Below are 72,089 nucleotides of genomic sequence, written 5' to 3' on the forward strand. Positions count from 1 at the left end.
ATAGTGTATAAGTTTAACATTGTATCAAAAAATATAGTTATGATTTGTAATATATATAGTGAATAAAGTACCCCCTCTTGTAAAATATAAGGATATTATAAGTTACTGAGGAGTTTCATGACCATATAAAAACACGAGGCTGAAGGCCGAGTGTTTTTATACAGGTCAGGAAACTCCGAGGTAACTTCTAATATCCTCATATTTTACAACTGGGGGTACTTTATTAATTATAATACACAAATTTTAGTGACTCATGTGACAGAAATTACATCACTACTCACCGTTTATAACTGATGACATCACTACTCACCGTTTATAAGGATATAATTTACAAGATATTAATGTTAATGTTAATTATGAATCATCCCTGCCTCCAGGGATAAGAGAAACACACATTGACACAGGGATCATTATTTTTGACAACGGCATGGTTTTAATATACAAACGAGGTGTTTACCTTTAGCAGATTGTTTTTATTGTGACAATCTAATCTAAAGGGGAACAACCCCTTTAAGTGAACTTTGTATTCATTACTGTATTGACCAGTTTGTTATATTAATATGTATAAATAAGGAATGAACCGAATCCAGGATTCCTCCAAGTCCTGTTAAATATTACTTTATCAACAGTATTATGTTATATTTTTTTTCTTTTCTTCTACTGTTATTCCTGTCCTTTTCCCTTTGTTTTTTCCCCCCATGAAGACCATCTAAAACAGAAGAGGGGGCTCCAAGTAACAGACATCTTTATTCACAGGGCTGCACTTGTTTATTAGCTGGCTATAGACCCAAGCAGGCAAGAAGGTGCCAGACTCACTTGATTGTACCCACTGACACAACATACTGGGTACTGATAAGCTAAAACACGTAGTTGAGAATGCGTAAACAATTCTAGTTTTGGCAGAACTACAATTCCCAGAATGCCCTTTGTACAAATCCCCTTCGCTTCTCATCAAAGTTTAGCTCCCGGTACAGCCGCATGAGGATAGGATATATTGGAGGGTGAACTTTGAACTTCCCTCAGACAATCCAATCCCTGTTTATCTATACAGGCTTTTAAACTTTGATGCCACACGAGCAATGGAGAAAGCTGCAGATTGAAAGAAGCTGTAAGCCCCCCACTGTTGCCAGGTCTAATTTTCAAAACCAGCCAAAGAGCTATAAAACTAGCCAAGAAGCAGTTCATAGTTGCCCGAAAATAGCACAAAATGTGCAGCGAACAAAAAGTCTACAAAATAAATGAATATATATAAAAATATAAGTTTTTTCTAATGTTTTCAAGAAGCAAAATGGGACAGATTCACCTGTCACCAGGGGTGTAACTACAGAGGGGGGCCCAGGAGGTATAGGAGCCCCGTAATGCTCTAATACATTCTGTATACAATTCCAATAAATATTGAAAAAACAGGCAGATTTTTGCCCCAAAATTGTCCGAAATTGAGGAAAGTCATCTGAAAATGCGAGAAACTTGAGAGGGAAAGGAGACTGGGGAGCAGAGCCCAAAATCTGGTAACTCTCTGACTTCTACACAAGTTAGTCCAACTGCATGCTGGGTATTGTAGTCTAACATTAAACTTGGCCAGTTGGCAAATTATTAAACAAGAACTACATTACCCAACATGCATTGGGAGAAGCAGGCTTGGCACATTAGGGCAAGAAAAAAAACTTTGGCTGGTTTTCAATGTACAAACCAGCCACAAAAAGTAGCCCAAATCTGTACCTTAGCTAGTTTGTACTTTCAAAACCTGCCTGGGCTTTAAATTAGTAGTCCAATTTGGCTGGAAAACCAACAACCAGGCAACCCTAAAGTCCCCTCACCTCCCCCTGCTAACTGTAAGCCATTCGGCCTGAGGCCGCCCCTCCGTGGTAAAGTGCAGCTGGGTCCCTCCTCCCCTCCCACTGGGACCCCTCCTCCCCTCCCCCCAGGGACACACAATCCCACACAGACGTAGTACAGGAGTCCCCCAGCCTGGTATGCGTGTGACGTCACGGTAGTGTGCGTGCCCAGGTGCTGTGTGAGGGCAACAAGTCGGGAGACGGAGTAACGGGAAGGCCATGGAGTTGTGTGACGGGAGAGAGAGAAGTTTCTGAAGTGTCCCGAGAGGTTACCTGCAGTCTCTAACTCCCAGCATGGGACTCTATGGTAGTTTGGCAGCGGGTGTATATGTTCTGGGAGTGGTTTTGTCCAGCAGCCGGCTACACACACTAGCAGGTAAGAACACAGCTCCCTGTGCCCATACCATAGAGAGGCAACACTCACCAGTTACTAGTAATCTACACTATGCAGGTGGAGGATGGTGAACATTTTGTGGAAGAACTACATTTCCCAGAATCCCTCTACAGAGTGGGGCTTGTAGTTGTGCCTCATAGCTGAAGTGCTCAGTGTTGCTTTGTTTCTCAAATTATGTTGGATTCAAATCAGTTTAGATACATTTTATGATGGCAGGAATCCTCTGATTTGTGGATCTTTTCCAATGATTTTGTTTCCACAAAATAAATGTTCTGTGCGTGGTGCAAGTGAAATGATGGCAGTTTATATCCAGCAAGTTACTGTGTCTGGCACCAGGGCAAGTCTGTGTGTGCAGCCCAACCTGTGATCCTATCAGATTGTAGCCAAAGTTAAAGGGGAGGTTAACTTTTAAGTATATAATAGAATGGCTAATTCTATGGAAAAATTGGTTTTTATTTTTTTTTTTATTATTTCACTTCTAATTATTTCCTGCTTTCAAATAGGTGGTCACTGACCCCATCTAAAAAACAAATGCTCTGTAAGGCTACACGCTGATTGTTATTGCTAATTTGTATTACTCTTCTTTCTATTCAGTTCCTCTCCTATTCCAGTCTCTTATTCAAAACAATGCATGGTTGCTAGGGTAATGTGGACCCTAGCAACCAAATAGCTGAACTGGAGAGCTGCTGAATAAAAAGCTAAATAACTCAAACTTTACATAATATAAAATGAAAACCAATTGCAAATTGTCTCAGAATACCACTCTTACATCATACTAAAAGTTAATTTAAAGGCAAGAGACACACACTCAGATTCGGGAAATTTAGTCACCCAGTGATAAATCTCCTCTTCTTCGGGCAACTAATCTCCCCGAAATGCCTCCTGCCGGTTACAATGTAAATCACCAGCGGGATGGCAATCAGTGCGATTCGTTTTCCTAAGTTGCCTCATGAAACTTCAGGCGACTTCGGAAAATGAATCGATCTAAGTGCCACCCCGCTGGAGATTTAGATTCTTGCCAGCAGGAGGCAGTTTGGGGAGATTAGTCGCCCCGAAGAAGAGGCGATTTATCACCGGGCGACTAAATCTCTCCGAATCTGAGCTTGTGTCTCTGCCCTAAAGGTGAACAACCCCTTTAATGCAGTTGCACGCTGGAAGTAATGCAGTCCACACATGGTAAATTTTATAACATTGTAAAAGTTAACTTAAAGGTGAACAAACCCCTTTAATGCCTCTACAATTCAAATTTTTGTTCCATAAAATTTATAATCAGGGTTTGCTTTAAAGGGGTTGCTTACTTTTGAGTTAACATTTTGGGTAAGTCCACACAGTGCGTTTTGGGGTACTTCGGGCGACTTCGGAAAACGAACCGCCGTGTGTGATTAGCGCTGGCGTTTTTTCATTTTAGCTGGCGCAGATTCAGGGAAGGCGTTTGTGGAGATTTGTCGCCGCAAAAACGAGTCGATTAGTCGCCAGGCGACCAAATCTCCCCAAAACGCCCTGTGTGGCTTGACCCTTAGTATGATGTAGTGGGTGATATTCTGAGACAATTGGTTTTCATTTTTTATTATTTGTGGTTTTTGAGTTTTATGTAGCTTTTTATTAAGCAGCTCTCCAGTTTCTTGCAATTTCAGCAATCTGGTTGCTAGGGCCAAAATTACCCTGGCAACCATACATTGATTTGAATAATTGAGTGCAATATGAATACGAGAGGGCCAGAATAGAAAGATGAGTAGTAAAAAGCAGCAATAACAATACCCTTCTATACATACCGAGCATTTGTATTTAGATGGGGTCAGTGACCCCTATTTGAAAGCTGGGAAAAGCCAGAAGAAGAAGCCAAATAATTAAACTATAAAAAAATATTATGAAGACCAATTGAAAAGTTGCTTCAAATTGGCCATTCTATAACGTACTAGAAGTTAACTTAAAGGTGAATCACCCCTTTAATTAGCAAAGGGTCATTGTATTTTGTATGTAAGTCGAACACATTCAGCAGCTCTGAGCACTAACACCCCCCTGAATTACTAAACCCAAGTGCAAATTCCCAGCAAGGATTGTTGTGGTGTCTGTATTGCAGTCATCCATAAATTCAGCTCTTTCAAGTGCAGAGAAGCCTAGTCATTATGGAAACAGATGTCATGTAATGCATAACAAGACCAACAGCTGAGATTCTTTTACCCTCCTAAAATATACAGAAGTGGAAATGTGTGATTTTTACATGTCCAGATATGTCTGTGCTCAAATATGAACGATAAACCTCATACCTGCTGCAATACAAGGCAACACTACAGCTTGTGCTTTAAATGAGTTGTTCACCTTCCAAACTCATTTGTTTTGCAACATTTAGTTGATACATTTCTCAGCAGCATCTCTGGAGTATTAGCAACTATTGTATCAATTCTAACAGCTGCCTGTAATGAAACCCAGAGATTCTGCTCTGCAGGGACAAAGATAAGAAATTTATAAACTAAATGTATCCATTTAGAACAGTTTACAGGGTCAGCGACCCCCCCTCCCAGGGCTGCTTCAGAAGGTGAAAAGTTACACTTCAATATTAGAAAAACGGGCAAACATAGAAAATATTATGTCATTGGAAAAAGTCGTTATTTCTGATGATCTGAAAAGTTAACTTTTAGTATAATGTAGAGCAGTGGTCCCCAACCAGTAGCTCGTGAGCAACATGTTGCTCTCCAACCCCTTGGATGTTGCTCCCAGTGGCTTCACAGCAGATGCTTATATTTTAATTCCAGGCTTGGAGGCAAGTTTTGGTTTCATAAAAACCAGGTGTACTGCCAAACAGAGTCTCAATGTAGGTTGACAAGCCACATAGGGGCTGCCAAATGACCAATCACAGCCCTTATTTGGCACCCCGAGAACATTATTCATGCTTGTGTTGCTCCCCAACTCCTTTTACTTCTGAATGTTGCTCACGGCTTCAAAAGGTTGGGGATCCCTGATGTAGAGAGTGATATTCTGAGACAATTTGCAATTGGTTTTCATTTTTTATTATTGTGGTTTTTGAGTTATTTAGCTTTTTATTTAGCAGCTCTCCAGCAATTTCAGCAATCCGGTTGCTAGGGTCCACATTTCCCTAGCAACCACTGATTTGACTAAGAGACTGGAATATGAATAGGAGAGGAACCGAACAGAAAGATGAGGAATAAAAAGTAGCAATACAATTGTAGCCTTACAGAGCATTTGTTTTTTTTAGATGGGGTCACTGACCCCCATTTGAAAGCTGGAAATCAAAATTTTCTTTATTCAAACATCACTCTTGTGTCCAACGTTTTGGCGCACATTGGGGTCTTTATTATTATTAATAAAGGCCCCAATGTGGGCCGAAACGTTGGACACGAGTGATGTTTGAATAAAGAAAATCTTGCTTAAAGTTTTTGGAGTGCTGGTCCATATTGAAATCTACATACCACGTTTGATCAAGCACCCATCTTGGATTGTGAAGGAAAGAGTGCAGGTATTTACAGGACTATTTTTTATATATATATATATATATATATATATATATATATATATATATATATATATATATATAGAGATAGATACAAATAAAAGAGGTCCTCTGCACCAATATATTAAGGACATTGAAACATTTTGTGCCTTAAGCTACTAAAAAATGCCTTACCCTTTAAACAAAACAGGGATTGTTTGTCCATATATTGCAATATATTTAAGATGGCCAACTACGTCAAAGTCATCCCATATCTGGCCAGTCCTACGCTCAATTTTATCTGATTCATTAAGAATTCTATTGCTTCATTATACATTTTACAAAGGGACTGAAGCTGGCCATAGACACACAGATCCTATTCATACGATTTTTGGATCGTGTGTGGAGAGTGCCGACAGCTTTCGCCCGGTGGAGATCGGTCGTTTGGTCGATCAGTTTTGACCCGAGCCCATTTTGGCCGGAGCCCATTGCGCATCGTAATCAGATCCATACAGCTGAATAATCAGATTACCCCCGATACAGCCATGCTTGTTAATGGCATATCGGGGAAAGATCCGCTCGTTTGGTGATGTTGCCAAACGAGCGGATCTTTGCGTATATGGCCACCTTAAGTTTTACCTGCAACTTACTTGCTGCTTTCAAAGTATAACTTCCAAACTTGGCTGCCCTTTTATTAGACACCAGTGGGATCACCTGCCTATAGCTGGGAAGGGTGGGAGCTACAAAAAAAATATATATATTACACAAAAGCCATGAATATTTTGTAAATTATATCCTTACTAACAGTAGAACTCTTTGGTGGCTATTTCCTTATATTTACAATAAGGGTGCTTTATTCACTATAGATATATAAATGTGTGTGTAGATAGATAGATAGTCTCAGTCTCTTTCTTTCTCTATCTTGAGGTCTAAAGGGTTAAAAGCAGTTAAGTTATATGGGCCTGTAGTGTTGTTGGAGGAAATTACCTGCATGCCCACACAGGGAGCATTTGGAATGTGGGAATACCTCCTGCTTTCTATGCTAATTTCTTCTGCTAAATGAAACATCTACAATTAGAGGTTTAGAAGATGAAAAGCTAGAATAAGCTATATTTTAGCACGCAAGTCATAGTAAGACTAAAGGGCTCATTTCCAAAAGCAAGTGAAGCCCGGATTTCCTTGTTTGCCGCCCCCAGGTCCTAGCGCCTGCAACCCTCTCTCCACAAATCCGGGCCTGAGTGTTCGAAGTGCAGTTTTAGATGTCATTTGCCAGTGTAATTGGCCCATGTGCGGATCTGTGCTCAGTGTTGTTGCCTCCGATGACAAATCAGGTGCAATAGTACGCAAAGTTTCTGTAGTGCAGATTGCGTCATTTTCGGCACATCTGTGTGCAATTCTTTAAGTATAAATGACTATTAATGCAGCCCATTGGGGACTCCCGAATTACTGAATTCCCCTGCATCAGTATCTTCGCTTGGGCACATTTCATCAGAACAGACTGGGAGGGGCAATGTCACTTTGTACAAATATGAGAGCATGTGCAAGTGCAATTAGTAATAGGAGTCAAGCAATGATGGCACCAGATTTTTGCAGTCTTAAATTACCCTGGTATGTAAAGGTGGCCATACACGGAGAGATACGCTCTTTTGGCGATGATGCCAAACGAGCTGATCTCTCCCCGATATGCCCACCTTGAGGTGGGCAATATCGGGCTGATCCGATCATGGGCTCAACAATCGGACCTTAACAATGGGTAACAGGCGGTCGGATTGGGGAACGAACAGATGCGGCCGCGATCCGACGGGTGTTTTAGTCCCATCCGATCAACGTCTGGCCGACTTCTGGCCAGATATCGATCGGGGAAGCCCGTCGGAGGCCCCCATATACGGGCCAATAAGATGCCGACTCGGTCTGTCAGCAGCATTTATCCGCCCGTGCAGGCTTAGCTCAATTATCTTGGAATTGTACAGAGAGACAAATGTAGGTGTTTTACTGCCAAGCTGGAAATTGCACAGACAGCAAAACTCTGGAATTCCAGCATGCTGCAATTCTTTGAAAGTGTTTTTTTCTCAAATGGAAAACTTTTAAACTTTTGCATTCTTTATATTTACCCCTCAGCTCCCTTTCTATTGTCAAACTATCCCCTTTAAAGAAGTTAATAATACTTTCTTGGTAAAAAATAAATACAAATAATAATATAGTGAATAAAGTACCCCCTCTTTTAAAATATAAGGATATTATAAGTTACTGAGGCGTTCCATGACCATATAAACCTCTGGTCCTACAGTTGTCTGTTTTATCCTACCTAAAAATAAAACTCCTGCTTAGCTTAAAGGGATCCTGTCATCGGAAAACATGTTTTTTTCTAAATGAATCAGTTAATAGTGCTGCTCCAGCAGAATTCTGCACTGAAATCCATTTCTCAAAAGAGCAAACAGACTTTTTTATATTAAATTTTGAAATCCGACATGGGGCTAGACATATTGTCAATTTCCCAGCTGCCCCAAGTCATGTGACTTGTGCTGTAATAAACTTCAATCACTCTACTGCTGTACTGCAAGTTGGAGTGATATCACCCCCTCCCTTCCCCCCCCCAGCAGCCAAACAAAAGAACAATGGGAAGGTAACCAGATAACAGCTCCCTAACACAAGATAACAGCTGCCTGGTAGATCTAAGAACAACACTCAATAGTAAAAACCCATGTCCCACTGAGACACATTCAGTTACATTGAGAAGGAAAAACAGCAGCCTGCCAGAAAGCATTTTTTCTCCTAAAGTGCAGGCACAAGTCACATGACCAGGGGCAGCTGGGAAATTGACAAAATGTCTAGCCCCTTGTCAGATTTCAAAATTGAATATAAAAAAATCTGTTTGCTCTTTTGAGAAATTGATTTCAGTGCAGAATTCTGCTGGAGTAGCACTATTAACTGATGCGTTTGGAAAAAAACATGTTTTCCGATGACAGGATCCCTTTAAGTGCTGTTGAGCTATTTGGAATCTCCCACAGCTATTCTGTGGAGTAATGTACACAAAGCTATGCCTCACAATTCAGTGTTTAAAGTAGGGATGCACTGAATCCACTATTTTGGATACGGCCAAACCCCCGAATCCTTCTCATAAAATTTGGCTGAATACTGAACCGAATCCTAATTTGCATATGCAAATTAGAGGTGGAATTGGGGAAACATTTTTTACTTCCTTGTTTTGTGACAAAAAGTCGCGCGATTTCCCTCCCCGCCCCTAATTTTGCATATGCAAATTAGAATTCGGTTTGGCCAGGCAGAAGGATCTGGCAGAATCCGAATCCTTCTGAAAAAGGCCGAATCCCGAACCGAATCCTGGATTTGGTGCATCCCTAGTTTAAAGGGATACTGTCATGGGAAAACATGTTTTTTTTTAAATGCCTCCGTTAAAAGTGCTGCTCCAGCAAACTTTCGCACTGAAATCCATTTTTCAAAAGAGGAAACTGATTTTTTATATCTAATTTTGAAATATGACATGGGGCTAGACATATTGTGAGTTTCTCAGGTTCCCCCAGTAATGTGACTAGTGCTCTGATAAACTTCAACTGCAAGTTGGAGTGATATCACCCTCCTCCCTTTCCCCCAGCAGCCCATCAGCAGAACAATGGGAAGGTAACCAGATAACAGCTGCCTGGTAGATCTAAGAACAGCACTCTATGGTAAAATCCAGTTACATTGCGTAGGAGAAACAACAGCCTGCCAGAAAGCAGTTCCATACTAAAGTGCTGGCTCTTTCTGAAAGCACATGACCAGGCAAAATGACCCGGGAAAGCGCCTACACACCAATATTATTACTAAAAAAAATTTACTTGTTGGATTAGTAATGACACTTTATATAGTAGATTGAATTATTTGCAGTGTTAACAGAGTAATTTTGGAATAAAAACGACATAAAAATCATAACAGAATCCCTTTATATAGGTGCTAATAATAGGGGATAGTTACTATTTGAATGGGTGTTGCATTATTTTTATTACTCACTTTTACTAACTGTACACACTCGCACATAGTCACCATAGTGACCTTTATATTCCAATATTTTTATTGAGTTTACAAAACAAAAACAAAAACAAAGTTGACAAAAGCCGACAGTAGCATAGTAAGAGACAGTACAGATTGAGTCTGCAAATATACCAGAAAGTCTCCACGTGTAGGTACATCAAACAGCTCACAAATGTACACATAGCTTATAGATAAATTATAAACATCCACTGTTGGTGAATAAAAAACAAAATACTGACAATCAAATGACCATTAAACTAGTGGACCAGTTCTGAAAATCCTATAAAAACAGTGACAAGTGAGATAAGACAGTGGTAACGTTTCAAATGCTAAGAAAGGCAGTCGGATAATTAGTACCGTATCTATATTCAATCCAAGGGGACCAAACCAACAGGTATTTCTGGTGGGTATCAAGTAGAATGCTAGACATTTTCTCCTGGACCATTATCCAATCAATTTTACTCTTCGTGGCCTCGACAGAGATATACCTGGTTTTCCAAGCCTTTGCGATTGTTTGTTTGGCAGCCGTCATAATCAGCAGGAAAAGTTGGAATTGGTGTGACGTGAGAGCATCAGGTTTTTTACATAATAGGGCCGTACTAGGATGTTTGGGAATAGGCGTATTAAAAATGGAATAAATCATATTATAAATCCTTATCCAAAATCTTTGAACCACAGGGCATAGCCACCAAATATGATACATAGTGCCCTTATGAGTACAACCCCTAAAACACCTATCATCAGCCAAAGGTATAAATCGCGCTATACGTGCGGGGACCAAGTACCACCGGAGCAAAACCTTATAATTTGTTTCTAAGAGGGAGACATTCCTTGAAGATTTCTTGATATTAGACCAAATTACTTCCCAGTCGTCTAAGCCCATCTGACATCCTATGTCCTCTTGCCATAAGTGTGTATAGGAAACCTGACGGGTGTCAGTCAGGACAAAAAAGTTATTGTATAAAGTTGAAATCACTCCCCGCGATTTGGGCGCTTTACAACACCAATGCTCAAAAAAGGTCTGAGAACTGTTCACCACCCCAGAAGATTTCCATAAAGATTGAGCATAATGCAATACTTGGATCACTCTATAGCTTTCAACCTGCGGCACGCTATATTTCTGAGAAAAGTTCTGAGGGGTATAGGGCCCTAATAAGGAGAAAAGCTGCCCTAGGTACAAAAAGTTCTGATCTCGCCACCATTGAAATAGAGTAGGTTGCAGGCCCGGTGGAAAAAGCGGATTACCCAACAAAGGAGCTGCTGGAGTCAATGGGGATTGCAACCGAAACCGCAACCTAACACTATCCCAAAGCCTAATAGTATGTAATAAGCACACACTACCTAATTTAGGTCTAAGTTTGGTGGGGCACCAAATTAAAGCCGAAGGAGAGTAGGGCTTACAAAAAAGAGCTTCTAGGTGGACCCAGTGAGGGCTATCAGCAATCGTGTGTAAGGTCACTATTTGAGCTAATTGGGCCGCCTTATAGTATAGCGAAAAATCAGGAAAACCTAACCCCCCCTTATCCTTAGGCAACGTCATATTCGTTTTGCTAACGCGTGAGAACTTACCAGCCCAAACAAATCGCAAAAGTTTGGAGCTAAACCCAGCAAGATCAGATAACGGAACTGCAACAGGAAGGGTTCGGAACAGATATAAAAGCTTAGGAAGTATAGACATCTTTATCGAGTTGATACGCCCTATCCAAGACAGGTGGTGATGCGTCCATTTCTCCAGCAAGGCACCCAAGGATTTGTACATCGGTAAATAATTAAATTTATACATGGACTCATAGGAATTAGTAAGTTTGACCCCCAAAATAGTAATATAGTGAATTTGCCACACAAAGTCAAAGTTCAGCTGTAGTAATTTAACTTCCTGGTGAGAGAGGGAGAGGTTTAAAGCCTCTGTCTTATTATGATTAATCGTAAGCCCAGATAAGGTCCCAAATATGTCCATTAAACTATACAGGTTAGGAAGAGATGTTAGGGGTTTGGAGAGGATAAGTGTCAAATCGTCTGCAAAAAGGCTCACTTTATGATGAGTACCGGCAATGGCTATCCCAGAAATATCAGAATTGGATCGAATTGCTAGAGCTAACGGTTCAATAGCCAAATTAAACAAGATCGGGGATAATGGGCACCCCTGTCTGGTGCCTCTACGAATTGAAAATGTGTGGGAGGAGAAACCAAACATACCAACTATCGCGGTGGGATTACGGTAAAGTGAGTGGATCCATTGCAGAAACCCCTCCCCAAACCCCCACTTACCCAAAGTATAATACAAATAACTCCAGTTAAGGGAGTCAAACGCCTTACAAATGTCTAACTTCAACAACATAGCTTTAAGGTTACAGGTTTTAGAGTGTTCCATTAACAACAAAAGTCGTCTAATAGCGTCTGAGGCTTGGCGTCCAGGAACAAACCCGACCTGATCTTTGTGAATCACTTGAGGGAAGAAGCTGTTAATGCGTTGAGCAAGAATTTTCCCCAACAACTTCACCTCCGTGTTCAACACTGAAATGGGCCGATAGTTCTTACATTCAGATAGATCAGTGTCGGGTTTAGGGATAGCCGAAATCTTAGCTTTGAGCGTTTCAGGGTGTAAGGACTCTCCATTTTTCAGTGCATTCAACATAGAGGTGAGGTGGGGCCCCAATTGTTCAGCAAATTTCTTATAATATAAATTAGATAAGCCATCAAGCCCGGGAGTTTTACCAGATGCTAAGGATTTAATAGCAAGAGAAACCTCTTCTAAGGAGACATCCCGGTCAATAAGCTGAGCCTGATCAGGGGACAACTCGGGAAGGCTAATCGTAGAGAAAAACTTATCGAACGCCGATTCAGGCACAGATACTGGAGCTGCATAAAGGGTTTCATAGAAATGAGCAAATTGGTTCGCTATCTTACTGGGGTTCCCCGACAAGGAGCCCTGGGATGTTCTAATCCTATGGACAGTGGGAGGCTTACATCTCTCATTCAGTTTCCGAGCCAACATTCTTCCCTGCTTGTCTAGGTTACCATAAAGTTTATGTCTAGCCCATCTCAACTTTTTCTCAGCATAAGTTGTTAACAGCATGTCCAGTTCCTTTCGAAGTTGGGAGATTTGAACAGAATAATCTAATTCAGGGGAATCATTCTGAGCCTCCACCAAGTTATCTAGTTTCTGAGTCAGGGAATTAATAGCCGCCACTCTAGCCTTTTTGGCCCTAGAGCCCTGTTGTATAAAAACACCCCGGATAACCGTTTTGTGAGCCTCCCAAATAGTAACCGCAGAAGGAACTGTAAGGAGGTTCTCCCGAAAGTAATTAACAAGGGACTCTTTGATTATTGCAACTGTAGCAGGTATACTCAATAAAGAGTCATTCAGACGCCAAGCCCCAAAGCTAGACCTTTCCCAAATATGGGAAAGTGTTATACAGTTAGGACAATGATCAGACCAGCTTATATTAAACAGTTTGGCAGTACGGAGTGCAGGCAAAAGCGCGGGCGAGAGAAAAATATGGTCGATACGAGAGGATAGCTTGTGAGGAGCAGAGTAATGGGAAAATTGTCGCGTTGTAGGGTTACATTCTCTCCAAGCGTCTATCAGCCGATAGGACGCTAAGAGTTTCTTAAACTTAACAGAATCTCTACTGAATTTCCCGGGACTCTGGGGCTTACCAATTACCAAACGGTCTAAATTTTGATTCCAAACAAGGTTAGAGTCTCCACAGAGAATTAGTTGTCCCTGTTGAATTTGAGAACAAGTATCAAATAACTGCGACAGAAATTTAATCTGATCGAAATTCGGAGTGTAATACGACACAATAGTGAGCGGAACATCCCCAATGCTAACCATGGCTATGACGAATCGACCTTCAGGATCAATAATGGTATCATTAATCGTAACCTCCAATCTGGAGTGGAAGCAAATTGCTACCCCCTTTGTTTTGTTAGGACTAGTAGCTAATAGTACTGTAGGGTACCTCTTATGTAGATATTTGGGATAAGAGGAATGGGAGAAGTGGGTCTCCTGTAGGCAGAGGATGTCTGCGTCTAGGGACGAGAAGTAGGAGAAAGCTTTAGTACGTTTCATAGGAGAATTAAACCCTTGGACATTCAAACTAAGCACTTTAACCCCCATGAGGAAATATCAATACCGCTATACCATAATTGCCCCCCGCAAGCCATGGTGAGAAAAGGGGAACAGAGTTCTGCCACAATAAGCCACTGCCTAGCAATAAAAGTAAATAGAAAGCAAAAATCGCACTTGCAACATTAAGCCATGTGATAGATAGAAAAGGAATTTCACTTGTCAACAACATAATATAATTTAACAATAAACCAAAAATTCAACCAGAGTAGCAGTTCGTTTCCGGGGAATAGAGAGTCACCGTCAAAAAGCACTCCCGGACCAGCCTCAGGAGCCCTTAGGGGACTCAATTCCAAGGGGGGAAAGCATTAGCCAGCCGGCAAGTAACAGAAAATATATGTCCAAAATCAGCACCCAGTAGGAGGGAGAACCCAGTGGCCACGTAGTGGGTCTCAGCAAAGGTCAGCAGGCGACTGACCCAACCTGGGAAAAGGACCAGGTTAGTATAGCAATAAACCGTCCAATGTCAACTGTAAAACAAAAAAACTGCAAAAGGAGAAAGGGAGAGAACTGAAGCCTCCTGGAGCAGAAGGGGAAAAGGCCAACTGACCAAATGAGTCAAATAAAGTGCCCAAACACATCATGTAGAAAGGACTCCGTGAAAGCTGAAGGAGTTCAAGTAACGGAGGAACGTGACCTCTGAGAATGGGATCTCACCTTTTCCCAAATGGGGAGAACCTTGCGCTGGGAACTGCTTGAGGGCAAAACAGCCTCCACAGGTGCGTCGGAGAAGCCCAATTTCACCAATACAGCCAAACCCTCCTCTGGGGAAGCAGCGTTATACTGCCTGTTGTTGTAAGAGAACATCAGTCGAAATGGAAATAGCCATCTATAAGGTATCTTACGAAGTTGAAGCACTTTGGTGATGGGTGCCATATTCCTCCGCTTTTGTAATGTAGTCGGGGAGAGATCCATATAAATCTGATAGGGATGAGTACGGAACACCAAATTGTCGACCTTCCTCGCCGCCGCTAAAGCTGCCACTTGGGTTTGGTGGTAGTGCAATCTAAGGATTATGTCTCGTGGTGGATCATCTGGTCGTCTAGGCCTCAGGGCCCGATGAACCCGATCCATCTCCAATCTCGCAGCCGGTAGGGCCGGAAGTAGTTCCTGCAGCAAGTCCATAATCGATTGCTGTAGATCCACAACGGATTCAGGCAACCCACGGATCCTCAAGTTATTACGGCGGGATCTGTTGTCCGCATCTTCAATACGATCATTCGATTCCTTCATCTGTGCCTGCAAGGAAATTATATCCTGTTCATGGGAATCAATCACCGTAATAATATCATCAATTTTGGCCTCCGAATCATTGACCCTCTGGCCCAGTTCAGCAACTTGCTTAGCTAGGTCAGCTGCAATTTTAGTAGCCATAGTGTCAAGTTCCTGTTGCAGCAAGAGTTTAAACTTCCCCAACAGTACCTCATCCGAAGGTAGCGAAGCCTCGCCCTGCTCTGAGGAAGTTGATGCCTGGCTTCCGAAAAGGCTGCTCGGCGACGCCATCGGGCTTAGTTTCGGTGATGACGCAGGCCGCAGGGCCTTCTCCAAGAAGTCAGAGACTGGGCGTGTCCGGGATGGCGGGGGAGAAAGGGTTTTTCCTCGCCTTCTGCGTGCCGAACGAGTCTGCCGACTTGCCATACGGCTAGCCAGGAGGTTCCGCTTACCGTAGCTACAGGCTGCGAGGCTGTGGGGTGTTGATCTATGCGGCAGAGAGCGAAAAAACTGCACGGCTGGTGCGGAGCTTTCCTAAATGGCGGCCATCTTGGATTGCGCGCGCATGCGCCCCCCCCATAGTGACCTTTAAAAGGGAAGTTCACTATAAATAAACCTTAGTAGTTTATAGATAGAGCAGTGTTATGTGCCATTTCCATTGGTCTTCATTATTTATGTTGTACTTCTTTTCTTTTTTTTCAAGTACAAAAAATACATTGGAAAATATATCAGCACGTTTATTGGTCCTCTCCTGGCTATTCTCTGTAGGTCTAAAGTAGGATGCAGTCTTTTGCTCAGGGTATATACAAATGGAGCAGACCAGTTTCACCCTGTGTGGGTGCCAAGGCAAAGATCTGTGTATTTGGGGACCTTTCCCAGTTAGTGTATCCTTAGATGCATGGCAGCTTTACAGTAACCGCTGCACACTGACATATTATGGATTATTATGAAGAAAACAGGTAAAGTAATATAATGTCTGTTTGCTCAAGTTAATTCATAGTTTTTTTTCCCCCCATAGCTTCTTTTTATGGCGAAAGCTTTGTTGAGCTTAAAACGGCGGAATCTTTTTCCAAGTCAAGTCTTCATTTTAAATTTCGCACTAGCAAGCCAAATGGGTTACTATTTCTTGCAGCTGGGAAGAAACAATACAGTATAATTGAACTACACTCGGGACATGTCCAGGTAAAAAAATATATCTTCATCTATCTATAAATGTTTGTTACCATAGATGCTTATGATTAATATTAGCAGCGTTTTTGTGTAAACGCTTACATACTTCATTTGATACATATTAAAATGTTCTAAGACATCAATTACAGAAAACACTTCACTATTTATATTTTGCAGGCGAAAATTGATTTTGGAGAAGGTGAACAAATCTTGCTTCTTAAGAATGGACCTCGAGTAGACAACTTGGAGTGGCATGTGGTTGACCTACATCATGAAAACGCAGATGTTGTTCTAAGTGTTGACCAACACTTAAAGTCTAGTATACAAGTTGCTGGAGGATCGCAGGAGTTTAGTGTTCATTATGGTCTCTATATTGGAGGATTCAATGAGCTGAATGTTCCTTATGCAAAAATATTGCCAAATCACTTCAGAGGATGTTTAGATGAGGTTGTGTTTAATGAGCAAGAACTACTTTCATCCCTCAGGCCTTATCCGGGATTAAAAAATGTTCACGAAGTATCCCTAGGGTGCAGTGATGAATTTTTTGTGAGTGAAGATGACCCTGTCAGCTTGTTCAGCTCCAAATCCTATGTAGCATTCCCTTCATGGGCTCTTGAAGAAGGAGGAGTCTGGGAATGTTTTCTCCAGACCTCAGCTGGAAAAGGATTGCTATTGTATCAGTCAGGAAGTGTTGGGGATTTTATATCTCTAGAAATACAAGACTATATATTAAAAGCCCATCTTAGAAAAGGAAACAGTTTAATTCAGATTTCTACTTTGAATCTCATGTCTGAACATAAGTGGCACCACATTAAGCTTAAACTTAATGCAAGGCATTTTCACCTGACTCTGGATGAGGAGACTGTAAAGGCCTCCTTAACGTTTCACTCAAAAACGGCTCAGCTTAATGGTCCTTTGTTTGTCGGTGGGGTAAATGATGCCACCCGAAAAGTACTGACCTCCAGCCTAAGTACTGTTTCTGGGAAGCATGCAAAAGTTGTCTCGTTTAAAGGCTGCATAAAGAACATAAAGGTGAATTCTGCAAAGTTTGGCTTAAAAAATGCTTTAGCTAGTAAAGATGTTTCGCCTGGGTGCAAAACTGAAATACTGTTAACTACATCCCCATTAAACAAAGCTGGTGAAACCCATCGGAACACAGCAGCACCTTCAACCAGTCTTGTCACCAGCACAACAGCAGCCCCCAAAAATAATGCTAAACATAGTTTCATTGTGCTGAATAACTTAGTAGTTCAAGAGGGTGGCAGAGCACCATTGCAATCTAAGCATATCAAATTAAATCTGGATTTTAAAAAGCTGGGTGTCCGTCAGTCACAAATTAACTTTAAAGTAATGGAATACCCACAGAGCGGTCAATTAAAAATAGATGTTCCGACAACACAAAATAAAGATACGTTCACAATGCTAGATCTCTGGCATGGAAGAATCACTTACATTCATGATGGATCAGAAGGAACAAATGATAATTTTACCTTTACTGTTACAGCCACCAGCAAAAATGAGATTCCCTCTTATTTAGATGGGACGCAGCAGCATGTGTTCAGTATTACTGTAACACCAACAAATGATGCTCCAGAACTTTCCCTGCCAGAAGGCAATCTGTTTGCTTTACTCGAAAATTCAAAAAAACGCCTTCCTGCAAATCTGCTTAAGGTTTCAGACGTAGACACAGATCCCCAGAACCTAAATTTTGTTTTGCTCGGTAACCTCAATGCAGACGCTGGGTACATAGTAAATGGGAAGGATGCAGGAAAATCAATTGCTACGTTTTCTTACTCTGAGCTGCTTGATGGGAATATATTCTACGTCCACCATGGTGTCAAGAATTCCAGACTTGTTCTTCGAGTAAGCGATGGAGACAAAGTCAGCAACACGGTGGTACTTCGTATCTTAGCTGTTCCTCTAGAGTATAAAGTAGTCAACAACACTGGAATTGTTGTGACACAGGGAGAAAGCTCTCTAATTCTAACCAGTAATTTGGGGGTGGATACCAATGCTGAGAACCAAGACATGGAGATTAGATACGACGTTATGGAATTGCCACAGTATGGTCAGATCCAGAGGCGGAGTGTTGGAAATGAATGGAGGTCTACAAATTCATTTACACAAAGATCCCTTGAGCGTGAAAGGATACGATACTTGAGTACGTTTAATGAAGTACAAGAAATGGATCGAACTGAATACTTTAAGTTTAAAGTTAACATTGCAAATAAATCCAGTGAAGAATATCGGTTTCCTATTACTGTTCAATGGCTCAAGTATACCTTGGTCAACAATTCTGTTCTTACTGTTGAAAACAGAAAACTATTGACTCTCACCACTGATAATCTATATGCCGTTGTAACAGGAATATCAACAGTGGAGAAAGATATATATTTTAAGGTATTGTCCCTTCCTAAAAAAGGCAGGATTCTTGTTAATAAAAACAATCTAAAGGAAAATGGCATGTTCAGCCAAATAGATATAGCAGATTTGAAAGTACAATATGAATTAACTGATCAGCCTCGTCAAGACTCCAATGATTTCTTTAGCTTCAGCTTGTTCACCAAACACGCAGAATCTAAACCATACAGGTTTCAAATAAACATAAAGGCTGACTTGAACAGCATTTTCTTGACAAACAATGGTCTCTTTTTAGCCGAAGGAGACACAAAGCTTATAACTAGGGAGGAGCTCTTTGTGCAAACTCTGAATAACAGGACTTTCACTTATAAAGTTCAAAAAAGCCCTCAACATGGAAAGCTTAGGCTTATAAATTTTTCCGATTCGATCCTGAGCAACGATAACATCACTTCATTTTCCAGTCAGGATATTCTTGGGGAACGTCTCATGTATGTTCATGACGATACAGAAACAACAGCAGATTCGTTTACAGTTCTAGCCACATCTTCGTCTTCGCAACACGAAAGTCCTTTTGGAGACAAGGTAACTGTATATGCAGAAGTACTTTTTAATATATCAGTTGAACTAAAGAATGACGAGAAACCCAATCGTGTTGTGGACAGACTTTTTCATGTTGTTCGTAATGGTCAGAGACTTGTGACACTGGAGGATCTCTGCTATCATGATCCTGATACAGATTTTAATGATGGTCAGTTATTATATACAAGGCGTGGTATTCCAAATGGTGATCTGGTGTCCGCTAATGATCCTTCCATAAAACTTTACCAGTTCACTCAGGAAGACTTGGAAAAGAAACGTGTCTTGTTCATGCACCAAGGAAGCGATTATGGAAGATTTGTTTTATTTGTAACAGACGGCAAACATTACACGTCATCTCTACTGGAAGTGAGCGCATCCGACCCCTATGTAAAAGTAGTCAATAACACTGGTCTTTTGGTACAGAAAGGAAAGGAACAAATAATAACCACATCTAATGTTAGTATTGCTACAAATGTATATATTGACAGTTACAAGGAGATTGTGTACAATGTAGCATCTTCACCAAAACATGGGAAAATACTGGTTCAAGGTTTGGCAGCAGAATCCTTTACCCATCTCAATATAAAAAATGGCCAGGTGACTTTTCGGCACGATGACAGCAATAATCTGCAGGATGCATTCAATCTGACTGCTAAATTGAAGAATATTGCTGTAAATGTTGAAATGAAAGTGCGTGTGTATTTGGAAAGCCATCAACGCCTGCCAACTGTTTTGAACCTCAACATCATTGTTGTGGAACAGGGGCGACCAGTTAAAATTGATGAACGGAAATTACAGGTAAGTCCATTTTCTTTAAAAGTAAATCTTGCATGCCATTGAATATTTCTGGAAAATAATCTTTAGAAGTGATAAGGTTTCATTAGAAACCCCAAGGCTAATGGCGCACAAGGTGTTTAGATTGCTGCAGTGCTCACAGGGAGAACTACAGTAAGTACAACAAGAATAATTACAATGTATGGATCAGCCTTCCTCTTAACAGCGCTACATTCTTAAATAAGAAGGGTTGGGGTAATTGTAGTAGTGGCTTTCTACAGATAATACTTTGCTCAAGGTGCCCTATCACAACATAACACCGCTGTCTCTCAGCCTCCATAAGAAATGGGACATATTCAACTGTGTCTCAATTTAGCCTCACCCTCACCCTCTCCTACTCTTTGCTTTATATCAGGGACCACCAACCTTTTTTACCCATGAGTCGCATTCAAACTACATTCAAATGTAAATTAAAGTTGCAGAGCAACAGAAGCATGCAAAAAGTTCCTGGTGGTGAAAAATAAGGACTGTGATTGGCTATTTGGTAGCCCCTATGTGAACTGGCAGCCTACAGGAGGGTCTGTTTGGTAGTACAGCTGGTTTTTATGCAACCAAAACTTGCCTCCAAGCCAAGAATTCAAAAATAAGCAACTTCTTTGAGACCAAAAGCAACATCCAAGGGGTTCATGAGGGACATGTTGCTCATGAGCCACTGGTTGGGGATCACTGCTTTAGATGTTACTTATTTGCTCTACACTCCACAGAGGCCCACCATTTGCCAGAGCACTGAACGATCATGAGGAAGAAAAACCATCTCAACTTAGCATGTACTGACCAAACCAACACGTGTATTTATATAGAAAAAAATGTAAATGTCCCTTCACCCTCTGTTATGCTGTTGGTCACACACTTTATGTCAGATGGAACTTATTTGCTACTTCACATTGGGACACGGGCCCATAATTCAGCAAAACACAGACAACAAGTCTTTGTTTATGGAAGGTTGTGCACATTTGTCCACCTTTTGCCTCCTCTTCACAATATACCAGTGCATGATTGTACCCAATGTACTTCACAGAGCCCTCTGTCATGAAACACACCGATACCAAACTTTATCCCCATAATGCATGGTCAGAGTGTGTAATAACAGCACTTTATCCCCAAAACAGTGCAGGTTTACCGGTCAAATATTTTGTTGACATCACTACAGTGCACATGTATCTCATTCTTTTTTCTTGTTTTGAGTCCTTAAAGAACTGATGAAGGGTGGTGTGACTGCCGAAACTTTATGCACTCTCTGTGGCCAAATAAAACTTGGTACACACCATATTCACTTAAAGCTGTGTGTGAAGTTCCTGTTCTACAAATTGTCTTTATAGAACTGAATTATACCTGCCTACCCTGGACTCTCCGATTCCAAAAACTCTGTTATAATAATCAGTTGCTTAAAGGAGAAGGAAAGCTACTGAGGCATTTTATTGCCAATAGATTAGCTGCAATAGTTCAAGATAGAATGCTATATTTATTCTGTAGAATGTTTTACCATACCTGAGTAAAAAGCTCTTGAAGCTCTCTGTTTAGAATAGCAGCTGCAGTTTTAGCTTGGTGTGACATCACTTCTTCCCTGAGTATCTCCTTGCTCACTTATAGCTCTGGGATCAGATCACAGCAGAGAAGGGGGGGGGGGGATGAAAAGGAGCAACTGAGCATGCTCACGCCCGGAGCAAGGAGTTTTAAGCTGAAGGCAGGGAGTCTGATACAGAAGCCCATGTGTACACAATAGAAGGAAAGAAATGCAGTGTTTCTTTTGACAGAGGACTCAGAACAGCATTACTTTGAGGGTTTACTGGTATATTTAGGTGGACCTTTCTGATAAGGCTTAATTAGGCTGTCTTTTCTTAATCTCCATCCAGTGTAATTAGTTTTTTTTTATTTTAGGTTGTACATGAGGATAACTTGCCAAAAGAGATGGTTTACTCTGTAATATCGCCTCCATCACATGGCTACATACGCAAGTTTGAATCTGCAGAGGGTTACTTAACTGCGGAGAAAAATTCAGTATTGACATTTACACAGCAGGATATTAATGATGGGATCATTCACTATGTGCAGTCTGAGCCTGGTCAGCTGCAAGATAACTTTACAATGGACGTAACCAATGGCATCCGGAAAATAACTGGCATTACTGTATCTGTGGATATCATTCCTCTATTGATCCCTCTTGTAACTCAGAACATCACTGTGAAGGAAGGAGCATCCAAAGCTCTGACAGAGGAGCAGTTGACTATCCCCAATAAGCATTTTGCTGGACTCCACTTTGAGTTTGAGATTATTGATCTGCCTAAAAATGGCTACATCGAAAACACTCGATATCCCAGAATAAAATTAAGTAGATTTACAAGAAAACAGGTATTATAAAGGCTTTGTTTATTTCAGCAATGAATTATGCTATGTTATTGCATTTGTTTTTTTTTAAGTAATGCACCAAGGGTCTTTGAACATAGTTAAGAGACTGTCTAGTCATCAATCCCAATTGGGCTCAGAATGGCAATCTATAGACTGTATCACTATTTATTGGGCCTTTGGGGGACTGTTTGGGCCTCTGTGTACAGGTATGGGACCTGTTATCCAGAATGATTGGGACCTGGGCCATTCCAGATAACTAGTGATGGGCGAATTTGCGCCGTTTCGCTTCGCCAAAAAATTCACGAATTTCGAGCGAAATTCATGAAACGGCGAAAAAATTCGTTTTTTCGACGCCAGCGCCCGTTTTTGACGCAAATTTTCGCAGGCGTTTGGCAAATTTATTCGCTGGCGGCGAAACGTGCAAATTCGCCGCGAATTCGCCCATCACTACAGATAACAGATCTTTTTGTAATTTGAATCTCCATACCTTGTCTACTAGAAAACCCTATAAATCTTAAATAAACCCAGTGTGCTGGTTTTAGCTCCAATAAGGGTTAATCAAATCTTAGTTTGGGTTATGTACAAGGTACTGTTTTATTATACCAGGGAAAAAAAGGAAATCATTAACAAAAATGTGGCTTATTTGGATAAAATGTCTGTTGGATATGGCCTTTCTGTAATTCGGAGCTTTCTGGATAACTGGTTTCTGGATAACAGATCCCATACCTGTTCTTTAAATGCCAGTGCTTAATCTGAACCTGCTTGTAATCCCCAGAGTCAAGAAGAGATAATGGGCTTTATATAACAAACTCCCCATTAGTGCAGTATGCTGGGCTAAGAAATAAGTAGGATTTTGTTCCGCAAAGAATAATAAAACTATAGATTTTTCTTCTACTTAGTAGAAGACACTGCTCTTTTACTTCTAAGCAAGTTGTACATGTTTCAGGTGGAGCAAGAACTGATCTATTATGTCCATGATGACAGCGAGACACTGAACGATAACTTCACTATCATTGTCAACAATACTGACCTTTCCAAGCACAGCCTGCCATCTACTATCTTTGTAACTGTCTCTCCAATCAATGACGAGTTTCCAGTGATAACTGCTAACAACATATTTAGGGTGAGGCTTGCCTATATTTAAAAACAGAAACTTTATTTTATCCATCATTCCTGTATATATAGATATTGACAGTGATTGTTTTTTTCCTTGGGGAAGGAGTCCTTAAAGGAGAAGGAAAGGCCTATTTACTTGGGGGTGCCAAAAGTTAGGCACCCCCAAGTGATTGTATTTACTTACCTGACACCCCAGGCCGGTGCTCCTATCCTCAGAAAACTGCACCGGCCCAGGGTTCTTCCATTGAGCACCACAGAGCGATCTTCTTCCAGCTTTTTCTTTCTACAAATTTCCCGGAGCAGACGCATGCGGAGCATAATGAAATAGCTGGCTTCTTTGTTGCTGCTTTCAAAGTAAAACTCCCAAACTTGGTTGCCCTTTTATTAGACACCAATAAATATATTGCAATATATGGACAAACAATCCCTGTTTTGTTTAAAGGGTAAGGCATTTTTCAGTAGCAGTATGCACAAAATGTCTCTGTCTTAAATATATTGATAATGGGTTGAGTGCTGAGGAATCTTGTATTTGTCTATATGTATTTTGTGGTCACAGCCTCATTGCACCCCTGCGTAATGTTTTTAAAAATTAGTGGTGAGCACAACTTTCCCTTGTTTATTATAGTTATACAAGAGCAGTGACCAGCTCCATGTTGTAGCTCCCACCCTTCCCAGCTATAGTCAGGTGATCCCACTGGTGTCTAATAAAAGGGCAGCCAAGTTTGGGAGTTTTACTTTGAAAGCAGCAAGTAAGTTGCAGGTAAAACTTAGTCCCTTTGTAAAATTTATAATGAAGCAATAGAATTCTTTATGAATTAAATTAAAATTGAGCGTAGGACTGGCCAGATATGGGATGACTTTGAATAATGGCCAGCTTAAATATATTGCAATATATGGACAAACAATCCCTGTTTTGTTTAAAGCGTAAGGCATTTTTCAGTAGCAGTATGCACAAAATGTCGCTGTCTTAAATATATTGATAATGGGTTGAGTGCAAAGGACCTCTTGTATTTGTCTATAAATAAAGCCTTTACTTCTCCTTTAAAAAAGCTTTGGCTGCTGTGAATGTGTCTTTCTGGAATGGCATTTTCAGCTGTAATAAGTGTGTCTGTATAACATTTCCATGTTGTAAACCTAAAGTTTTCATAAATTAAAAGTATACATGTATTTAAATCGGTAACTTCTATAAAAGCTAAAGTACCTGTCTTATATTTCTAGGTGTGGGTCGGCTCTGTTACAGAAGTGACTTGTGAGGATCTCTGTGCTACAGATAAGGACACGTCTCCATCAGAGCTTGTGTTCTCCATCACCCCTCCTAACAATGGTCACCTGGCACTCAAGTCTCATCCAAGCAAAAGTATCCTTAATTTCACTCAGCAGCACATAAATGAAGGACATCTGGTATTTGTACATAGTGGTAAGCAATATATATCGACTATACCATTTTCACAAGAGATCGTTGAAATTAATTCTTAAAACAGTTTTTAGTAATTCAGATAATTTTGCAACAGTAAGTTAAACTACGGATAAGGCTCTTACAATGGGGCTGTACTAACACATACGCATGTAAGTGCCGAACGCAGGTAAAATGCAACATGCTGCGTCCCAACCTGCGTTTGCCGCTTACATGCGTCTGTGCGAGTACAGCCCCCAATAATTCAGTGTGTTTACTCCTGCGCTCCCCTGCGGCTGAACAGAGGAAATCGCAACGCAAGGGAGTGCAGGTAAAAACTCTCGCCTGTAAAATCCCTTAGTCTTGTGAAAATAAATGCCGCATAATCCTTACATCTTTTTTTTTTTTTTTACTGACAATGTGGCTAATTCTACAGCCATGTTCATCAGTTATAAATACCGTAGTATGTTCGTAATTGATTCTGCGTTCATGGCACATGCTTCAACAACAGAATAAAGATGCATTTAAAGAAACAATGTAGAATTAGAGCATTTGTGCTGAATCTACACGATTGAGATTCATTGAAGAAATTATACCCAAGCGTTTGCGGTAATACTCTCAATATTTCCAGCATTCCATGCAGCCAGAACAGATTCAATTTCTGATTATTTTAAGTTTGATATATCCTAAATCTTGAAAAAAAAAATCATGGACAAGATCACAAAAGCTCAAATTACAAGACAAGGCAAATAAAATCCTAAATCATAATGTAGCTTGTATTCGCCTTAGTTCACCAGAAATAAAGACTTTTTTATAGGTTATATTTTTACCCGTTTTCTAATATTGAAGCTTAAAGATACATCCTTTTTATGTCTTTCTGAAACAGCTCGGGGGGGGGGGATCTCCTACTTCAACTTGAACTGTTCTAAATAGATTAGTTGATATATTTCTAAATAGTTGCTAATATTCTACAGATCCTACTGAGAAATGTTTCAAGTAATGTAGCAAATTGTAAAAGTTCAGAATCTGGGTCTTGATTAATGAGCTGCCAGACTGAAACACCGGAGGTCGGAACATTAAACGTTGTACTTCAATTTTAGAAAAACTGTAGAAAAGATAAAATGGAAAGACACTGAAACAGTCTGGCGAACAGTTAGAAAACAACTGAACTGAAAAGAGCTTGGAAGGTGAACAATCCCTTTAATGTACAGTAAAAGTTATTTATAGGTCCTGTTATTTGCTTGTAGCTGATCGGTCTGTTTTTGTAAGTAATTGTTATTTGAAGTTCCTAATTCTGACTGTTTTGCCAACCTGACTGTCCCTTCTCAACCTGTTTCTAATGCTAACGGACCACTTCTGCACAAATATGGCAGCCCCTATTGAAGGAACATGGGGTTGTAAAAGAAAAAGTTTAATTTCTGGTATCAGTATCTCTTTAAACAAGTAGGGGTGGAAGGAACGCTCTCATAATAATAAATCAAATGTTGCATAAGTATATAATGCATAATACAATTATATGTCATGGACCCGGAGCTGTTCTGAAATTTATCGCCAATAACCCAAAATAAAGAGAACACTCATGGTTCAAGGCTGAAAATTTATCAAATTTTTTTTTTTCTGTATGAATCATCTTCAATACAAAAATGTAAGTATTCTCTTAAGGGACCTTCACGTTGATTGAATAGCCTTATTTTATGCTTTTCTCATCATTTATACATTTATGTATATATATTCATTGTTTTTTTTATAAAAGGAAATGATAATTCAGGCGCCCGTCCTAACATTCTTATGGTTGTACAAATAAACATAATTTAGGTCTGTAAGCACACAGTATTCTCCAAGCTTAGTATCCTAAACCATGGATCCTGGATTGGCTCTCACTACTGCATCATAGACTATGGAGTATAATAATTTTTAAAGGGAAATCAGTCTTTGTTATTGGGCACATAAATCAGTAGATGGTGCCTTTATCTCCATTTCTTCCAAATGATGATTTAAAACAGTAAGACTTTCCCTCTGGTATAATAATATTGTTTTTTCAGGGTCCATGTCGGGAGGATTTAATTTTCAGGTTACCGATGGCCTGAATTTTGCTCCAAGACAAATTTTCAGCATTACTGCAAGAACTTTGGTAATAAACCTGGAAGCTAATAAAGTACTGGACGTTTTTCCAGGTAAACTTTTGCACTTGATTAAATACTTTTATTGTTTGTTTTTTTTTACATTTTTTATGTTGAGTCTCCACTCAACCCAAAACCCAGAACCACATGCAAAATGAAGGGAAGAGGCCATTTTTCAGCATGCTCACAAAAGTATGATGGAAGGCCTTAAGTAACTTTAAGAGCTGAATTTCCATTTTTTAAAAAATGAAATCTTTTAGCACAGGGCGTGCAATTGTGCTCTTTGCACTGACCATGATATAATTGTGTTAATATGTTAATTTGGTGTAAATGGGTAATGGTAACGTCAAGGAGTGTGTTTATAAATGATTGCATTTGGCACATTAAACTAAAGTTTTGTCACTGCATTTATTTGCCCTGTTGTGCCGGTGTACATTTTGTACAATGTTTGTCAGATTGTCAAGTGGCACCATAAACCAACATGGCAATATTTGGCACAAGGCCAGCCCTTGTCCTTGCCCTTGCTTGTCATGGCGATTGTGTTATAGGGCCTTGTGGGGTATTAAAGGGACAAAAACTGATATATGTAAGAATTTTTAGAAGCACAGTGTATAATAGTGCAAGAGGACATTCTAGTTTAAAATGTCATGATTTGCTCCTCTTAATTTTCATTGATTTTCAGGAACACGCAGGGCAATTACTTCAGACCTACTGAAAGCTGTAACCAACGATGAGAGCAATATGAATAACAGGACGGTAACGTTTACTGTTGTTGTTCCACCAAAGCATGGGCGTCTCTTGATGTCCGGATTACAAAATGCAACAGAGGAGGTTTCCAGTTTTACACAGCTAATGGTAAATATATAGCTGGAAATTGTCACTATAAGGGCAATGACACATGGTGCTCTTTGTCACTAAATGCCAGAAAATGCCCTGTTTTAAGGTGGCCATAGGCGTAGAGATCCGCGCGTTTAGCGATGTTGCCGATATGCCCACAGTGAAGTGGCCAATATTGGGCTGATCCGATTGCGGGCTCTAAGGCCCAACGATCGGATCAGAATGGATCCAATACAGGCGGTCAGATTGCAGGAGCGCATAGACACACAGATGTGGCCGCGATTGCTCCACACATGCCTATAAGCTGCCGACAGTCTGTCGGCAGCTTTTATCAGCCTGTGTATGGGGGCCTTTAGACAATATTGAAAATTGCCTCTGCTAAAACACTTAATTCATGTAATCACTTAAAAATGCCTTGCATTTCCCTGACTGGTTTGATTCTAGGCGGGCCAAGCCTGCATGTTCTGTGTGACCCCCACAGCAACAGAAATACAAGTTGTATGGGACAAATTATTTTACGTGATTTGTTCACTGCTATTTTGTAAATTTTTTTTTGGTTGAATATGGTACTAGTATAGAGTATGTGTTTTTTCCCCTCAACTTTCCAGATTCAAAACATGCCTAACCTGACTGGTGTTTCTTCCTACGTGTTGCTGGTAACCTGCTGTGCTCTTAGCATATACCCAAGTGTTGGAGTTCACATATAATAGACCAATTTCAACACAGAAGAATCAAAAGAATCAAATTCAACACAGTATTCGCAAACTGCAAGTGTTATTTTATTTATATTAGCAGTGTGGGTACACTCAGGGTCGCCATTAGAAATCACTGGGCCCCGTACAACAACATTTGGTGCCCAAACCACGCCCACCCTGGTACCCAAGCCCCGCCCAGACCCCACCCACTCCAAATTACAGTTAAAAGACCACCCATACATCAGCGCTAAAAAAGTAACCCCCACACACACACACAAGTTATAAAAAGCTATTGATGGTCAGGGCCCCCTTATGAGTTTAAAAATATCATTAGTGCCAGGGCTCCCCATAAAAGTTTTTTTAAAAAAAGCATTGGCGCCAGGCCCCCCCCCCTTGCAAGTAAAAAAAAAATTGGGGCCCCACAAAAATATTTTTAAAAAAAAACATTGGCGCCAGGGCCCCCCATACAAGTTAAAAAAAATTTTGGCCCTAAAAAACATTTTTTTAAAAAAACATTGATGGCAGGGGCCTATAGAATATTAAAATAATACATTGGTGGCCAGGGGATTGAAAAATAAAAACAAAAACACAAATTGGTGTTCAGTAGAATTGAACTCGTGGCTTCAGGACTTCAACTTCGCCTCCTTCGTGACTTTGGTCTTTTCGCTGCTTCAGGACTTTGATTTCAGCTGTTTTCGTGGCTTCGGGTCTTTTCGCCGCTTCGGGAGTTCGGCTTTTCGGATTTAAAAATGGCCACAAATCTTTGGTGCTTGGAAGGGGGGCCCGGCTCTTTCAAAAGTGCAGCACTACCGGGCCCCCCTTCATTCCCGGCCCGGGACACTTGTCCCCCCCGATGGTGGCCCTGGGTACACTACATATTTCGAGCCAAGCTTGAGGAAGGGCTTGGCACTAAACATGTAGTGTACCTACACTGCTAATAAAATAGCACTTGCAGTTTGTTAATAGTGCCTTGGAGCTGTTCGATTCTTCTATCTTGAAATTGATCATTTACATCATTTACAATACCATAGGGAGACTGAGCACGACTGAACCATAATGGTTTTCTTCTTTAAATATAATAGATTCTAGAATAGATTCTGTAAAGGATATTCGTGTAAAAAATCACACTCAATCTGGGCATTAAGGGGTTGCTGTAATGTGCTAGAGAGTTAAGAGAGGATATTTTATTTCTTCTGACATGTTAAACAAAGTGCTGGATACATTTATATAGTTGGCTTGATTATTGGACAAGCAATATAAAGTGTTATTGAGTGAACGTACCTCCCTGTATATTAAGACATTTATTGTCCAGTTCTAGTTGAAAACTACTGAACATTTATAGGAAAATCTATATGGATGCATCAGATGACAGCTCAGCATTATCTGACCTGTAGATGTTGTATAGTAAATATAAAACAGACACTTTTCAATTTGTAAAACTGTTTAATTCCATATGCGGTATTCTCCCCAAATATCCACCAGTCCCCAGCAGGTGGCACACTTCGTTTCCAAATCTATTTATATGCTATTTGATATTTTACCAATTGTAACCTTGAATTTTGTTGTATTAATCTATCAGGGTGAAATTTAGTTGTACAATATAGATCCCAATATTGAGCTAAACCTAATCTAACACCATCCTAAAGAGGAATTAAATACCAAATATTTGATCAATTTTATATGTTGTTAAAGTGGGGGGTTCACCTTTAAGTTAACTTTTAGTATGTAATAAAATGGCTAATTCTAAGCAACTTTTCAATTGGCCTTCATTTTTTTCTTTTTTATAGTTTTTGAATTGTTTGTCTTCTTCTAACGCTTTTCAGCTTTCAAATGGGGGTCACCGACCCCATCTAAAAAACAAATGCTCTGTAAGGCTACACATTTATTGTTATTGTTCCTTTTTATTACTTTTGTTTCTATTCAGGCCTCTCCTATTCATATTCCAGTCCCTTGTTCAAATCAATGCATGGTTGCTATGGTAGTTTTGGCCCTAGCAACCTGATTGCTGAACTTGCAAACTGGAGAGCTGCTGAATAAAAAGCTGGATAACTCAAAAAAACACAAGTAACAAAAAAGAAAACCAATTACAAATTGTCTCAGAATATCACTCTCTACATCATACTAAAAGTTAATTTAAAGGCGAACAACCCCTTTCAGGACAAGAAAGGACAAATTCACTGGGGGGTGACTAGAAAATGTAATCAAATTTCTACTCTAAGATCCAGGGCCAGCGCTATTCTGCAAAAAGTTTACCTGGAGTACTTTCCATCTGAGCACTGTTCAACCATGTTTCTTGGTTTTTCCAGTTAATACCTTACACCAGTGTGTTCCCAATACATTAATTTGCAACAATCTCTTGTACCAAGTCCAGGACCAGCACATGCAAAGTATAGCAAATATCTGACTTTACTGTATACTTTTGCACTGGCACAAGGGATTGCTGAGAAATTGAAGAAACACAGTGGAATTAAATGTACAGTTCAGAACCATTGTTTGCATGCCCAGATACAATCCAGCTTTAAAGGGGAACTCCGGCTTCCAAACCAAAATTTGATAAAGAGGCCCACATAACACAGAAACCCCTAATATACCCATCACAGTTACCTGTTTCTTCAAAAAGTATGAATAAATGCCATTTTCTATGCTGAAATCCAGCTGTTTAATAGTTCTTCTCTTTTGCATCATTTGAAATCCTGGCAGGGAAGGAGGGACTAAACACCGATGTTACAAATTGTAACAACTTCTCCACAGTTTACAGGCCGAATGGCGGAACTACATAACCCACAATGCATTGCACTGTGATGTTCCTTTCCTTACTGGCATCACATGTGCAGGGAATTGTAGGGTTTGGAGGATGCAGGCTGAGGACAGATGCCTGTTGTTACAAAGTAACAGTAGTCAGCCAGCTCAGCAAAGTAGTCAAACAGACCAGCAGGAGAGCAGGGGGCTAGACTTATGGAAATGTTAATTATAAGGGTAACTACTTTCCACTTGCTGGCATCTGGTCGCAGCACATACAGTACATGGGTTATCGGCTTCGTATTTAGAAATTTTAGCCGCAAATCTTCCAGAAAGGCAACTTGCATGATAACTTATTCTATTAAATAGGAAATTCGTTTTCCCATGACTTTGCTACGTAATGCATAATACAGTTCAGGTATGGGATCTGCTTGGGACCTTGGGTTTTCCAGATAATGGATCTTTCTGTAATTTGGATCTTCATATCTTAAGTCTGCTAGAAAATCATTTAAACATTAATAAAATCCAATAGGCTGATTTCGCTTCCGATAAGGATTAATTATATTTTAGTTGGGATCAAGTATAAGCTATGGTTTTATTATTACAAAGAAAAGGAAATCAAATTTTTAAAAATCTGGATTATTTGGATAAAATAGTCTTTGGCCATTCCATAATTTGGAGCTTTCTGGATAACGGGTTTCTGGATAACGGATCACATACCTGTATATGTAACTTGATGAGCTAAATTGGAGCCCTGACCAGATCTTGGACCTCAAGCAGGATTTACTGCAGCACAAGTTTCAAAATGATACACTTGTCTATCAGTGTAACTAGATATACAGCATGTAGCTACTGTGTAATGTGTACCAATAACAAATCTAGTCTAATTACAGACATTAATACATACATTTTAGGCATATCTAAAAATACTGCAGACTATTCATAGATTAAAATTAAACAATGATTTATTTATTTATTTATTTATTTTTTTGCTGTTTCAGCATTTGCTTATTTCTTTAACTTTGCTTCCATTTCATTGTAACCTAAGACTCTGTTTTTTGGTGGACTAGATGGGGAAAGAGCATATTGTTTTATTGTTGCGGGAATTTTTTCACCTGAATGTTCATTTTATTTTATAGGTAGAAGAAGGAGTAATATTTTATGACCATACAGATAATGAGGCTCTCCTTTGGAACACACAAGATTCCTTTAAGTTTACAGCTTCCTCGGCTCCTGCTTTCCTGGAATCCAGTGTATTTCTCGTTACAATATCATATGAAATCAATGACCCAGCCAGGCAGAGCCGTCTCAAAGCCAATACAGGTAATTTCAGCATTTATATGCTTTTGTATTATGTTCACAAACCCACATTCACAAAGAAGTAATTGTAAAAAGTTACGAATACACCCCTGTTTTGCAAGTTTGCAAGCTTTGCATTGAGCAAAGCTTGCAGTATTTTTGTAAGCAATTTCTGCTTGCTGACCCTGCTTGCTAAGAGAGCTTGTTTATAATGGGACCTCACATCCTCATATTACTGATCAGCCTTGCCACACCGGAATCTTTCCTATGCAATCCAAGGTACTTTGTTCATACAGTCTGCTCTCCTGTTTCTTGAAAAATGTCTAACTGCAGCATTATCTATCCTGACTGTGGCACAATGCTGGTAGATCAGGAGTTGAAATTACAGGCTGTCCTGGTTGGCACATATGGGCATCTCAGATGCTAACTGGGTAGCACCCGATGGCCTTTTGGTAGAGTCCTGCGCAGAACTAATTTCTAAGATCCGCAACCCACTGCCCGCGACCCGAACTGCAACCCGCATATTTACCCACTTTGATCCGCTACCCGACCCGGACCGGCAATTGCCTTATCCCAGTGGTGTAACTACTGGGGGAGCAGGGGGTGCAATTGGGCCAGAGTCCGTACCCCCGCAGGGCCCCCCGGCAGTCATGCGCCCACTGGATTCGGCTGCAGCCTCATGGACGATGGTGGGGGCGGGGCACGGCCCGCACCAGGGCCCGCCCCCACCTAGTTCTGTCACTGCCTTATCCGCAACCCCGCTGACCACCATCAAACAGGAAGTGATGTTGCTGCAAACCGGAAATTGCGTCATCAAATGTGGGCGGGACAGAAACAAGTTTTGTAAAACTTTAAAAGGAGTAAAATATAGACAATATTACATAAGATTAGAAATTTAGATGAGACCTGCAACTCTACAGACTCGCCAGTATACCCATACCTGAAAATCCTTCATTCTGCAGGGTGCCTGTTTTTTTGCGGGTAACCCATGGGTACCCGACCAACTGCAGGACCCTCTTGGATCCTCCATGCCCTTGCATGCTGTCCAGAACAGTCTGTTCTTTATCTTCTGATCTGCTGACATGGTCCCAAGGGAATCAGAGAGAGTAAAGAATGAATACTGTAGGCCAAAAATAATTTTTCAAGCAAAAAGAAAGCAGACTGTATGAACAAATGCAGTGACTTAAATCGCATTACATTTAAACTTTTCTTGTGCTGTAAGATCAGTTATTCTACTGATCACCAGCTAAAGGTCTACTGGTAGATCTCGATCTACCTTTTGGGCACCCCTGATGTAGAGAGGGTTATCCTGAAACAATCTGCATTCGTTTTTCATTTCTTATTTGTGGGTTTTAAGTTATTTATCTTTTTATTCAGCAGCTCTCCAGTTTGCAGTTGCAGCAGTCTGGTTGCTAGGGTCCATTTTCCCAAGCAACCATGCATTGATTTGAATAAGAGACTGGATTATGAATAGGAGAGGGCCTGAATACAAAGATAAGTAATAAAAAGTAATAATAACAATAAATCTGTAGCCTTACAGAGCATTTGCTTTCTAGATGGGGTCAATGACCCCAATTTGAAAGCTGGAAAAAAAGGCAAATCATTAAAAAACTATTAAAAATAAATACTATAAAAAAGAAAAAATGAAGGCCAGTTGAAAACTTAGAATTAGCCATTCTAGAACATTAAATATAATATAAAATTAACTTACAGGGATACTGTCATGGGAAAACATGTTTTGTTCAAAACACATGTGACTTGTGCCTGCACTTTAGGAGAGAAATGCTTTCTGGCAGGCTGCTGTTTTTCCTTCTCAATGTAACTGAATGTGTCTCAGTGGGACATGGGTTTTTACTTTTGAGTGTTGTTCTTAGATCTTCCAGGGAGCTGTTATCTTGTGTTAGGGAGCTGTTATCTGGTTACCTTCCCATTGTTCTTTTGTTTGGCTGCTGGGGGGGGAAAGGGAGGGGGGTGATATCACTCCAACTTGCAGTACAGCAGTAAAGAGTGATTGAAGTTTATCAGAGCACAAGTCACATGACTTGGGGCAGCTGGGAAATTGACAATATGTCTAGCCCCATGTCAGATTTCAAAATTGAATATAAAAAAATTTGTTTGCTCTTTTGAGAAAATGATTTCAGTGCAGAATTCTGCTGGAGCAGCACTATTAACTGATTCATTTTGAAAACATTTTTTTTTCCCCATAACAGTATCCCTTTAAGTAGGAGAAATAACAGCCTGCCAGAAAGTAGTTCCAAGTGCAGGCATAAGTCACATGACTAGGGCAGCTGGGAAACTGAGAATATGTCTAGCCCCATGTCAAATTTCAAAATTGAATTTATGCGTTATGAAAAAAAAATTCCCATGACAGTATTCCTTTAAACGTGAACCGCCCCCTTTAATAGCATTACTTCAGGATATTTGAGTTACTTTTTACTCCAGAATCATAAACAATAACTGTTTCGTTTATAGTCACTGATATGTGACCTATATCAAGACAATACATAATATCCTACAATAATTCCTCGCTTGAAAAACTAAAGTTGTTCTGCATAAAGTCATGGTTCTTCTTCTTGTGTATTTTCATATTCCTGTTTTTACATAGGAGCCTCTGTGGATGAGGGGGGGAAGGTTCTAATTGATAAATCCAAATTGGATGGATCCAATCTATTACTAAAACTTCCAGAAACCCAGAGAGGCTCTTATGAAGTTTGGTATCAAGTGACCTCTTTGCCCGAGCATGGCATGATTATCGTTGGAGATCGAAACATCACTAAAGACAAGCCCAATTTTTCTCAATACATTGTGAATAAGTTTGGGATTACGTATATGCACGACGGCTCAGAGTCACTGGCTGACGGGTTTATTTTTGCTGCATGGCTGAATTTGAAGAGCAAATCTGCAGTTAAACCAGACACTGATGTATTAGAAGAGATGTTTAACCTCACTGTCATTGGTGTGAATGACCAAGCTCCCGAACTAAAGACAAAGAGACCTTATTTGAAAGTACTGCAAGGGCAAATGATGGCTATAGGTGCTGACAATTTGAATGTTGAAGATCTGGACAATCCTCCAGAAGACATAAAATACACGATAATAAGTACTCCCAACAATGGTTTCTTAGCCAACCAAGAAAACCTAAATGCATCCGTTGATCATTTTACGCAAGCAGATATCAACAATGGCCGTGTTTGGTTTGTACAAGATGGAAGCCCTTCCTCTGGAGTTTTCTATTTCAGCGTGACGGATGGGAAGCACAAACCATTATATAAACTCTTTAATATTGAAGTGACCGCAGTCTCTATCACCTTAGTGAATCACACGAATCTGGTTCTTTCTCAGTCGGAGACTTTTCTACCCATTACTAATATGCACTTAGCTGCTACCACTGATGGAAGGAGCAAAGAGATACTTTATGAGGTTGTACAGATGGCTAGCTTTGGTCAACTAATGATTGATGACACACCGGTCACCAAATTTGGCCAGACAGATTTAAATCTAGGTAAAGTAAAATACCAGGTGAGAAATCTAACTGAATCTCAGGACAGCTTTGAGTTGATGGCAACAACTGCTGAAAGTAATCTTACGGGACTGGTATTAAATGTAACCGTAAAGCCTCTTGTGCATGTCATATCCGGCCTGAAAATCCCTACAGAAACACTTTACACAATGCAAATTAAAGATCTTGATGCATCTGAGCTGGGCAATATGACTGGCAGTGATCCAGAATTCCATGTGATAGATGAACCAAGGTATGGAAGGCTTACGCGGAGGAAAACGCTCCAAGGCGATGCCTATGAAGACATAACTATGTTTACTCAGGCAGAAATCGAAACAGGCCGGGTACTTTTGGAAGTTAGCGCCAACCTGACATACACTGAAATGCAAAATGACTCCTTTAGTTTCCTTCTTAGAGCAAATAACGTGCCACCTGCTGTAGGAGCCTTTTCATATTCTGTGGTGCCAAATGATCCACTACTTTTTCAGGCTGTGACTTCTGATGAGTATCTTTTGTCAAGCACTACACTTTCCCCTTACACCAGTGCTGTCTATGAGAACAGGACCCAAAATGACTGGCTAAACACCAGTACAGAGGTTCCCAAGACAAAGAGTGTGCCAAAATGGGGTAACCGAAACCGGTGGGGAAACCATAACAATGAAGATCTTATTTCTGAAGCAACCACTAGCTCTTTCAGGGCAGCCACTGTTGGAGCAAATCCTGTAAGCCCTAAAGCAGAGGCAAGTCAGAACGGCAGTTCACTCTCTGTTATTATCCCACTTGTCATCCTTGTCCTCATATTAGCTGCCATTTTGGTTGTCTGGTTTCTTCTTATGAAACGTAAGGCTAAAAAGGCTCCAAAACCTGTGAAATCCCACTCTTACTGTGCAGTGCCTCAGGTCCCATCTCCCTACATGGAGAGAAGTGCGACCATACCAACTGTCACAGTAACACCTCTACAGAAAGGTAACGAGTATGTTTCTGTGAGCCCATTGCTTCCAGGAAGACAAGCCCATACCTACACCAGCAGCTCAACTTCATTGAGAGAAAACCTTCCGCAAAATTCCTGGTTGCATATGGATCCGGAAATGGTTCAACACTGTCGGACAACAAATCCTACACTGAAGAACAATCAGTATTGGGTGTAGCACAAAGGCCACCTTAAAGGAAACTAGAGCTAAAATACCTGCTGCGTCCTGATATGTTTGTGTTGTTTGCTAAGTTATATTTGTATATTGTACTAGGGATGCACCAAATCCATAATTCAGTTTAGTATTCAACCAAACCTAGCACTTCTTCCAGGATTCAGAAGGATCCTTCATGTTCAGCTAAAAGGAACTAAACCCTAAGGGGCTGATTTATCAACATTTGAATTCACATTTTTTCCATGATTTAAGGTTTTAATTTATGCACCATAAACTAAAAAAAAAACATGAACGTTAAAATTCGGCATCTAAAAGCTGCCAAGTTCATGTAGTAGTCAACAGTCAACTGGAGTTGTCCTAGGCAAAATTTAAGTGATCATTTTTCAATTTAACTTCTTCAAATTTCCTTGTAGGCCCGTTGAAAATAATAATGCTCTTAGGGCCCTTCGAAAACCCCTGCCCTCCAGCCAAAAACAAATGCTCAAAATGTGACCATCCCCTCTCCTAATAATAATGACTGCAAAGCACCCTACTGGCGGCTCAAAGAAAGGTGACAGGCAGACCTCTGTGCTAAAATGTTTGCTTTTCCGATTTTGGTGCCTAGAGCTGCATCTCACTGCTCAAAGGGCATCAATTAAAGGGATTAGGTGGGTGCAACTAGAATAAGCATGTATGCGATGCGAGACTTGGGTACCCCATACTGCCTGTGTGTCAACATCTTTATGTATACAGCAGTTGACAGCAATCCAAGGAAACCCAGATCAAATAGGTAAAGCAATGTGAATGTTTATTTTATCCAACGTTTCAGTTCCACACAGGAACCTTCGTCAGGGTGAACTAAACCATGGTGGAAGAACTAAACTTTGCAGCTCAGCAGTTTGAACAATGCCAACAGTATATATATATATATATATATATATATATATATATATATATATATATATATATATATATATATATATAGCGAGATACGGAACGCACACCCACAGCAGTAATTAAAGATAGGGTGCCAGACCAAAAAAAGGCTTCAATAAGTAATGTGGGGTGACGGCACACCAAAAAAAACAGCAACAAGTCTTTAGAAGAAAAATAGGAGGTTTATTGGACTGAACCAACGTTTCAGTTCCTCACAGGAACTTTCATCAGGGAGTGAAAAGCTTAGTGCACAGTGAGACGCTTAAATTGTGAATAAGGCGCCAAAATTGGTTGCTAAGCAACCCTAGTAACAGTGTAAACAAACAGTGATCGTGGCACCTAGACGTGAAGCACAATAAAAACAAAGCCGTATGTCCATAGTCAGAAGTTCTTACCTCCTCAGCCATGGCTTAGCGCCCCTTGTTTTGCATTGATCGTGTGTCGATGGCCCAATACAGTCCCCGTCCAGGGTCCTGTACGCTGTGTGTGTCTCTCGCCGCTTGCAGGTGCGGAGGGGGCGGAGCTTAATGCGTGGTGCGTCAACTTGCGCATACTTGCGATTGGAGGCCATACCGCTCGGATTGACAGCTGGGAGCTGTAACCACGCATTAAGCTCCGCCCCCTCCGCGCCTGCAAGCGGCGAGAGACACACAGCGTACAGGACCCTGGACGGGGACTGTATTGGGCCATCGACACACGATCAATGCAAAACAAGGGGCGCTAAGCCATGGCTGAGGAGGTATATATATATATATATATATATATAAATATATATATTTATTTATATATATATATATATATATATATATATATATATATATATATATATACACACACCCAAAAAAAGACCAGCACCACCAGAATTTCTTGTGAAAAAAACAAATGTATTAAAACATGCACGTTTTAATACATTTGTTTTTTTCACAAGAAATTCCGGTGTTGCTGGTCTTTTTTTGAGTATATTTTTGAACCATTTGCCGTGCACCCGGGGCTGAAATTGGAAGCGGAGTGCTGCCCTGAATAACACTATATATATATATACCTGATATACTCCCATATATACAGTGCTACACAATATGTTGGCACTATATAAATACATGTTAATAATAAAATATGTATGTAGATAATGACATTTTATGTTTTCCAAAATATTAAGCTGTATTTCTGAAGAATGTAACCCATACAAGAATATATAATGTTATAATTATTATTATATTGTTATATATATTATTATGATTATTGTTCTGTTCCTGAACTTACTGTTAATATACTTATAATATAAACAATCATATGAATAACGTGTATAATGTACCCCCCCTGTATATGATGCCTAGTAATGTAATTCGTTATATCGGGTGCTTAGTGATATCACTGCTGTCTCATTTAAAACTGTTTTAATAGTGTAATGTACTCCATATTGTAAAATATAAGGATTTTTTAAGCCATGACCTGCATAGAAAAACACTTTGTACCTGGCCTGTAACTCCTTAGTGACTGTCCTTATGTCATTAGATTTTACGCCAGGAGAATATTATTTGAAATAACAGGCAAGTCTGCATTATACACTGGCTAAACTTGTTTCAGATCTTTCAGCAGCAACTTAAATTTTAGCTACTGGTATGGGACCTGTTATCCAGAATGCTTGGAGCCTGGGGTTTTCAGGATAACGGATATTTCCGTAATTTGGATCTTCATACCTTAAGTCTACTAGAAAACCATGTAAACATTAAATAAACCCAATAGGCTGTTTTTGCTTCAAGCTACTGTTTTCTTATTAAAGAGAAAAAGGAAATCATTTTTAAAAATGTGCATTATTTGGATAAAATGGAGTCTATGGGAGATGGCCATTCTGTAATTTGGAGCTTTCTGGTTAACGGGTTTCCAGATAACGGATCCCGGATTTTTGTGCCTTTTTGAACACTGGTTACTATGTTATTTTATAAATGTGTATATTTTTGTTATTTACGGAATTAAGAGCCATATTTATTACTTTTATTAAATGTCTTATTAAAGACGGTGTTGTTTTTGGGTATAATTTTATATACTTTTTTTTTGTTTCAGCAAGTGGGATTTGATAAGTCCCTAACTTTATCTCCAGCATTGTAAAGAGTGATTAGATAAACATACCTTTAAAGGGGTTGGTCACCTTTGTGTTAACTTTTAGTATGATTTTGAGAGTGATATTCTGAGGTCCAAATTACCCTAGCAACCATGCATTGGAATATGAATAGGAAGGTGAGTAACAAAAAGTAGCAATAACAATACATTTGTAGCCTTACAGAGCATTTGATTTTTAGATGGGAGAAGAAAAAGCGAAGCTCCGCACACCGGACTGTCTTTATTGGTCCATATTAAACACACGCTGCATGGTTAGCTTGACGCGTTTCGGGCATCATCATAGTTTTTTAGATAGGGTCCGATGGGGAAAGAGTCAGAAGAAGAAGGCAAATAATTCAAAACTATAAAATATAAATAGTAAAGACCAATAGAAAAGTTGCTTAGAATTGGCCGTTCTATAACATACTAAACGTTAACTTAAACGTGAACCACCCCTTTAAACATATGATCTGGACTAGCATTACCATTTAAATATGTCGTACCATATACAAGTCCAGAAATAGACTTATATGGAAGCTTTACCATGCAGTTATAGGCAATTGATGTGCACCCTTAGGCAACCATAACACTAATATTTAGTGAATTTTAAGTGCACTGAGATTAGGGCATGTCTAGTCTAAGAGTGTTATGGACACCGTTAAACAGCGGATCTGGGTCTAGTAGGGAATGAGCTGTGCACACCAGTAAAAGATGTAACCATATGGTGATACTGTATATTATGCTTTTTTGTTTCTTGCTCTCTAGAAGCCGTAGAGACAACTGGAGTCTCAGAGCTTATTTAAGGTGAGATTGCTGGGCCATCACACATGAATTATTTACAAATTTGCAACAAACTAGAGTAAAGTGTATACTGGACACACTTCCTCATGTTTCTACTAGTTGACCAGTTCAGATAATGATTGCAACAATGTTCCTTAAACTTAAACCTTTACTCAATGTTACATTAAAACATGTTGCTCATTCACATACAGACACACTGCTCTATAAATAAAAAGCAGTGCAGGACTCTGTCCTTAAAAGTACGCACAGTTAAAAACCACACAGGGTGGATTGGTTGATTCCATATAATCCTCCACACATGTACAAATAATTGTATGATATTATTGGTATGTATATGGGCAGCTTTACTGTGTTACACTGCTATATTATACGATAACATCAGATAATCATTCAGATATGGAAATGTTAACATCTGTTATAGATCAGTGGTCAGTAGTTATCTAAAAGCATATCCAGAGTTTAACAATAATGCCAAAAGTTATACAATTATCAGATAACATAAGGAATACAAAAAAAAAAGACAAAGAAAGGAGAGAAAAAAAAATAGCCTATGCTATGTATAAAAGAATGACCAACCTCTTTCTAAAATCTATAGTGACCACAGATTAGATCATTATTTCCCAACCAGTGGCGCGTGAGCAACATGTTGCTCTCTGACCCCTTGGAAGTTTCTCCCAGTGTCCTTGATGCAGGTGCTTCTTTTTTAATTCCAAGCTTGAAGGCAAGTTTTAGTTACATAAAAATCATGTGTGCTGCCAAACAGAGCCTCCCGCAGGCTGAAAGTCCACATAGAGACTACCAATAGCCAATCACAGGCCATATTTGGTACCCCCCCCCCCCCCGGGAAATTTTAGCATGATTATGTTGCTCTCCAACTTTTTTTAACATTTGAATGTGGCTCACGGGTAACAAAAAGGGTTCGGGACACCCGGATTAGATGGTAGTGTGTCTCCATACCTATATTTAATCCAAGGTTGCCAATTCTTTTAAACTGAGTATGTGTGTCTTGGGTTATACTAAGCTTTTCATTGACGGATATCCAATATAAATTCACTTTTACGTTAGGGATATTGAGAGTCTTCTGCTTCCAGGATTTGGCCAGGGGTTGTCTTGCTGCTAATAAGATGAAATCGTATCTGAGCCCTGGTTGGCATATCTGGTATTACTCCCAGTAGTGATTCATATGGTTTTTTTCCTCAAATTCACATGCAATACTGAAAATAGTAAGTTATATACTCCAGAATCGAATTGCCTGGGGGCAAGTTCACCATATGTGTCTTGTTGAAAAGCACTTTATACCCAGCTTCGAGCAGTATCGTATTAATATTATTTAACCTGTTTAATGTCTTTTATGTCACTGGACTTGAAAGTGATACTGAACTGATAATTCTTCTTTTGAAATAATTGTTACTTGAAGTTCCTAAACCTGATTGTCCCTTCTCAACCTGTCAGTTAGAGTTTCTAATGCCAACGGACTCCTGCTGCACAAATATGGAAGCCCCCTCATAGAGGAACATGGGGGGTAAGAAAGGTAATGTAAAAGCATCTGGCAAATACTTATAAAATGAAATTATAAATAGTATGCAAAGACAATGTTATGATAGAAAAAAAGGGTTCTTTTCTGGTGGCCATAGACATAACAATTAGGATCTTTACTGGAGAGATCATTTGTTTCAATACACATGTGTAGAGCTGAATCTTCAGATACCTATACAGCAACAATAGAATTCTACCTGTATCTGATTCAGCACTAACTATTGGTGATGTGCGAGACCCGCGGGTTTACCTCGCATGCTCTTTTCCGGATCAAAGGCGGGTTGAGTGAACTTCCAAATGCCGGCTTCCAACTTCCGGGTTGAGTTTTTATAGACGTACGCCTCTCGCCCTAACCCTTTTGTTACGTCATCAGCGGGGCAGCGAGTGAGTCCATAAAGGAGATCCGGTAGTTGGGCGCGGGTGGTGGGAGGGTGGGTTGCGGGCGGATGTTGGTCAGGAAAAGCCCGACCCGCATATCACTACTAACTATGGCTGATGTTCAGGTGCCTCCAAAGGCACCCCATCAAAATTTTCTGGCCAGCCCGATCGACGAGCCAACCGATTTTCAAGTCTTCTGCCAATATCAGTCGACTTGTCTCCCACCATACACGCACTGAATATTGTACAAACATTTTGTAGTGTGATATTGTGCGTCTATGGCCACCTTTAGCATAGCAAAACCTGTAACCTTTTTCACTGTGATCGGGGAACAGCTTAAATATTTGACCACAAGCTCAATAGAATACACACCTGATCAAGAGAGACAAAGGGAGTGGATTTTCACACTTATGACAATGCAGGTATGGAGTCTGCTATCTGGAAACCTGTTATACAGAAAGCTCCGAATTTCAGAAAGGTCATCTCCCATATACTCAAATAATTCCAAATTTTAAAACATTTTTCCTCTGTAATAACAAAACATTATCTTGTGCTTGATCCAAACTAAGATCCTTATTGGAGGCAAACCAATCTTATTGTGTTTAATTACTGTTGAAATGATTTTCTTTTTACTTTAAAGTCAGGAAATCCAAATTACAGAAAGACCCTTTATCCAGAAAACCCCAAGCCCTGACCATTCTGGATAACAGGTTCCGTACCTGTGTATAGAAGCGGGTTCAATGTCATTTTGGGCCATAAAAGGGTTTCAGAATCCATCTGAAAATCTTTGGTTTAATGTGACTAGTTAAGGGGATTTTGTTCACTTCTGGATTCTGCTTCAATAAATTCTTACCCTGGCACATCTAATACTGAAATGGAATAGCAATACTGAAAAGGAAATATGTTGTGATAAGCAATGGGCATTCAATGCAAAGAGGTTTACACCCCTGTGAAGGCCATAAAAAGATTTTAGAGCAGGGAGTTACTATTATAATTGGGATAATGATAGAGGGAGGGCATTTACATTTAATTGCAGAGGGCACAGTCTTTCATTGTTAGGATTCTGGCACCAATAAGCATGCCATTAAAGCCTGGCTAGTGCGTATGCCTGGAAGGCTACAGCACAAGCATATTAAACACAAAATCAAGTTATTTATATTAATTACTGAAGGCAGTTGTTAGTTAGTGCTTGTTTTAGTGTGTTGTGTTTACGGAATATAATGTGACTGATGATGGACTTTGGTTTAGCAAAGCTGCAGAGTGAGTTGAAGAATGCTTATTGTTTCTGAGAAATAAACCACAATACAAACAAAACAACTGCATTATATGTGCAACCTGAGTGTACATTGTGTGACACCACATACAAGCATTGCATCTACAGACAGGGCAGTTGATTTTCACCAAATTATGTCAGGAGTACAGAGATACATTTGGGTAAAGATCACTCAGTAAATTAAAAATATTATTGCATCTTTCTTTATATTGAGAGCTCTTTCTGGCATTGATTATTTTATTACAAGGCAAACTTCCTTCATTTAAGCTCCGAACTACATACTAATTCCTCCTATGTTTATCTTAGAGTTGTATTTGTTGGTTGCTTTTTATATACAGTTCTAGAGATAGGTAGATTTGGAATTATTAATTCCAGCACCAGAAATCCCAGTATGATTTGGTGTTTTTATGTTACACACATTATACAGAATTCTGATATTTCAGACCTTGCAAATATATATATATATATATATATATATATATATATATATATAATTTTTTTTTTTTTTTTTTATTTATTTATTTATTTTTGATACATTTTTATTTTTATTTATTTGTGTGTGTGTATATATATATATATATATATCTATAGCCTGTTCGATGCATCATATCAATAATGGTTTTCTTTCTATAATGGTAAAACGTGTCCTTTCTGACCTACTAGGCTCTTCTTCACTAAATGGACAATATCCTGATTTCCCAAATCTAGATTTCATTGTACCAGCATGTTATTTCTGCTTTCCATTACTACGGGGTGTTTTTTTTTACGGAAAAACAGACATTGCACACCCAAGAATGCATGCAGTATGGACTTACACTTACAGCATATCATTTTAAAGGTAAGTAAAGCTAGATATAAAATGGTATTTTAATTCTAAGCAACTTTGCAATATACCGTACTGTACATTAAACATTTGCAGCAGTTTTATGAATATTCGTAAATGTTATTGCTGTAGTGAGCAATATCTGTCTTCCCCATGCCATTATCCCAAAAATGTGATTGTTGAGAAAATGCTGTAAACAAACAAATATACCATTGGGACATGCTGTGTGAGTTGGCCATATGATAGTGCACTTATATTGTGTATTATTATACTGGCGGGTTAACCCAGTGATTTGGAAGTGTTGGTGAGGTATTTCCTCTATCTCTGTCAGGCAATGGCCTCTTGTATCAGTGGTAGGTGTCATACATCACAATTGTTTATAAGCTGATGCAGCTCTCTTTACCTAAGAACATATATGAAGTATTACCTATATCATTTCCCGTTCTTTAGAATCCTGGACTGTGTGCATTTAATCTCAGGCCCCCAAAGGGGAAATTGGCTAGTACCCCTACTAATGGGGCTTTCTGACTTCAGCTAGCTTTCTTTATGGAACCCCTCAGCTCACAGAGATACATCCCCATCTTATAACCAGACCCTTATGTTTTTACTTGTGGCTGACTATATGTAACGGGACACTTCAAAATTCCTGAAATTCCAACTCAGAGTATGTACAGCCAGTTATTACTCTGCATGTCAAATACAGGTATGGGATCTGTTATCCAGAATGTTTGGGACTTTGTGTCTTCATTTCTCCAAGAACTCCAGTATTTCCTTCTTGATACTTCCATTCTCTTACTAAAAATCTGCATATAACAGATCTCATTACAGTCTGTGTTGGAAAATATGACAATGCAAGGCTGGCTATTCGCTAATTAGAAGCAAGTGTTACATTTGGGCAGCATAGCTCTGTGCCTAAGGCAGAGGTGGATTATATGACATGCCCAAACTCACAAAAGGATATGACAGAAATGTGTGTAGGAACCAGGCCTTCAGCCAGTGACTTGATCACTAAGGGGCAGATTTAACAAGGGTCAAAGTGAAAAATCAAATTTTCGATTTTTTTTTTTTATGGGTCAACTCTCAAATTCATTCAATTGTGAATTATCCAAACTTGATTTATCATACTCTGGCCCTTTAAGAACTCAATTTCAACTATTCATCATCATTTATTTATATAGCAAAGCACTGCATATCTTGACAGCGCTATATAAATAAATGATGATGATGATGATATAGCGCTGTCAAGATACGCAGTGCTATTCGCCACCTTAAACCTGCAGAATTGCTGTATAAGTCAATAGGAGAGGTCCAGGGATCAATTTGGTGATGTTTGCAGCCTTCCTGACATTAGAGGTTTTTTTAGGAGGAAAAAAACTCAAATTGAGTTTTTTTAATTAAATTAGGGGCACATTTACTTAGCTCGAGTGAAGGATTAGAATAAAAAATACTTCTAATTTCGAAGTATTTTTTTGGCTACTTTGACCATCGAATTGGCTACTTCGAATCGAACGATTCGAACTAAAAATCGTTCGACTATTCGAGCATTCGATAGTTGAAGTACTGTCTCTTTAAAAAAAACTTTGACCACCAACTTCGCCACCTAAAACCTACCGAGCACCAATGTTAGCCTATGGGGAAGGTCCCCATAGGCTTTCCTAGCTTTTTTTTGATCGAAGGAAAATCGTTCGATCGATGGATTAAAATCCTTCGAATAGTTTGATTCGAAGGATTTAATCGTTCGATTCAAAGGATTTTTTCTTCGTTTGAAGGAAATGCGGTAAATCCTAAGGATTTAACTTCGAGGGTTGAATATCGAGGGTTAATTTACCAATAGTAAATATGCCCCTTAGAGTTTTTCTAATTTAAAATCGAACTAGATTCTAGTTTTCAGGTCGATTCAATTTGTCCAAGCTAAGAAAATTCGATTTTATTGATACAATTCGACTGGTTGAATTTCGAGTTTATGGGAGTTAAAAAAAAAAAAAAAACTAGCATGAATTTGAAATTCGACCCTTGATAAACGTGCCTCTAAGTGACTGCCCTGTGTGTCATTTAAAGCGCACCTTTCATTGATATTAAGGATAACTGTCCACTGCCTATAAGTGAGCAATAATATGACAGTATATATTCTAGTACTGAGAATGAGATACAGATTCCAACCTGGTATTAATGGTAGAATGTACATTTTTCTGGCATTTCCTTCATAGGCTACCAGTGAATTACAAATAACAATACTGTACGGCAACACTAGGTGGCACATTTTAAACACTTATCTCAAGGGGGCCTAGTTCCCTTCCTTTGAATCTACAAATATGGTACGAAATAAAAGACTTGTGATTTGTGAGTCACAATGATAATATGCAACAACATATTAGCACACAGAGGGCTTGGCTTCCCTAATTATTATCGCAAGGCTTCCACCATCCTGTAGCCACTTCTATCTTGCACAAATCTCACGTGATAATTGTTTAATCCTGTGCCGTGATTCCATGGAAGTTCCTCTGGGAGTTGGAAATAGTTTTCAGATATCTTTAAGGTGGAATGCGGAGACAGTTAAGGGCAACTACAACCACAAAGAATGCACCAATTTTGCAACAGATCTTGATTATAAGCTGTATGGGGCAGGGACCTCCTTCCTGATGTGTCTCCATGGCAATTATTTCTGTATATTCACACTTATGTATTATATTGCTGTGTGTGTTATTTTATATTCTACAATTTTAAAGCACTGCTTATCATAGTTGTGCTATATAAATAGATATACATAGGTACATACAATATACTTGCTGTTATCTAAGACTACAAGCACATCACCCTAACACTGCTTCTGCACCTCTGTATCCCTTTAAGGTGGCCATAGACTGAAAGATCCGCTCGTTTGTCCGAATGATAGAATTACGATGCGCCAAGCGGCTCCGACGGGTCGGTCGGGTAAAAATCCAACCTTCCCGATCGATATCGTTGCCAGATATCGATCGGGAAGACCCTTTGGAAGCCCCCATACACGGCCAGATAAGCTGTCAAATCTGTCCAAACGACCGATATCGGCAGCTTTATCTGCCCGTGTATGGCCACCTTTAGTGTAGGGGTCTAGTACAAGCTTGGCCAATCAGGTCTGACAATGCATATGTTTGTCACAGTGAGGTCAGGCTGGGTTGGCAGGACTGAGAAAAAAAAACCACAGGGCCCTGCTGACCAAAATCTGACCAATTGCCACGAGATAAAAGATTCATGTGTGCGGACCCCTAAGGTGGCAGCCCCAGTTGGCCCTGAAGCCCCCATTCTGATGCTGTTATTGGATGGCAGGGTCCCACTCAGAAGCAAAGTATCCTAAAAAGGACATGGGCACAGAAACCAAAGTCATTATCTTAGGCAAACGACATACCTGAAGAATTACATCCATAGTTTCCCCATTGTTTAAAAATGAGACTGAAAGTTAAGAAACACTTTCTTGTACTACTGATCCGCCCAGTCTCATGACAAGCTTAATGTGAAAGTAATTGAATGCACAGGAATTATGGAAGCAGCATTATACAGCTACTGTCTAACCTATAGTCTCATTCATAGTCTTATCACAAACAAATTGACAATAAGAGTAAACTTAATAAGTGGGTCTGTTTTAGGTAGTGGTGACTGAGTATGAGAGAGCCCTCTGGATGCACATTAATGGAGTTGCCCTAATAAAAATGCCCTGTTGAGATGTTGACGTGATAGCCATAAAGCACCTATTACATTTGCCTCCCAGCAGTCCGTCAGAATTCATGCTGCTATACAGTACAGAGGCCCACATCTGCCCAATGTAGATAGATGGATTCCTTTATAAGCATAAAAGTGTAAAATAAAAATGACATTTTAGTTATTCGTTGCTCTTTAACTTTGCTATTGTGTCCCAGCCTTATCCAACGTGTGACCTTGGGTTACAATTTGAACAATCCGTGGCATGATAATAACCCTCGGAAAGGTTTGATCTGTCACCAGCACAAGAGTCACAGCAGTTGCACTTTCTAGAGTTGCTATGTTCGGCACAAATAAGATGTCTCTAGATGTCCCCCGAGACTGGAATTTGGGTACAGACACATGAAAATCTGAGTCAGTTTTTCGGTTTCCTTTTAAATATCAGTTCCTCTTTAGAAAATTGATGTACTCAAAATAATCTGAGGGTTGTCTGCAGTATTTTTTTCTAAGGAAATTCTAAGGCCTACTGCTGTCTCAAAGGTCATCAGTGAACATACGACATTTATCAAAATGCTCACTACATACCCCTGCTCTCTTCTCACAGGATATTTGGGACTGAAATATCTCCAGGTTCAAATAAGAAAGGTTATCAAGAATATATAAAGCTGCACCCACGACCAATGCATCTGGTTCAGACTCAAGGATTGAAACTGAACAAGGGTCAATAAATAACTGTTACTTAATATTGAAGGGCACACATTGCCTTGCTCTCTGCAACTGTTTCACCCCCTCCCCCATCTATTTGTTCAGTTATAATTTTGGGTAATGTAAATGGTTTAGAAAGACAACAAAAGCCACACAAGAGTTTAAAACGATCGCAATTCAAATTCATGGTGGCAGGAATAAGAGGCTTTCATGTAGTGTCGGACTGGGATGCCAGGGGCCCACCAGAAATCCTTAGACCGTGGGCTCACTTTCCAAACTATTATTCCTCCTTTCCTCACTTAACATCTTTTTTATTCTTTTATATCCAATTACTATTCTCTATTCTGCCATTATTAAGCCTTTTTTCCCATGAAGAAATAGGGAATGCCCATGAAATAGGCCAAATGTTTAGAGGCAGGAGGTCCACTGACACCTGGACCCACCGGGAGTTTTCCTGGTATCCCAGTGAGCCAGTCCGACACTGCTTTCATGGACAGGCAAGTATTTTGTACCTCACACCAAATACATTGTGGGGCACATGATGTATAATCTTGCAGCAGCATATTCCAAGTGCCTCATATGAATGTCCCCACCCCAGAGCCTAGAAACCAGCACCTCCCCTGAGACAACAGTCGAATTGAACTCCCTACATCTATGCCAAAATGACTGCTTGATTCCTGATGTATCTCCAGTTGCCCTAACACCTATGAATTGTAACAACATTGACTCCTGTCAAGATCTCTGGTACTTGCTGGTACATCTTCTGGCAATCTAAATGCCATTGGAGTTAAAAGTGATGCTGGAGGTGGAACATTGTGTTATTATACAGTTTCGATAGGTCGTCGTGCGACAGGTACATCTACATTAGCACTAAAGGTGATGCTGAGGGTGGTACAGGGCATGACTTTCGCTCAGTCACCAGTTAACATTTATTCCAACCCTATCCCTGGCCGTTGTCAAATTCAACATTCATGCATATTGAAACAAATATCCTTACTTGATACTTGACAAAATATGTCCAGATTCATAACCACCTCATTTGAAATCAAAAGACCAGCTTCACTGAAATATAACATATAGTAAGGAGAATATGTATGAAGTGCAGCTCACCTAACTAGCGTTACTCTCCTCCAGCGGCATCCCACGAGAACTCTACAGGTGCAAACACTCCTGATTCCTGAATCAATTCAACAAAGGATGAATTCAGCGCTATGGGCGCTCAGCCGGATAGAAGTAAGGCTTTATTATCGCAAACAATGTGACAATAGTTGGCAAATGACCGTGCAAATCAGCCTACGCGTTTCGTGCCCATGACTACCGACACTTCATCAGAACTAAATTAGTAACACATGGACACCCCTTTAAATAATGTGCTAAACTCATCCAAATCCCAGTCAGTGTCCACTTAAAGGTATATTGCCTCAATAAATAGTGAATATATATTTTTATACACCCCTTTAAAAAACCTTTAAACTTCATTGAAGTAGTCTATTTCTTGTGCTCCAGTGTGATATTTGAGTTGGTTGTGGAAATGACTGCAAGAGTAAATAAGTGTATCAATATCCCTATCTAGTAAGTCCTATTTTCTGTGTTGTCACCTACGAACTCCATATCTTTGCAAAGAAAGTAAGGTGGGTGAAGAGACATTTGATGGTAAATGCTTGAAGAAAATAATGCCTTATAAGAAAGGAGTTAGACCAGTGATCCCCAATCAATGGCTCACAAGCAACATCTTGCTCACCAACCTATTGGATGTTGCTCCCGGTAGCCTCAAAACAGGTGCTTATTTTTTAATTCCTGGATTGAATTCAAGAATCAGTTGCATAGCCAGTCCACATGGGGACTACCAATGACCAATCACAGCCCATATTTCGCACCCCCATGAACCTTTTGCATGATTGTGTTGTTCCCCAACTTTCTTATATTTGAATGTGGCTCACAGGTAATAAAGGTTAGACTATAGGTAAGAGTTAGACTATAAAACTGCATGAAATTGAGGGCTGTGAGATGTATCTCACATTTATCTCATGTGTCCTCCATGCTGTGAGTAGGGCCCAGTTATGTGCCTTATGCATCTCACAAATGCGCATCCACGATCAGCTTTGTTGGAACAGTTTTCTGTTCACTTTAAATGGTGTGTAGGCACCAGACTGAATTATCAGAATAATACCTTGGCATGTGTTCGGCTGGGTGGGAAGAGCAAACCCTGCCCTGTACTTTGTACACTGAGGCTTGGAATCATATTTCAGAAATTCATTTTCCCCAGTCAGCCTTGGTAGGAATTATTTGTTAATCAATAGCACATGCTGCTGCTGCATTATTCCTGAAGTTATGCAGCCCATCGCTCTTAGTTAAGTCTTATTTATTGATTGGAGTCAGAGGTTTCCATGGTGCCTATTACGGTTGCTATTTGGTTTTGATGAGATACACTTCTGTGCCGTTAGAATGGAATCGAGATCAGACATTGAGCCTGTCCTTGTCGTGCAAGAGATGAGATTCTATTCTTAACATTGTTCAGAGTTGAGAAATAAGGCTATTGTTTTTTTTGCAAAGGTTAGTCACATGCTGTGCTTACATGGTGGAATATATAAATATATTTCCTGGTACTCATGTGACTGTCTTTTATCTCCAGTCTGGCCGGCCAGGAATGATTTTTTTTGCATTGTACATCACTCTGAGGCAAGTTATATAATCAGAATCGGAAATGTCTTGCTAAACTCGTGGACCTTTACTCTGGAAGCCTGAAGGATCCTTGTTAACAACTAAATAAAAAAATGGAGGCGATAAGAGATGAGCTGAAGCACAGCCGACAAAACCAGACCTTTGCAATGCATTAATATTGTCTGTATATGAGAAAAGTGTTGCATGGGAGCCATTGTGCACCTTCCAGATGTTTTCTTCCAGAATTCAGAGATTTTCTGCTATAAAACAACCGAGAAATCCCACTGCTTCTAAATAGAAGTCTTCAAATTCAGGCCTGGATTTGTGGGAAGGCCACAAAGGCCCGGGCTGAGGGTGGCAGGATTCTAGGGGTGGCATGCTGACCAACCACATCCGCATTGGTTCCAAGGCACACGGATTGTGCAGGAGATTTGATAGTTTTTTTTTTTAAAATTCCCCACACACTAATTCCCAGAGCTCCAGGGAATTTTCACACATTGGAAGGGGGCGGGCGACGGCCTAGGGGCACCCACTATGTAAATCCGGCTCTATCCACATCTTGGCATAAAAGTACAATGTCATTTAGCTGAACTCTACATTATAATTAGCTGGATAAACTGTTTTTTTATTTTGCCCAGATTAGCTCTGTTCACAGACATTGCTGAAACCAATTTCCTTCCTCTCCTGTATACTGAACCTTTGGCCTGTTGCTCGTTCCTAAACCTGTTCCGCCTACACCGGCCTTGGCCCACATTTCCTTTTCACATCTTCACTACCAATAACCAAGAACTTTGGACGTCTGAGATTCGATAAGACTGGTTGTGGTCAGACAGAACTCCTTTACTGTAGGCTGCTGCTATCATCGTCAGCTTCCTCTCTTGAGGAATAGTTCATGTAAGAAGGAACTGCAACTGCTTAATCAGTCTTGTATAAAGTATGATACATTAGAGTTTTCGATAGAAGCAGATGTGAATCATTCCCAACCAATGTGCTTGAGAATAAGGTGTTTAAAACAGTCACAGTGCTTTTAAGCCAGAACACTATTCCATAGGAACATATAGATAGATAGATAGATAGATAGATAGATAGATAGATAGATAGATAGATAGATAGATAGATAGATAGAATTATAATTATACTTCAGTCTTTATTAGATTTAACATTGGGTATGTAACATGATTCCATGAACAGGGGAAATTAAAAACTTTAAAAAAAAAAACAGTTTTAAACTGATCAGGATTATATGAAGGTTCTTATAACATAAATGCTGACTTATTAAAATGTGAATTTATTAATATGTTAGTCATATTTTCCAAAAAACTGACCTCTTCTGCTTTATCCCCAGTGCTGTAATTCTAGTCCTGCTTAAAAAGACAGTTACAGTGCCTTACATTAAAAAACTCAGACTTTTCCACGTTTTATTGTGTTACAACCTGGAATTTACAGAGCATGGTTCTTATGCCACAAACGTAACACTTTTTGGCAAAATTGTTTTAGCTCTGTCAGTTGAATGGAAACTGTTTGTGTAGAGCAGTGATCCCCAACTAGTGGCTCATGAGTAATGTGTTGCTCACCAAACCTATTGGATGTTGCTCGCAGTGGCCTAAAGGCAGGTGTTTATTTTTGAATTCCTGGCTTGGAGGCAAGTTTTGGTTGTATAAAAACCAGGTGTTTTGCCAAATAGAGCCTATTGTAGCCTGCCAGTCCATATAGGGGCTACACGATCACAGCCCTTATTCGGCACCCCCAAAAACTTCTCAATTCTTTTTTTTTTTTTTTAGAAATGACTGTGGCCCACTGTTGCCACCTTTACTGAAAAAAATTACCGGCCGGTGGGGGGCGGGCACAAAAAGGGGCAGGCCATGATGCAAAAGTGGGCGGGGCTAAGCAGTGTGCCACGAAAGGGGGCGGAGCAACATCGTCCCGATGTCAAGAACACTGCAAAAAAGGTAAGTTCTGCACGAACTGGGGGCAGGCCGAGGGCTTTTTTTTAAAGGGTATTACAAATTACCGGTAACTGCATTGCCGGTAAATTTGTAATACCGGCCCCGGCTTTGGCAGGTGTTTTACCGGCTAGGCCGGTAAAATACCGGCCGGGTGGCAACCCTACCCACTGGTATGGGGACCAGTTGGGGTTGGGGATCCCTGGTGTAAATTATATTGAGATCTTGCCACAGCAGATTCTCATTTGAGCTGAGCTCTAGGTTTTGATTGGTTCATTCAGGCTTTAAATCACTCCAGTGTAGCTTTGGCTGTGTGTCCGGTCGTTTTCCTGCTAGAAGGGGTGCCATCAAGGGAGTATAGGGGGTTAAATCAGGGTCTTGTGACCCTGAGTGTGCTTTGTGGGCAGGGTTAGAGTGGATCATGGATGGGGTTTTGTCTGGGTGTGGCATTATGGGCTATCTAGTTTTTTGGGGGAGTTGATGGGTCTCCCACATTACTTTTTGCTATTTCGGAATGGGCATTGATAAGCCAGCTTTTATTAGTTCCTTCGATAAGATTCACTCATCATGCCTGTACGGAAAGCTACATTCCTGATTCACAGTGTTCTCAAAATACTTTATTATACTCACAGGTGGCTCCACTTTTCCACGTATCCCACTGTGAGGATACACAACAAAACATGAATCCAGTATTATATGAAAAGAGCACAAGCAACACAACTTTCCTTGTGAGACTCTAAACAAGTTGTGCCAATAAAACAGTCGTGTTGCAGCAAAGTCTGCCCTTGCTTGTGCCCTTTTCACAACACGACATTCCTGTCACTGGAAGGAGGGACAGTTAAATGTATTACATTATACAGTCCAACCCAAAAATAAGCTGTATGTTCTGTTGATTAGATTTCAGAATAAAGCTAATCAACTGAAAATAGTTTTGAAGTTTTAAGTAGTATTTGTTTTCTGGTTAATGATACCCCTTTAATGGATTTATAAACCCCATGGAGCATTTCAAAAACAAAAAATCGGGAATGACCTACTGTTACGGAAAAAATAGCCCAAATATTTCTTAAAAGTAAAAAAATCTTTATTAGGACATATTGTACATTAGCCTGTCGCGTTTCATGCCGAGGTGGGCACTTACTCATAGAGCATACCTTTATTTTTAACTTAGCTTTTTATTTACTTTAATTCTTAATTATTTTTCCCTTTTCACATGAAAATGAGCTAATCACTAGTGTGTTTATATGCGACTCCCTCACCCACACACTTCTGTACATCTGCTCATTGACCACTAAATCTTGTCTCCATGTTCATCCTCTTTATTTATTTAATTACATTTCCAATATTGTGGTATAAGTACAAATAGCTGTAGATTTGGGTCTAACCAGTCTTTTCTGCTACCTCATAGTGGGGAGTCAAATTGGTACATTTTGGGACATGGTAAAATATTTGAATGTCTGAACTAAATGTTTCCTAATCTTTCAAAATGACACGGAATGTATTACAATTTAGCAGTGTAGTCAGTCGTGACCGCCCACTTTTACTGTTAAATGGAAAATAGATCCTACTCAAGTGTGTAGGTATATACTTTCACTTCCTTTTTCCTATAAATGTTTAGTATATGAATCTAACAACATTTATTTCCACTTAAAGATGAGGTAAATGGGGCAATCTTTCCACTAATACTGAAACTGATGGTGTTAAATCCCCCATGTACTAATGAAAGCTACCATCTCTCCCTACTATACCTGCTATCTCACAGTCACACTCCCTTCCCAGAGACTATTATCCCACTGTTACTATAGACACCATCTCTCCCTACTATACCTGCTATCCCACAGTCACACTCCCTTCCCAGAGACTGTTATCCACTGTTACTATAGGCACCATCTCTCCCTACTATACCTGCTATCTCACAGTCACACTCCCTTCCCAGAGACTATTATCCACTGTTACTATAGGCACCATCTCTCCCCACTATACCTGCTATCCCACAGTCACACTCCCTTCCCAGAGACTATTATCCCACTGTTACTATAGGCACCATCTCTCCCTACTATACCTGCTATCCCACAGTCACACTCCCTTCCCAGAGACTATTATCCCACTGTTACTATAGGCACCATCTCTCCCTACTATACCTGCTATCCCACAGCCACACTCCCTTCCCAGAGACTATTATCCCTCTGCTACTATAGGCACCATCTCTCCCTAATATACCTGCTATCCCCCAGTCACACTTCCTTCCCAGAGACTATTATCCACTGTTACTATAGGCACCATCTCTCCCTACTATACCTGCTATCCCACAGTCACACTTCCTTCCCAGAGACTATTATCCACTGTTACTATAGGCACCATCTCTCCCTACTATACCTGCTGTCTCACAGTCACACTCCCTTCCCAGAGACTATTATCCCACTGTTACTATAGGCACCATCTCTCCCTACTATACCTGCTATCCCACAGCCACACTACCTTCCCAGAGACTATTATCCCACTGTTACTATAGACACCATCTCTCCCTACTATACCTGCTGTCTCACAGTCACACTCCCTTCCCAGAGACTATTATCCCACTGTTACTATAGGCACCATCTCTCCCTACTATACCTGCTATCCCACAGTCACACTCCCTTCCCAGAGACTATTATCCCACTGTTACTATAGACACCATCTCTCCCTACTATACCTGCTATCCCACAGTCACACTCCCTTCCCAGAGACTGTTATCCACTGTTACTATAGGCACCATCTCTCCCTACTATACCTGCTATCCCACAGTCACACTCCCTTCCCAGAGACTATTATCCCTCTGCTACTATAGGCACCATCTCTCCCTAATATACCTGCTATCCCACAGTCACACTTCCTTCCCAGAGACTATTATCCACTGTTACTATAGGCACCATCTCTCCCTACTATACCTGCTATCCCACAGTCACACTCCCTTCTCAGAGACTATTATCCCACTGCTTCTATAGGCATCATCTCTCCCTACTATACCTGCTATCCCACAGTCACACTCCCTTCCCAGAGACTATTATCACACTGTTACTATAGACACCATCTCTTCCTACTATACCTGCTATCCCACAGTCACACTCCCTTCCCAGAGACTATTATCCCACTGTTACTATAGGCACCATCTCTCCCTACTATACCTGCTATCCCACAGTCACACTCCCTTCCCAGAGACTATTATCCCACTGTTACTATAGGCACCATCTCTCCCTACTATACCTGCTATCCCACAGTCACACTCCCTTCCCAGAGACTATTATCCACAGTTACTATAGGCATCATCTCTCCCTACTATACCTGCTATCCCACAGTCACACTCCCTTCCCAGAGACTATTATCCACTGTTACTATAGGCACCATCTCTCCCTACTATGCCTGCTATCCCACAGTCACACTCCCTTCCCAGAGACTATTATCCAACTGTTACTATAGGCACCATCTCTCCCCACTATACCTGCTATCCCACAGTCACACTCCCTTCCCAGAGACTATTATCCCACTGTTACTATAGGCACCATCTCTCCCTACTATACCTGCTATCCCACAGTCACACTCCCTTCCCAGAGACTATTATCCCACTGTTACTATAGGCACCATCTCTCCCTACTATACCTGCTATCCCACAGCCACACTCCCTTCCCAGAGACTATTATCCCTCTGCTACTATAGGCACCATCTCTCCCTAATATACCTGCTATCCCCCAGTCACACTTCCTTCCCAGAGACTATTATCCACTGTTACTATAGGCACCATCTCTCCCTACTATACCTGCTATCCCACAGTCACACTTCCTTCCCAGAGACTATTATCCACTGTTACTATAGGCACCATCTCTCCCTACTATACCTGCTGTCTCACAGTCACACTCCCTTCCCAGAGACTATTATCCCACTGTTACTATAGGCACCATCTCTCCCTACTATACCTGCTATCCCACAGCCACACTACCTTCCCAGAGACTATTATCCCACTGTTACTATAGACACCATCTCTCCCTACTATACCTGCTGTCTCACAGTCACACTCCCTTCCCAGAGACTATTATCCCACTGTTACTATAGGCACCATCTCTCCCTACTATACCTGCTATCCCACAGTCACACTCCCTTCCCAGAGACTATTATCCCACTGTTACTATAGACACCATCTCTCCCTACTATACCTGCTATCCCACAGTCACACTCCCTTCCCAGAGACTATTATCCCACTGTTACTATAGACACCATCTCTCCCAACTATACCTGCTATCCCACAGTCACACTCCCTTCCCAGAGACTGTTATCCACTGTTACTATAGGCACCATCTCTCCCTACTATACCTGCTATCCCACAGTCACACTCCCTTCCCAGAGACTATTATCCCTCTGCTACTATAGGCACCATCTCTCCCTAATATACCTGCTATCCCACAGTCACACTTCCTTCCCAGAGACTATTATCCACTGTTACTATAGGCACCATCTCTCCCTACTATACCTGCTATCCCACAGTCACACTCCCTTCTCAGAGACTATTATCCCACTGCTTCTATAGGCATCATCTCTCCCTACTATACCTGCTATCCCACAGTCACACTCCCTTCCCAGAGACTATTATCACACTGTTACTATAGACACCATCTCTTCCTACTATACCTGCTATCCCACAGTCACACTCCCTTCCCAGAGACTATTATCCCACTGTTACTATAGGCACCATCTCTCCCTACTATACCTGCTATCCCACAGTCACACTCCCTTCCCAGAGACTATTATCCCACTGTTACTATAGGCACCATCTCTCCCTACTATACCTGCTATCCCACAGTCACACTCCCTTCCCAGAGACTATTATCCACAGTTACTATAGGCATCATCTCTCCCTACTATACCTGCTATCCCACAGTCACACTCCCTTCCCAGAGACTATTATCCACTGTTACTATAGGCACCATCTCTCCCTACTATGCCTGCTATCCCACAGTCACACTCCCTTCCCAGAGACTATTATCCAACTGTTACTATAGGCACCATCTCTCCCTACTATACCTGCTATCCCACAGTCACACTCCCTTCCCAGAGACTATTATCCTACTGTTACTATAGGCACCATCTCTCCCTACTATACCTGCTATCCCACAGTCACACTCCCTTCCCAGAGACTATTATCCCTCTGCTACTATAGGCACCATCTCTCCCTAATATACCTGCTATCCCACAGTCACACTTCCTTCCCAGAGACTATTATCCACTGTTACTATAGGCACCATCTCTCCCTACTATACCTGCTATCCCACAGTCACACTCCCTTCTCAGAGACTATTATCCCACTGCTTCTATAGGCATCATCTCTCCCTACTATACCTGCTATCCCACAGTCACACTCCCTTCCCAGAGACTATTATCACACTGTTACTATAGACACCATCTCTTCCTACTATACCTGCTATCCCACAGTCACACTCCCTTCCCAGAGACTATTATCCCACTGTTACTATAGGCACCATCTCTCCCTACTATACCTGCTATCCCACAGTCACACTCCCTTCCCAGAGACTATTATCCCACTGTTACTATAGGCACCATCTCTCCCTACTATACCTGCTATCCCACAGTCACACTCCCTTCCCAGAGACTATTATCCACAGTTACTATAGGCATCATCTCTCCCTACTATACCTGCTATCCCACAGTCACACTCCCTTCCCAGAGACTATTATCCACTGTTACTATAGGCACCATCTCTCCCTACTATGCCTGCTATCCCACAGTCACACTCCCTTCCCAGAGACTATTATCCAACTGTTACTATAGGCACCATCTCTCCCTACTATACCTGCTATCCCACAGTCACACTCCCTTCCCAGAGACTATTATCCTACTGTTACTATAGGCACCATCTCTCCCTACTATACCTGCTATCCCACAGTCACACTCCCTTCCCAGAGACTATTATCCACTGTTACTATAGGCACCATCTCTCCCTAATATACCTGCTATCCCACAGTCACACTTCCTTCCCAGAGACTATTATCCACTGTTACTATAGGCACCATCTCTCCCTACTATACCTGCTATCCCACAGTCACACTCCCTTCTCAGAGACTATTATCCCACTGCTTCTATAGGCATCATCTCTCCCTACTATACCTGCTATCCCACAGTCACACTCCCTTCCCAGAGACTATTATCCAACTGTTACTATAGGCACCATCTCTTCCTACTATACCTGCTATCCCACAGTCACATCACACTCCCTTCCCAGAGACTATTATCCCACTGTTACTATAGGCACCATCTCTCCCTACTATACCTGCTATCCCACAGTCACACTCCCTTCCCAGAGACTATTATCCCACTGTTACTATAGGCACCATCTCTCCCTACTATACCTGCTATCCCACAGTCACACTCCCTTCCCAGAGACTATTATCCACAGTTACTATAGGCATCATCTCTCCCTACTATACCTGCTATCCCACAGTCACACTCCCTTCCCAGAGACTATTATCCACTGTTACTATAGGCACCATCTCTCCCTACTATGCCTGCTATCCCACAGTCACACTCCCTTCCCAGAGACTATTATCCAACTGTTACTATAGGCACCATCTCTCCCTACTATACCTGCTATCCCACAGTCACACTCCCTTCCCAGAGACTATTATCCTACTGTTACTATAGGCACCATCTCTCCCTACTATACCTGCTATCCCACAGTCACACTCCCTTCCCAGAGACTATTATCCACTGTTACTATAGGCACCATCTCTCCCTACTATACCTGCTATCCCACAGTCACACTCCCTTCCCAGAGACTATTATCCAACTGTTACTATAGGCACCATCTCTCCCTACTATACCTGCTATCCCACAGTCACACTCCCTTCCCAGAGACTATTATCCACTGTTACTATAGGCACCATCTCTCCCTACTATACCTGCTAACCCACAGTCACACTCCCTTCCCAGAGACTATTATCCAACTGTTACTATAGGCACCATCTCTCCCTACTATACCTGCTATCCCACAGTCACACTCCCTTCCCAGAGACTATTATCCACTGTTACTATAGGCACCATCTCTCCCTACTATACCTGCTATCCCACAGTCACACTTCCTTCCCAGAGACTATTATCCCACTGTTACTATAGACACCATCTCTCCCTACTATACCTGCTATCCCACAGTCACACTCCCTTCCCAGAGACTGTTATCCACTGTTACTATAGGCACCATCTCTCCCTACTATACCTGCTATCTCACAGTCACACTCCCTTCCCAGAGACCATTATCCCACTGTTACTATAGGCACCATCTCTCCCTACTATACCTGCTATCCCACAGTCACACTCCCTTCCCAGAGACTATTATCCCTCTGCTACTATAGGCACCATCTCTCCCTAATATACCTGCTATCCCACAGTCACACTTCCTTCCCAGAGACTATTATCCACTGTTACTATAGGCACCATCTCTCCCTACTATACCTGCTATCCCACAGTCACACTCCCTTCTCAGAGACTATTATCCCACTGCTTCTATAGGCATCATCTCTCCCTACTATACCTGCTATCCCACAGTCACACTCCCTTCCCAGAGACTATTATCACACTGTTACTATAGACACCATCTCTTCCTACTATACCTGCTATCCCACAGTCACACTCCCTTCCCAGAGACTATTATCCAACTGTTACTATAGGCACCATCTCTCCCTACTATACCTGCTATCCCACAGTCACACTCCCTTCCCAGAGACTATTATCCACTGTTACTATAGGCACCATCTCTCCCTACTATACCTGCTATCCCACAGTCACACTCCCTTCCCAGAGACTATTATCCAACTGTTACTATAGGCACCATCTCTCCCTACTATACCTGCTATCCCACAGTCACACTCCCTTCCCAGAGACTATTGTCCCACTGTTACTATAGGCACCATCTCTCCCTACTATACCTGCTATCCCACAGTCACACTCCCTTCCCAGAGACTATTATCCACTGTTACTATAGACACCATCTCTCCCTACTATACCTGCTATCCCACAGTCACACTCCCTTCCCAGAGACTATTATCCACTGTTACTATAGACACCATCTCTCCCTACTATACCTGCTATCCCACAGTCACACTCCCTTCCCAGAGACTATTATCCACTGTTACTATAGGCAGCATCTCTCCCTACTATACCTGCTATCCCACAGTCACACTCCCTTCCCAGAGACTATTATCCCACTGTTACTATAGACACCATCTCTCCCTACTATACCTGCTATCCCACAGTCACACTCCCTTCCCAGAGACTATTATCCCACTGTTACTATAGACACCATCTCTCCCTACTCAGTTAAATGAAAGTGCATATATGAATATATCCAGTATTTGAAAATAATTAACAGACAGATCCTTGTGTCCAAACATATCTGATAAATCCCCTTTGTGGGTTTACAATGTACTGTCTCTTCTCACATGCTTGGACCAAGCTCAAAAAGTACTGAACTGATGTACTTCATTTTTAGAATCTACTTCCTCAAGCATGAAATGCACTGTCATCTCCTACATCTATGGACACCCTTCTGCAATCCTTGTGGTTTTTCACAAAAAAAGGAAGAAAAGAAACAATACAAATGCCTCATATCCTGCTGTCTAGTTCTGTTGGTTTCTCGTGGGTGAGAAATTGTTCTAGTAACTTGTTATGCTGCCTGTATCTCAGTGGGACAACAACAGTCGCTTTGTCCTCCAACATCAAGACTTATAATATATGAAAATCACAGACATGTCGGTGAAATAGCTTTATATTAGATATAAATCAGCTCCCTTTTAAATCAGTCAGTTACATTCATTAAACAGGTTGTTCAGTTTTGGAAATAGAATAGCAGACAAAATCTTAATTTTAGGGTAAAGGCACATGGGGTTGTTTTGGAGTTAGATGCGCAGTTGAAAAACTGCTCAGTATCAGCCATCATTCATCCTAGTGTTCACCCATGAATCAGGAAATTATCACTCGAACATACATCAACCAATGTTATTGAGCCATAATTGGATCACCTGTAGAGGCCGAGCAAGTAGTACAGGTATGGGACCTGTTATCCAGAATGCTTGGGACCTGGAGTTTTCCAGACAAGGGATCTTTCCGTAATTTGGATCTTCCTACCTTAAGTTTACTAGAAAATTGTTTAAACATTAAATAAACCCAATAGGCTGGTTTTGCTTCCAATAAGGATTAATTATATTTTAGTTGGGATCAAGTACAAGTTACTGTTTTATTATTACACAGAAAAGGGAAATCAATTTTAAAAATTTGGATAAAATACAATCCATGACCATAATTTAGAGCTTTCTGGATAACTGATCCCATACTTGTAATAAAAATTAACAATAACAAAAAAATTTTTGCTACACAGAGCAGCCTTTTTTTTTTTTTTTTGGCTGTCTGTGACCCCCATTTGAAAGTTTAAAAAGAGGCTGAAAAGGTAATCAAATGATCCAAAAACTGTAAAAGCTAAAAAATAAATTGAGTAAATAAAGAATAGGACCTGGTATAAACACAATAAAAAGGTAACTGAAAGCTGAAGTTCTCCATTCAGACAAATGCAGCAGGAGCTTTAGAAATAGTTTTCATTTTACACCCAATCTTACAATTTTGGGTGTATAATTAAATATGCATTTTATAAATAAGTCCCTTGTTGTTTAAATAGGGGCAGCGTTATCAAGGGTCAAATTGAAAATTGAAGAAAAAAAAATTGAATTTTGAGCTATTTTTGTGTACTTCGACTAGGAAATAGTCCAAATTCAATTTGAATGTGAAAAAAATTTGAATATCTAAATTTATCATATACTTCGACTTTGACCATTCGCCATCTAAAACCAGCGAATTGCTGTTTTAGCCTATGGGGGACCTCCTAGAACCTATTTGGAGTCAATTGGTGGACTTTGGTTTTTTTTGAAAATACTTCAAATTAGGGATGCACCGAATGCAGGATTCGGTTCAGGATTCGGCCAGGATTCTGCCTTTTTCAGCAGGATTCGGATTCGGCCGAATCCTTCTGCCTGGCAGAACTAAATCCGAATCCTAACTTGCATATGCAAATTAGGGGCGTGAAGGGAAATTGCGTGACTTTGTCAGAAAACAAGGAAGTAAAAAATGTTTTCCCCTTCCCACCCCTAATTTGCATATGCAAATTCGGATTCGGTTTGGTATTCGGCTGAATCTTTCGCAAAGGATTCAGGGGTTCGGCTGAATCCAAAATAGTGAATTCGTGCATCCCTACTTCAAATTGAATTCGATCATACTTTGATACGAATGATCGAAGTATCATTCACCCGCAAAAAAAAACTTTGATTTTTTAAATAAATTTCGGTTGGTCTTTTGTTATTCAAATTTCGAAGTTATTGGAGTTAAAAAAATTCCCATTACTTCGAAACTCGACCCTTGATAAATCTGGCCCTAATTGTACAGGAAGTCTGATAAATACTTACTTCTGTCCTGCCATTAAATTTGTCAGCATTTCCCAGTGATATCTTAGAGTTACAAAAATAAACTTCAGCTCCTCTCTGTCTTCCTCCTATAAAGCGTCTCTTTTATTGGCGCCCTTCTCCCCGCAACTGCCATCATACTAAAGAGCCTTCCATCCAAGCTGCCATCTTCCCAAACAATCCTCTTCTCCCGAAAAGCTGTATTGTTCAAAATTTCTATCATTTATAGGAGCATGCCACTTTAAAGGGGGAAATTAAATATCAACTAATTCCTATCATATCTATATATCATGTTTATCGTGAGACATTCCACACGCCCTGCTATAAAACAGAAGGACAGTGGAAGTGATCTGGATATTCCGTGACCTATAAACGGTAAATATATACAGTGACATCATAGATAAGTGTGTGCTGAGCGATACCAGCGGAAGGAGATTCCTGCCTTGTAGACCTGATAATAAAGAGGGTGGGTAACTTACAGACACAAATAGGAGTGTCATATTCCCTGTGTTATAGACAGAGGATCAAAGATTAAATGATGTATTTAACTAAACTGCAAAGCCTCTAAAGAGACATATTAATACTAGTTGGAAGCAGAGGGAGAGTAAAGTAGAAGCTGAAGTTACAGTGTTAGAGTCACAGCAAGGGAAAGCTAGAGTTAAAGGAAGATGTCAGAGCAGCTAGGTAGGACAATAGATTGAGTAGTAGGGAGAGATGAGTAATGTGTAATACAGGTATAGGATCCCTTATCTGGAAAGTTCCGAATTACGGAATGGCTGTCTCCCATAGACTCCATTTTATCCAAATAATCCACATTTTTAAAAACGATTTCCTTTTTCTCCGTACAGGTATGGGACCTGTTATCCAGAATGCTCGGGACCTGGGGTTTTCCGGATAAAGGATCTTACCGTAATTTGGGTCTTCATGCCTAAAGTCTACTAGAAATTCATTTAAACATTAAATAAACCCAATAGGCTGGTTTTGCTTCCAATAAGGATTAATTATATCTCAGTTGGGATCAAGTACAAGTTACTGTTTTATTATTACAGAGAAAAAGGAAATCATTTTTAAACATTTGGATTATTTGGATAAATAATGGAGTCTATGGGAGAGAGCCATTTAGTAATTCGGAGTTTTCTGGATATCGGGTTTCCGGATAAGGGATCCTATAATAAAACAGTAGCTTGTACTTGATCCCAATTAAGATATAATTAATCCCTATTGGAAGCAAAACCAGCCTATTGGGTTTATTTAATGTTTAAATTAATTTCTAGTAGACTTAAGGCATGAAGTACCAAATTACGGAAAGATCCATTATCCGGAAAACCCCTGGTCCCGAGCATTCTGGATAACAGGTCCCATACCTGTATTTCATAAATATTTAAATGGTAATTTAAAATTTCAGAGGAAGGCTAAAGATGGCCATAGACGCAAAGATACTTTGATATGAAATGAAGATTTGTAAGATTTTTGGACCGTGTGGGGAGCGTTCCTAAATTTTTCGTGCCATGGTGATTGGTCGTTCAGTCAATCAGAAAGGTTAAAAGATTTATATTGGTTATTGATAATATTATAATATCTCTGCATGTGTTGCCTATGTGACGATATCAATGGGAGCCACTATTTGTCGGACATAACTTCCATACGATTGCTGCCGAGTATCGTGTGATTTGTTCTCTTTGCTACTTTATATTAATCTGAATGTTTAGTTGCAGGTCAAAAGATTGGAAAGGACGTTCGTCCATTATAGCCTAATAATCTGCACATCTATGGTCATCTTAAGGTAGAAGAACTGTAAGAAGGGCAAGTTCTAAGAGATCATGTTGTGGGGCAGTTGTGTGGGATGGGAGTGGTCTGTCAGACATGGCGGATGATGGTGTAGTACAGGCATTACATGAGAGCCCTTAAAGGAACCTAAATAAAACTGCAGAGCATGGGAGAATGGGAATGATAATTGCCACAGAATTGGGTGGGGTCTCATTACTGACTAAGGTCTTGGCTCTAAAAAATATTTTGGGGAAGCTATTACTTCTCCATTGTCAGCAGTATTTCTACAAACTTACAGCTTTTTTTGAGAAAAAAATAAACACATTTCTTTGTTTAAAATAGCAGAAATAAACAAGGAAAACACAGTAGATGAATGAGGGGTGTCCAACCAACGGGTCTCCACTGGTTGTTGAGCTACGACACTTAGCACCCTGTCTGACTGGCTTCTCAGAAATGTTCCCTCTAATTCCTCTGCGTGTGCACAAACATCTCTTTTATGCACACATTTTAAACTTGTGTGCGTATTTTTCAATACGCCAGAATAAATGCAAAATTTTTGTGTTTTTGCACAACATTCTGGGGCACAAATACTTCAAATTTCGAAGTATTTTTTTGGCTACTTCGCCCATCGAATTGAATACTTCGACCTTCGACTACGACTTTGAATCAAACGATTCCAACTAAAAATCGCTCGACTATTCGACCATTCGATAGTGGAAGTACTGTCTCATTAAAAAAAACTTCGACCACCTACTTCGCCACCTAAAACCTACCGAACATCAATGTTAGCATATGGGGAAGGTCCCCATAGGCTTTCTAGCCAATTTGTGATCGAAGGAAAATCGTTCGATCGATGGATTAAAATCCTTTGAATCGTTCGATTCGAAGGATTTAATTGAACAATCGAACGATTTTTCGTTCGATCGTACTAAATTCGATAAATCCTTCGACTTCGATATTCGAAGTCAAAGGATTTTACTTCTACGGTCGAATATCGAGGGTTAATTAACCCTCGACATTCGATCCTAAGTAAATGTGCCCTCTTTGTGCACACCGCAATGTGTTTTTTCACTGACCTCCAAATTTGTGTACATGCGCACGAGCGCACACCTTAGAGGGAGCATTGCTCCTCAGCCAACAATGGGAACGCATTGAGATCCCCATCGAGATTGATGGAAGAGGACTGGATCCATGGTGTTGCCCAGTGGAACTATCTACCTGATCAGTATCTGATAGAACGGGCCCAAGAATCTGGTGACTTTTTCAAAAGTGCAACTCAGGTACATCTGCTCTTTTAACAACCCTCTTGCTTACTATTTGGGTACAGCCACTTACAGTGGCTTTTGTGCAACCATGCAACATGCAAATCTAGATGGACTGATAATAAGTCATTCCCTATTCACCCAAACTGCAAGTATAAAGCTACTAGGTGGACCTAAGGGTAAGGGCACATGGGCAGATTCGTCGCCCCGGGGACAAATTGCCTCTTCTTAGGGGTGACAATCTCCCTGAACTGCCTTCCTCTACCCTCCAGCTGTCTATAATGAAAAATCGACAGCGAGATGGCACTGGTGGCGCTACATTTTCCGAAGTTGCCTCATGAGGAAACTTTGGGCGACTTCGGAAAACGAATCGCCGCGAGTGCCATCCCGTTGGTGATTTTTTATTATAGCTGGCGGGAAGATAGGGGAAGGCAGTTTGGGGAGATTGTCATCCTGAAGAAGAGGCGATTTCTCACTGGGGTGACTAATCTCCCCGAATCTGCCCATGTGCCCTTACCCTAAACGGCAAGTATGAAGCTACTAGGGCAGGGGTCCCCAAACCTTTTTTTACCCGTGAGCCACATTCAAATGTAAAAAAAAAATTGGGGAGCGACAGGAGCATGAAGAAAGTCCCGGAGGATGCAAAATATGGACTGTGATTGGCTACTTGGTAGCCCCTATGAGGACTGGCAGCCTACAGGAGTCTCTGTTTGGCAACACATCTGGGTTTTATTCAACCAAAACTTGCCTTCAAGCCAGGGGTTTAAAAATAAGCACCTATTTGAGGCCACTGGGAGCAACATCCAAGGGGGTGGTGAGCAAAATGTTTCTCGTAGCCACTGGTTGGGGATCACTGTACTAGGGGGTCTTTCAGGGCTGCGCAATATGTTGGAGCTCTAAAAATACATGTTATTAATAATAATGATAATAATGATAGTATGAACCTACCAAGGGGCCTACTAGGGGGACCCAAACTGAAGGCCTGTTAAGGTAAGATTTAAGGAAAATGGCTGTTTCATCTCCTAGACAGGCCCGGATTTGTGGAAAGGCCACCTAGGCCCGGGTCTAGGGCGGCAGGATTTTAGGGGGCCATCATGCTGCCCAACCACACCTACATTGGTTGAAAAAAACTGGGGATGCGCTGGAGATTATTTATTAAATTTCCAGTGTGCCAATCTCCATTGCTCCAGTCCAGATGATGAAAATTTGCACAAATAAAGGGGAGGGGACAGGGGCGACAAACGGCAGTTGGACTAGGGAGCCCACTATGTAAATCCGGCCCTGCTCCTAAATAGTAATAAATAGCCAGTCTTTAGGTCACTTTAGGTGAGATCTGTAAGGAGCACATACAAACTGCCCAAAATAACTTTGGATCTGAGGATGAATGGTTGATAAAATCTTATTTCCATATAAATGAACCAGGAGGGGCTTGAACATATTTTGCACCAAAAGGGGGTTCTAACTGGCCTCAAAACCACTGGCCTTAATGGATTCCTGTTTTTTTTTACATAAATATGAATTCATGGTGGGGTACTTCTTAAATTAAATTTCCTTAATGTAAAGTTCATTAAGGCTAATGATTTTCTTTGGACTGAAACCAAAGGGAAGGAAATTCACAGTGTTAAAATAACATGGATTGTTTGAAAATGTAGAAAGGAGCGACGTCTCATCCCGGCATGAAATATGTGCTGACTCACTGGAATTGCACTAACAGGAAACATGAACCCTATTCACTCACATATGATCCCTGTTAGCCCCTGAGCTAAGGAAGCAGTGGGGAATTATTTTGGCAAGTAGCCACAGTCCAGATGTTCTTGTACTACAACTCCCAGCATCCCAGGAGAGTCAAACAGAAACACAGACTCCCTAAATCTGCTTTCTGGCCAGTAACTATGGGAAGAAGGAACATAATATTGGCTACAGATTCAAATGTAGAGTGAAAGTGTAGGGACAAAAAGAAATGGCTTTGCCCCTTCTGGAGGAATATCATGTTGCTGCTCCTTTCTCTGGGAATGGGGGAAATCTGAAGCTGCATCTCACATGTTGTGACGTCAGTACCTAAAATAATGCTGATTCATGAGCTCCCAGAACAATGCTTAGGGCAGGAGCAACTGCCACATCAGCATTTAACTCCCATCTAATAGCGAGAGGAGAAACTATGCAAATAGCAATGGCTGCAGTAACGGAGCATTTCAGGCCAATGCGTTGCAGAGCGTCTCAGGCTGGCGCAGCTCCAGCAGCAATGAACAAGTCAGCACTCTACATGCTTCCCTCAAGTTACTACGTTAGCAAAGGGAAGCAGAAATTCAGGCTGTAAAACATTTTAAAATAACATATTCTGGATTTTCTGGAATTGTAACCAGGAGGCCACTACAGAGCTGAAGGGATATAGTTGTATATATCAGATACGCTTAATCACAGTTTCAGGAATGCACATCTTGTTTTAGGACCTATGGGGCAGATCCACTTTGCACTCATCGCCACACTTCGCCAGGCAAAAATTCGCTCAGACAACGCTAATTCACTAAAATGCGGAGTTTCATCGTAGTCGCCGAACACTTTTCGTTAGCGTTACTTTGCCAATGCGAGTGAAGATGCGCTAGCGTTCATTTCTAACTAGCGCAAATTCGCTAGAGGTCTTGCGCTCAGGTTAATTTGTATACGGCGGGAAATTTAAAGTTGTATGGTTGTCTTTATGTTATATGTTGCAGCAAATACATTACATTTCCATTGTTAATACACATGTCCAGGGAACCTAAATAAAGACATTAGAGTTGTTATAATGTCCTACACATGAGCCCACTGTATAGTTAATGTCTATATGTTAGAAAATGTATGGAGGTAACCGGTTACCCAAACATTTTTTAAGGACTGTTGCAGGCTCTGAAAAAGGAAAAGACGCCAGCGTTTTTTTTAACTTTGATGCTTTTTCCACTAAAGAATATGATGTAAGTAACAGAAGAATGAGGAAGATCTATACACTCCAGTGCATTTTGCCTGGTCTGAGCTGGTGAAGGCAAGTCTGGTGAAAGAGGTAACGTTCAGTAAAATCTGCACTTCACTGAATTTGCGGAGTAACATCCATTTGCCAGAGCAAATTGTCGCCTGGTGATAGAGTGCAAATGAGCGTTTCTGCTTATATCTTTCGCTAGCGAATTGTCGCCTGCGACTGTTAGTTGCAACTTCCCTGCAGGCGGTAATGCTGGTGAATTGTAGCCAGCGTTTGCCACTTTGCCCTTTAGAAAAATCTGCCCCTTAGTCCCTGGGGGAATTGTCATACAGACTGTCTGCAGCTATTGGCTTGAGAATATGCCTCACAAGTATAATTGGAATTTTGGCTCTGCTAATGCAGAGAGTGCAATTGTGCCCCCGTTGCTCTGCTCTGACCTCTGAAAGGTATGCACAGATGCCCCTGGAACGCCCCTGCTGCAAAGTATAACAAGCAAATATTTTTATAATTAAATGGAATTTTGTAGCTGCGACCTTGAGTCTGTGTAATCAAAGGGGAGTTGTCATAAGTGGGTCCCCCCTGTCGTAACTAGGGTTGCCAACTGGCCGGTATTTTACCGTTAAAAATGATGACTGAGCCCAATTTTATCAATAGGAAAAATAGATAAATATATAGGAAGGCCGGTATTTTTTCACAGAAAAGGTGGCAACCCTAGTCGTAACTAAGTGTAACCGGTTGCATAGGGAACAACTGAAACTGTTTGTCTTTCAATCTGAGCCAGTAAATAGGGTCACCAAACCATCATACTGACCCATACTGTTCATGCCTGTGCCCCACTGATATGGGGGCTTCCGGGTACCACTGAGAGAGAGATGAGCAGCCTGATGTGATTGGGAGTCCTGCGAGTGAGGACACTGGTGGGCTGAGCAAGGGGACTTTAGAAGATGATGAGGTAGAGACAGAGAAGCAGAGAAGTGCGGGAAGTTGAGAAATTATGTAAATAAAAAGAACATTTTTGGTTAAGCTATTGAGCTTTCCATAAATCTCTTTGACTTTTACAGGATGATGACACAAAGAATTCTGTTTGAAAGCAAAAAAAGAAATCCATGCTGCAGTTGGCCTTCTTTTGCTGATCCCGGATATAGATAACAAGCTCTTGTGACAAGCACCTTACTGAGCAGCCCTGCTACACATATGTATATACACACACTTGTATGCACAACGTCTTTCACCTCACTCATAGCACCCACCTCCCACCTGTATCTCTCCCAGAGCACCCACACTCACCTGTATCTCTCTCACAGCACCCGACTTTCTCCTGTATCTCTCTCACAGCACCCAACTCCCACCTGTATCTCTCCCAGAGCTCCCAACTTTCTCCTGTATCTCACTCACAGCACCCACCTCTCACTTGTACCTCATTCACAACACCCAACTTTCTCCTGTATATCACTCACAGCACCCACCTCCCACCTGTGTCTCTCCCAGAGCTCCCACCCTCACCTGAATCTCTCTCACAGCACCCACCTCTTACCTGTATCTCACTCACAGCACCCACCTCTCACCTGTATCTCTCCAACAGCACCCAACTTTCTCCTGTATCTCACTCACAGCACCCACCTCTCACCTGTATCTCTCC

The 72,089-nt window shown here is 40.7% G+C and overlaps 1 protein-coding gene across 1 annotated transcript; it reads left to right on the forward strand.

The window, feature by feature from the left end:
- The first annotated feature begins 1,888 nt into the window (after positions 1-1,888).
- Positions 1,889-38,068, forward strand: cspg4b.L (chondroitin sulfate proteoglycan 4b L homeolog). The gene is made up of 10 exons (XM_018266147.2): positions 1,889-2,211; positions 16,066-16,229; positions 16,395-19,955; positions 21,870-22,340; positions 23,284-23,460; positions 24,672-24,870; positions 26,889-27,020; positions 27,649-27,821; positions 32,377-32,560; positions 35,142-38,068. Exons 1-10 carry the CDS (start codon positions 2,130-2,132, stop codon positions 37,181-37,183), a joined length of 7,185 nt encoding a protein of 2,394 aa, XP_018121636.1. The 5' UTR covers positions 1,889-2,129; the 3' UTR covers positions 37,184-38,068.
- Positions 38,069-72,089: the final 34,021 nt, after the last annotated feature.

This window comes from Xenopus laevis, chromosome 1L, assembly GCF_017654675.1.
Source record: "Xenopus laevis strain J_2021 chromosome 1L, Xenopus_laevis_v10.1, whole genome shotgun sequence".
Classification (NCBI taxonomy): Eukaryota; Metazoa; Chordata; class Amphibia; order Anura; family Pipidae; genus Xenopus; species Xenopus laevis.

Excerpts from the sequence above, each read along its gene's own strand:
- cspg4b.L (XM_018266147.2), top strand. The coding sequence starts at position 2,130 with ATGGGACTCTATGGTAGTTTGGCAGCGGGTGTATATGTTCTGGGAGTG. Across the intron at positions 19,956-21,869 it reads TTGATGAACGGAAATTACAG|GTTGTACATGAGGATAACTT; the intron begins GTAAGTCCATTT and ends TTTTTATTTTAG. Across the intron at positions 32,561-35,141 it reads CCGTCTCAAAGCCAATACAG|GAGCCTCTGTGGATGAGGGG; the intron begins GTAATTTCAGCA and ends GTTTTTACATAG.